The following is a 72,089-nucleotide window of genomic DNA, read 5'->3' as shown; positions in this document are numbered from 1 at the left end:
CATCGTTGCCCCATGCTCCTACAAGACGTGCTAAAGCCACCAACAAAAGGGGGCCTGATTTTGCACCGATGCTGTGCGGGACTCACCCCGGGTTCTATGCGGATGATCTGAGTCGTTCAATATTTAAAATAAAAAAAAAAACAAGAGAGCTCGTGAAAAATCAGCTCAATCCGATATGTGTAGGTGTTTGATTTAATCTTCTCATTTTTCATCCAATCTTCCCTTTTTTACCGATTTTTAAAATTGGGAAGATTAGATCGAACACCTTCACATATTGGATTGAGTTAATTTTTAATGAGCCCACTCGTTTTGTTTTTTAAAAGTATTGAACGGCTCAGATCATCTGTACGGGAACCGGAGTGAGCTTTACGCGGCATTGGTGCAAAATCGGGCCACCATTTGATCGGTGTCCCTAATTTTTTCGTGCTCCTACGGGCCCAACCCTCGCTCAAACCAATGTCTAGACTAGCAAATTGCAACTACCCTGATCCTATCTCCATGCATACAGATGCCTATAGGCTATAACTATGCATAGACAGTGTATATATACATATGTTTGAGTCAGTGTTTTGCAAATATGTTTTTAGGAAAATTGAGACCAAGTCCAATTTTGGTTCATAAGGCAAAATTCTCTTCTTTTTTTTACATTATTTTTGAAGTGCCGATCAAACACCAAAAATAAAGACGTAAATATTATTTTTTGTTAAATGTTGTACGTCGAAACAAATGGAGCCTTAATATTGGCTCAGCGCTTGAACTTCATGAGACCTATAGGTCGCAGGAGCCTTTTTTTCCAAGATCATGAGGTCGAAGGGCATCTTAATAAAATAATAACTCCAACATTATAATACTGATATTGATACCCACATCTCTTTTGCTCGGCAAAAGTTAGCATAGTTAGTTATACTTAGTGAGACTTGAGCCCCTGCCAATTAAATGCGTAAAAGTATATCTTGGCTACCAGTACTCCACTGCTTGCATATTGTTTACACCATAATTTGGTAATTTAGTCTATTATCATCGATTGGGTCAAATGTGACACGTGCCAACATGTTTTAGACTAAATTGAATTCAATATGAAGCCTCTTAAGGAAAATCAAGTGGACTGATCGATGGTTAGTAATTATTCAAATCCGGAACACGTTTCGGATAACAAGTCACAAGCAGACCGTGGACAAGGCAGTTAATACAGGCAGTTGAAGCACTTACAACATTGGGAACGTGTGAGATCATGGAGCAAAATAAGGAAGTAACCGCCCAATTCAAACCGGAAGAGGGAATTCCATTTGGTTTGAATTTCAAGTCGAAGCTACACATTATAAATACAAGAATTGAAGACAGTTACAGCCCCCAATCAATCGCCCAAAGGCTTCTACTTTTATCTGTACTTTACATTTCTTGCTCTAAGAGTAGCTTGTAACGTAATTGTCTGTTCGATTGTGTTCTCATCGTCGATCGACTTCTATTCCGAAGAATAATAAAGTCCATTTTGTTGTTTTTCTTTCATCTCCATTCACTTCACTTCATTGAGTTTGCTTTCAGAGAAGTCCTGAAATACGGCAAGGAACCAAACTCCACCATCACAAACACCCACATTCCAGCATACACGCATAACAACCCTTAGTCGATTCGTCGACTATAAGTGAGAAAATAGACAAACACATATTGATAAATCCGATTCAGCTTACTGCAGGAGCACGTACCCATCATAAATTATACTAACACATAGGAGTATACATATGGTACTCATGACAATGTAGTTGTCAATTATTGATCATCGTTGCATTGTCCAAATTATGTATTAATTAATATATATAGTTAGGAATTGTAGACGCACTAACAAACACTTTTCTCTGTCGTGAGAGCTACAGTACGTACTAGATCTGGTGATGCATGCATGGTCACAGCCACACTCATGGCTTCGTCTCGAAGTTAATTAATCTTACTCATAAAGTAATTCAAAATGGGTTCTTTACTTACTACTAATTCAATGGAAAGCTGGTCAAAGTTTAGGCTTTAATGCTCTATATATGTTGTACACATATATAGTACTCAATAATGGAAGTGGAAAGGCAAACGCACAGAAGGGCTAAATGCTTCCCCATCAAAACATCCTTTCCATGCACATATGATGCATGCATGCATGCATATTTGATATATATATGGCGATCCTAGAAGACAAAATCAACCACTAAATGGAAAACCTGAGGTGCGTGTGCAAGCTGACTCAAGATACCCTACATTATCAATAAAAAATTAAAAAAAATTGATCATTTTGTGCCTAATGACTCCGATCCGTTGCCTAAGTTAAGCACAGTGATCTACATGCATTTTGTATTGAGGTAATGATTTAACCCTGCTATTGGTACCGACCAATAGCATGCCGACGGGTACAGGGACGGAGCCAGAAATTTCATCACGCAGGGGCGACCGTGCATTCGAGAAAAAAATATAAATATACATGCATAATCATGTAAATACAATTAAACTCAAAATAACGTAAATACATAAATCAGTTTAACCAATGGGATCGATCTTAATTGATGTATGTGTCTTGTTTTTCTTTATTGTTTATCTTCTTTTTTTTCATTCATTACAACTGGACGAATTCGGTACATGGGCTTTCATGTTACTTGATTTTACCAGTCAAAAAATAAAAAATTAGTAGAAATCTAGAACAATAATTAGAGAAAGACATACCTACAACTTAAATATCACCAAAATTACTTAGGATTTTCAAAATCTCTTATCCTCCGTCGCTATTTTCTTAAAATTGCCTTTAAAGTCTTAACAATTGTGGATGTTTGTGCCAAGAGACAAAGAGGGGATTTGGTGTGCCATTGAGATTTTAGGACAAAAAGAAATAAAATTATAAAACACTAAACCCATCTAACGAAATGTGGAAGTTTATTACTTGAATATTCACAATATTAACCCTATAGTTCTATTTTTTGTCATATTTTAGCCATTAGCCTTTAGTAATTAAGGCTAATTAATGTTGGTATCTTCGTATTTCAAAAGTAACTATTATATTTTTTTTTTCAAAATTCTACATAGGGGCAAGCCTATATACTTTCATAGAATTTTATTTTATTTTTACATATAATAGTAGTGTTTATTTTTCTTCTTGCAGGGGCGACCGCCCCTACTGGCCCCTCCTGGCTCCATCCCCAGACGGGCACACGGGGCCCACTCCGGGTCTCACATGGATGATTCAAGTCATTCAATAATGTTAAAAAGAAATTGAGTGGACCCGTGAAAAATTACCTCAATCCGATATGTGTAGGTTCTTGATCCAATTAATCTTCTATTTTTCCATTCAGATTTCGAATCCTAAAATCTGAATGAAAAAATAAAAAATTGGATCGAGCACCTACACATCGGATTTAGCTGATTTTTCATGGGACCCACTCGATTTTTTTTTAAAAAAATTATTAAATGTCTTGAATCATCCGTTCAAGACCCGGAGTGAACCCCGCGTGCCTGTCGGTACCTCATCGGTATGGGGGTGGTCGGTTCCCTTAGCTTTATCGTGTGTGTGTGTGTATATATTATTTGTGGACCTCCATTTTCCGATCAAATTTCAATGATCCGAGCTGGTCAATGTGTTTAGAACGTGATTTTAAGAGTACCTGTAAAAAAATTGGCAAAAAAAAAAAGGAACGAAAAGAGCTTGATTTAAGTTGTTTTTTTTGGAGTCTCTCTTTATGGCTAAGTCATTCTAAAAGACAACTATATCCTTAGAATTAATTACTTCCACAAGAAGTCTGATAAAATATCGATCATTGCCTTTCTGGTTGAATTATCATGTAGTAATGGTTTGGCCAACTTTAAACTGTGTCCTCTTTCTTGTTGAGAGCCACGTACCGTTAGATTGCTCCATGATAGATAGCAATCGACTATCGTAATCCTGCCCAATAATTGTATCAAGAAGTAACATATCAGTACTAGTGCGTGCATGTATATATCAAGCCAGGTTTCTTTTGCATGAAGAAGAACGTACCAGAAGACAACGCACTCACACAATTAACTTTACAAAAATAGAACCCAATACGTTTCTTTTCGTAACTGAACATGTTCGGGTCAACTTAAATGCATTTCAACTAATTCCTGGAGGCCATGATACTGCTGTCCACTGGCCGGGAGCCCATTCAAAATCAGAATAAACTCCCATATCTATAGGAGTTACTGATATTGGGAGGTTTTCATTAATCTTGGTCATTTTGGGTGAAAGGCCTGTATATATTTCGTCCATATCAATTTTATACTTATTAACTCGAGAACTATTTCAGAACTTGTTTCTTGTATATTACACATTCGAAGTGCATGTGCGATATGCATGATTACATGAAATTTTAGCAAAGCAAAGATTTTAATTAATGGGAGATAGAGATTTTCATATCCTTCCAAAATTGATTCGAAGTGCATCGTTGAATATTCATTGTTTCTCGATCTAATTCTTTTTTCCCCAATAGTTATTTTATTTTGTACATAAAATATTAATTAATAATGGATAGCTAAGAACGTACGTAGCAATATGAAACGGAAACAGAAAATGAAGAATCGGCAATAAATAACAATTTCTCATGAAGGAATTTTTTTTTTTTTTTCCTTCAACGTATTCTCTAGTATGCATAAATAATTATTTACATAGCTAGGTTGCATGCTTACTTGGACTAACTAGTCATTGTCATTGAAAGTAATTAATAAGACAAGCTAGATTGTTAATTAGTGGGCTACATGCCTGAGTTGTTCGCATAATTTTTATTTATTTATTAAAGAAATGAACCAATGTTCATAACCAAACAATACAAAGAATTCAAAAGTGTAAGGTCCCACATCGGGTAAATATCAAAAGTGAATTCGTATAAATAAATAAAAAAAACCCAAGTATCTATTGTATAATCTGAGATTAATCTATTGAGTCATTTGTTTAGATAAGAGTTAGTAGGTCAGATGCGCGAATCGTTATAAAAGGGTTTGAAAAACAACAAGAAGAAGAACAAAATAAACAAGAAAAAAAAAATCTGCCAAAACTAAAAGCCACAATATTGAAGACCACCCATCCAAAATTGGTTTTAAGTAGGCATCACAAATGGATATTGGTCAATTCCTTTGCCCTCTTTATACAAAGAGAAAAGAGAGGAGAAAAAGTAACACCATCATAGGTTTCTTCTTTGTCCTTTCAATTTTTTCTATCCATTTGCTCGAATCATTGGATGCTTATGAAGAAACATATAGACTAGGTCAACATGAATGATGTCAGCATTGAATAACTGCCTGGCTTTTAATACTCCCATGGCTTTAGCTTCAAAATGAGAAATGAGGATGGTGGGGTCGAACTAAGGCCCGTTTCAGAAACAGGAATAAATACTTATTTTTTAATAAGATAATTTTTAGCTTAAAAATTATGTGTTTAGATAAGTAATTTTTCTAGCAACATGAATTTTATTTGATAGATCTCAACGGTGCAAAAAAAATAAAAGAATCATTTTTCATTTACATTATTTTTGAGTTTGAAAATGTGAAATAAGTTGTTTATTTTTTAAGAAGGTTTCTGGAACGGGACCTAATTTTCGTATCAGAAATGACTTGGGAATCTCTCTAATTAAAAAGGCACATGTATGATTGGAACAACATAAATAGGAATTGATTTTCACACCCCACTTTTAAAGTGTGTAAATGGTAGTAAATCACTCAAATAAAATCGGTCTTTGACGACGAAGGAAATTCATCTCCCCAGATACAAAAATTCGTCACTAAACCTCTGGAGACGGAAATTTTCGTTGCCCAAAGTTTTGGCGTGAAGTGATATGACAGCAGCTATGGCAACGAAAAATTTCGTCATCAAGAGCGATCAAATTGAAAAAATTATTTCCATTTTACTGGAAATAATTTAATATATATTACTATTGTTTCAATCATTTTTAAAGTATTAAAATACGTGTGAACGTTGAGTCCCACATCGGATAAACAGAATAAGAGTTGGACCTTAATATACAATTGGATGGCTTACCACTTACAAAGCTTAGCCTTTTAAGTGGATATGAGTCATTCAATATATATTGGGCCCAAGTGATGTGGTGGATTCTTTGCTGTTACTCCCATATAAATTGGACCTTGAGCACGTAATGGCGGGTCGATGCATTAAACAAGTTCCCAACAAGTGATATCAGAGCCGATGGCTAACGATCTATGGGAAGACTCTCAGCGCACCATTGAATGGGTTTGCACAGAAGACACTCATGGAGCAGTATAAAATCCAAATGTGACTTCCGATGAACAAGGTGGCTCGATGTTGAAGTGTTGTATTAGATGGCTCATTGTTGATGGAGTTGACTTGTCGGGGAGCATGGTGCTATTGAATTAATGAGCACATAGGCTCTCAATGGAGTTCTCGTCGGGAAGCATCGTGCCGGTGATTAGGCACGTTGGCTCTCAATTGAGATGACTCTGAATCGATTGAGTAGGTGCAAAATAAACCCAGTTCGAAAAATAGGGTTGAGAGTTATAGATCAGAATTAAGGGGGAGTATGGATGCAGAGAGGGATTAAGGCCCAATGTATGGTTCACACAAGAGGGGGAGATTTGTTAGAACATGTGTGAACGTTGAGTTCCACATCAGATAAACAAAAAAAGAGTTGGACCTTGATATACAATTGGATGGCTCACCACTTACAAACTTAGCCTTTTAAGTGGATATGAGTCATTTAATGTATATTGAACCCAAGTTATGTGATGAACTCTTTGTCGTTACTTCCATACAAATTGAGCCTTGAGCACACAGTGACGGATCGATACATTAGACAAACTCCCGACATAAAGTAATCCATGTTTAATATATGTCTGATATTGATCATTTAGCTTAAAAATATACTCCTGTGTATTTTTTGAAATAATTAGCAATTCTTAACGTTTAAAATTTCTTTACGTACGAATCGAAATCAGTCCTGCCGTCTTTACAGGCTTTGACACCAGAAAGAAAGTAACCAAAATTCGAGAATGCATGCACGTTCAAAGCACTTTGGTCATATTGGTACTTTTAATTGGAATCTGAAGAGAATATTTTGTGTGGAAAATTGAGTGGCATTTTTGTCTTTTGAGGCTCCTGCATGTGTCTCTACCTCATTGTCACCCAATATTTATATAGAGTCTCCTTCAGGTAAAGGTGTCCTCATTTTAAATAAAATGCGAACGTTTCCTTTTTTCATCTTTCCCGATCAAATAATTTGCCCTCATTCTGAACATATTAAGCGGCTCGGATCATCGCAAATTGATTAAGAAAGGGACGTCCTTAACTTAATACGGTAAGGACGTTCTCACTTGAAGTTTTCTGTGTGTGTATTATATAAATTAAGTTCGTTGTCATGGGAAAAAAGGATATTTACGCAATAAAATCCTATATATCTAGCATGAAATTAAGAACATTAATTAGCATTTTAATTAGTAGTTTTAAACCACTAGCTTCATCATTTCAAGAACACTAAACTTAAGTGAAGGGATTTTTCAATATCGATATATATCCAGTAACTATTTAATAAAAGAGGAGTACGTAATCTCGTTTATACCAAAATACGGAAATATAATCAACCATTAACATGCAACTATTATACAAAAATAATTTCTTTTTTTTTTATAGGCAACAAAATTTTATTAAAACTCGACAAAAAGTACATCGAGGAAGAGAAATAATTTCTTGGCGATAGGAAAAAGTAACTAGCTAACTCACCCTCTTCATGGATATTCTAAAAGCATTTCCGGAAATAGGTGATATATACTTATCGTATTTGAGCCACAAGCGATGCAAGAAAGATGAAATATACCTTTTCATTACCAAATTTGCTACTACTTCACCCACTATGGATAAATACGACGCATTCAAAAAAAGAAAAACACATACCGTATGATTATAGAAAGGAAAACGACATTATGCGACCGGAAATAGATAACATCATATATATGTTTATCGAGATGACAAACATCGCGTATATGTCTAGGGTCACTGTATGAGCAGTCGCGCAAAGATTCTGTAAACAATTTTTATGATATATATACAGAAGCCCTCCTACAAAAGAATTTACCAATCGATGGTGTGAAGAGATTTTATAATCTATTTTTGAGGATATTAATAGAAGCCCTCCTACGTACCACCAAAAAAAAAACCCTATCAAGAAGCTGCGAGAACTACCAATTTTAATGATCACATGAATTTTCTTTTCGATCGGCACAAAAAATTAAAATTCCACTTAGCCAACACAAATTGAAGAAAATTAAACGCAAGGCTTGAGGCTTGGTTTTGTGTGATATCAATCTTATAAGGGGGGGTGCTAAAGGTAAATTGTCCAAATTAAATTAATTTAGAAGAAACCAACTTTGCATTCCCAATTAAAAGATGATCCTTCTATTACCCTTATTCATTACTCCACTTACATGTGCATGAGAGATAAACCTTATCATTTTCCCACGGATTACTACTGGCTAATATTGGAATAGAACCCGGTCATGAGAGATAACTATGTACCATCGGCATCGATTGGCATTGGGTTTTTGGCCGTGATCTGTCAGTATGTGCGACTATCTCCACTACAAGAAGAAAAAAGGAAAGAAAGAAAAATCTGCTAGTAAATACTAAACATATTTTGAACGATTACGACCAAATTGTTCTCAGAGTTCAGGTCAAATTTAAAGGATAATCATCTAATACGAACATTGGAGTATCAACAAATTTAACAAATGGCATAGGCATAGGCAATTCAATAAGTGAGCGCATTACTGAGTAAATTGGTACACAATTTATGGTTTCATTTGCTAGCTAGAGAGATCACAAGCCAAGGTAAAGTTTTAATTAAGACATGCAGGCTATGAGTTAGCTAAGTAAATCAATGATCTCCACATGCATGATGATGATGATCAAGGAATTCCCTCTATTGAAGGAAAACGTACGAAGATAAAATTAAATCTGCATTAATTTCCTTTTTCAGCTGATCAGAATTACAAAAGGAAATCATTGATCGATCCCAAAGCTACTACGATATTAACTAACTGGTACACAAATTGATGATCGATCATTTCTGTCCCTAAATTAACATGCTTAAACATAACCAAAAGAAAAAAAAAAAGAAACGAAAAGCACGAACGACGTAATAGTATTTCTAGGGTTTCCATGATCAGTTGATCTTGGAGCAACGCCTCATTCCACCGCGAAAAATCCCCATCTTGGCCTGAGTTGTAAATTTGGGATTTCCACCCTAGCTAGATATGAATCTCAAGAGTGGATTTCATTTTGTTCGATCATGTAGTGGTAAACTACTAATATCTTGGGCTGTAAAAAGGCACTATATATATGCTTGACAATATGCATCGATCGAGTTTAAGGATTAAGATTGCTGGTGGCAGCAGACCTAAATCCAGAAAGGCCGTCAGTCCATGCAACGGTACTACCAGCAGTACTGCTGCTCCAGTATTGATCATTTCCTTGCCATGGCCTTGGCAAATTCAACACTTTAGAATTCTCTTCCATCTTCATTGAACTGCCAGGCAATTTGGGCTGATCAGGAACCGCGTTACCACCGCCTCCACCTATATAACCGGAGGGCTCTAAACCACCTTGAAAGGGGTACAGTCCGGCCGGAAGTTCATACCCCAGAGAGGTCATTGGTTGTGGCTGCAACTGCTCCACACCCGGCCCAACCGGCATATAACCACCACCACCGCGAAGCGAAATATTTCCCAGTAGGAAGTTCATGCCACTTGTTGCCACCAAGGGTGGTGCTGAAATCCCATTGTAATTTAGTCCAAGATCACCAACATCAAACTCAGTGAGTTGACTCAGAGTCGACAAGAAGCTCGGTTGTGGTGGAAGGCTTGGCATACTTTTGGTTGAGGAATCAGTACTACGTGTTTGTTGATCAGTACTGGTGACTGGAGATTTCGATCCTTTGCTATTTGATCCTTTGCTTCTCTTGTTCCTGCGGCTACCACCGCCCACCGGAACGTTTCTCAGGGCCCCGCCTCTAGTCCAGTACCTCCTGCAAGTCTTGCAAAAGTGGCGCGGCTGGGTGAGGTTGTAGTTGTTGAAGTAGCAAAACTTTGTGTTTGTTGATTCGCATCTAGGGCACTTTAGGGCTGCTTCTGGCATGGGTATGTTGGCCATCCGCGCCCGGTCGGCCATCGAACCAGGACGGATCGAGCCAGTTCCACCGCCTGATGAAGGCGGTGATATTGGTGGAAATTGAGTGTTTCCATTGCTACCACCTCCAGCTTGAGGATTTGGTTGCTGCGAAACGAAAAGAAAAAAACAAACAAAAGCAAGAAGGAGATGTTAGCTAGGGATATTCAACTAGCTAGTGATATAAAAGCAAAGAAGTTCAAAATAAAGAAGAAGGCATACAAGAAAAAAGGGTAGGAATATTTAGCTTTTGAATTCTTTTGCTTTGTGTGCAAAGAAGAGATGGAAACACAATGAACAAAGCCTTACCTGTTGCCAGTTGGAAGGATCAAGATAAGCTGGAATGGAGGAAAACACCATGGTTGTGCTTCTTGATGAGCTTTATCTTTTGCAAAAGTTGAGAATATAGTGGAGAATTACATCAACAAGAGGGTTGAGAGAGAGAGAGAGAGAGAGAGAGAGAGAGTGGAATGAGAATAAGGAGCAAACAAAAGGAAGAGGCTTTATTATGCTTTATATATGTGGGCATTGGGTTGCTTTTGTGCTCAATTCTATTTTTGTTTCACTGCTTTATAGGGTTTGAGTGGGGTTAAAATGTTTCTTAGCTTTTAAGCTTCTCACTGATTCTGTAGTTTGTTTGGTTTTTTTTTTTTTTTTTTTATAAGCAATCTGTGGTTTGTTGCTAGGAAATAAAATAAAATCAGTGGCTCTCCCTCCTGCATGAAAAAACTAGAAATTGTGTTTTTCAGTGTCAAGTGGGTACCACGTGGTGCCCACTCACACATCTAAGTTGTTCATTGCATTTTTAGACGGCTCGGATTTGAAGAGAGAAAAATGTGAGAGAAAGTGTTGGGATGAGAGGAGAGAGAGGGTTTCAATCCGAGCCGTCCAAAAGTGTATTGGATTGCCCAGATGTGCCGAGCGGGTACCACGTGTGATATACGTACCTGGCACCGAAAAATTTCTCAGCATAGAGAGAGAGAGCAAGAATAGTTTAGATACAAATTTTAGTTTAATGAGCCAGGAAGGGGCCAGTAGAGGTGGTTGTCCTGCAAAGAAAAAAAATAACCCTACTAATATTATATAAAGAGAAAAAGTTTCTATGAAAATATATAGAAAATTCTTAGCTCGCATATATGGTCTACCTTGTGTAGTAAAATTCTTAGCTCCGTCTAATTAGGACGTTTAAAACGGGTGGAAAAAAATACAAAAAGGGCTCTTGGATGCTTTGGTAGCTTTAGATCGTAGAAGACGTGTCCCGACCAAATGAATCTTTTTTCCTCTAGTTCGGTCTATTTCCTTCCCCACTCTGCCTTCACTTTGCATGGGAAGTTTATGTGCGTATATACGTGTGCGCGTACACGTGCACTCAAGTGTGCATAATCGCCTATTGCATTAGAAGCAGTGGCGGCTCCATCCGAATTTGTCAAGGGTGATCACTTGTACACCCCGAATTATTGTTTTACACTAACAAGGCTGGCCCTAGGCATAAGTCCACTAGGCAACCGCCTAGGGCCTTCCGTTTTTTGGGCTCAATTATTGAGCTCAAAATGGAAAGATATGTTAAATATGATGTATGTCAAATATATTTCAAATAAGAACGTGTAGTGAGGTAGTAAGATCTTGGCTCTTTAACCTTAAGGTCGCGAGTTCAATCCATAGAGGATTCATTTTTCGAGCTGATATTTTGGAAAAAAGTGCAATAAAAATCGTTCAAAATGTTGTCACTGTGAGTTGAACTCACAATCCAAGACACCAACGTCATGCTCCTCCAGGACACCAAAGTCACGCTCAAACAGCATGTCACTAAGCTCATAAGGCAATCTTGCTTCGTAGTTGATGATAAGCACCCAATAATGCATATTATTGGTGCTTAAGTCCTTAGTTTTATCGTTTTATGTTTGGTTAATTTGGTTTTTGTTTGATAATACACATAGGGTATGTTATTTTCATTTTGTAGGAAAACCGCCTAATAAATGAGGTTTTAAAGCTTAAAGCGCGCTAGAGGCATCCAAGACTCAAAGATGATCAAGAATGAAGTCATCAGGGCCCGAGAACAAAGAGTCGAAAACCCGTCGGGTGGCCAAGACCATGGGAAGCAAAGGTGGTGGCCAAAGCTGAGTTTCAAATCAAAGCAAATGGGTATCGATACTAGGTTTTGCTGTATCGATACCCATTTGTAATCAAGATTCTAGTGGGCTCAAGAATTCTGGGTATCGATATAACCTTTTGTTGTATCGATACCCATTTGCTTCGGCGGCCAAAGTGGAAACCGCTCAAAACTGTTCGCTATCGATACAAGAAACCCCCGTATCGATACCGAAAGCCTTCACAGCAGATTTTTAGGGCATTTTTGAGAGATTTTGTGCAAGAAAAGCGGCTTGTATAAATACCCAATTATGTCGCAAATATCCGGATTATGTAGAGTATGTAGGATAGCACTTTTTCATATTTAGAATAGGATTTCATTTCTTGTTGTTTACTCTTGCTTTGTTCTTCATTTTCTTAGTTAAATCTGCATTCTTCTTCCTTAGATAATTGTAGTTTGTTATTTTACTCTTTATTAAAGTTGTAGTTACACTCTTGATCTATCTAAATCTGTAATTTATTTTGAATTCCGTCATGTTTTCAATAATTAGCTTTGTTGATTTAATTCTTAGCACTCCATGACTTGGATTGATCATACTTTTCTCAATAAATCTTCAAGTTAGTTGGGAAATCAAGATAGTTTGTGTTTATCTACCAAATCTCGGCGGTATTAACCTCTTCGATCATGCGTAGGCAAGAGCAAGCCTACTTGTCACACATCAATGCTTAGAGCTATGTCATCTCTTGTGTTTGCTAGATGAATACTAGAACTTTATTGGTGTTTCGACTCTTTTTTTATTAAATGGGCTTAATGATAAATCTTCTGGGTTGTGATATCGTTGAAGCGTATCTCAACCCGAGTAATTCAAGAGACAAGCTAATTGATTTGAGTTGTGGGTGTTGAAATCCTGTAGACCTAGCCGCTTAGTTTAAATCATTTTCAAAACACAATTTGAGTTGTGGGTGTTGAAATACACTTTTGCTGTATCGATACCCATTTGCTTCGGCGGCCAAAGTGGAAACCGCTCAAAGCTGTTCGGTATCGATACAAGAAACCCCTGTATCAATACCGAAAGCCTTCGCATCGGGTTTTTAAGGCATTTTTGAGAGATTTTGGGCAAGAAAAGCGGCTTGTATAAATACCTAATTTTGTCACAAATATCCGGAATAGGTAGAGTATGTAGGACATCACTTTTTCAGATTTAGAATAGGATTTCATTTCTTGTTGTTTACTCTTGCTTTGTTATTCATTTTCTTAGTTAAATCTGCATTTTTTTTCCTTAGATAATTGTAGTTAGTTATTTTACTCTTCATTAAAGTTGTAGTTACGCTCTTGATCTATCTAAATCTCTAATTTATTTTGAATTCCGTCATGTTTTCAATAATTAGCTTTGTGGATTCAATTCTTAGCACTCCATGACTTGGATTGATCATATTTTTCTCAATAAATCTTCAAGTTAGTTGGGAAATCAAGGTAGTTCATGTTTGTCAATCAAATCTCGGCGGTGTTAACCTCTTTGATCATTCGTAGGCAAGAGCAAGTCTACTTGCCACGCATCGATACTTAGAGCTATGTCATCTTTTATGTTTGCTAGATGAATATTAGAACTCTCTTAGTGTTTCGACTCTTTTTCTACTAAATGGGCTTAATGATAAATCTTTTGGGTTGGGATATCGTTGAAGCGTATCTCAACCCAAGTAATTCGAGAGACAAGCTAATTGATTTGAGTTGTGGGCGTTGAAATCTCGTAGACCTGACTGCTTAGTTTAAATCATTTTCAAAACATACTTTTAGCGCACATTGTATCTATTTCAAACTTTTCCTAAAGTTAGCCGTCTCAAGGCCGTAATTCTTACTCTACAAATTCAATCGAGCCGTGATGATATTCCCTTGAGTATGATACATGGACTTCTGGATTATTATGCTTCAAATGACGTATCAGCCCTACGCTTGGGGTAATCATATATATTGATATATCGACAGACGAAGAAGTTGAACAACTAATTTATATAAAGAAAAGGGAAAATGACGGCCCAGAACATGTTTTGATAATTAATACCGGCCAAGGACAAGTTAAGAACATTTGTTCATGCTGAAAATGTCTTTGGCGGGTATTAATTATCAAAACACGTTCTTAGCTGTTATTTTCCCTAAAGAAAACTTGAGAGGCCCCATTTTCATATCTCACCTGAGGCCTTTAAAATCTTAGGGTTGGGCCTATACATTAATGATTGGTGACTATGTCTGAGTATCATATTTTGGGTATCATGTAATGTGTCACCATTACATTAGTAGAATGTGCCTCACTTGTCACGTAACAGAGCATATTTTATCAATGCAATAGTGGCATGGTACCTAAAATGTGATATTTAGACATGATCACCATAATATTGCTACTATATAGAATACATGTAATATTTTTAGGTTTACTTTAGTTTAGCCTTTCTTAAACACCCTACTCAAAATTATTTGTATAATCTATCCAAATTATTTGAACACCAAACCACAAATCTGCCCACAATTCCGCCCAATATTATATACAACCCAAGTAATAGCTAAACTTTTATGTATATATGCTGTTACGGTTTCTAGAGGCAATAAAGATTTCTGAACATCTTTCTCAGAATTTCTAGAGCCACCACTATGACAGGCCCCACATGTAATGACACTTTTTTGGCATGTTATATTGGTGATACACATTGCAACACATCAATTCAAAAGTACTCATTGCGCGCAATGCACTGTATTTTTGGGAGTCGTTACTTTGATTTTAGGAACAAGAAACTAAATAGACAGATTCTACATCCGGAGCCAAGGATACGAAAAAAGAAAGGTGATATGTAGCCCTTTTTGTCCAACCAAAAGGTTATCCTCTAGATCTCAACCATTGCTTTGGACGACTCAGATTAATTAAAACTTAAAATGGGCTCTCTCTCTCTCTCTCTCTCTCTCTCTCTCTCTCTCTCTCTCTCTCTCTCTCTCTCTCTCTCTCTCTCCCAAATTTATATTTTTTGCTTAGTAATAACCCACACCAGATGACATACTTAACCTTTAGCTTCTTTATTTGGTTCACCAAATGTTAACACGTGGCTCAAAAGGTTAACTACGAGTTAATTGTAGCTGGTGGACCTTACTATATTATACCACGTGGCTTTCCCATATGTATTTCGATGTGAGATCTTACAATCTCCCCACGTTACGCTGCAACACCCTCGTTGCATTGGCTCATCAACTTTTCCCTTGTGGCTAGGGTTATAAACGAGCCGAGCCGAGCCGAGCTTTATCAAGCTCGAGCTCGACTCGTCAAAAGTTTGAGCTTGAGCCTTTAACGAGCCAAACTTAGTCATTTACTAAACGAGCCTCTTTAATCGAGCAGAGCCTCCCTTAACGAGTCGAGCTTTTGTTGAACGAGCCGAACTCAACTCAACTCATCTACTAAACGAGCCAAAAACTCGAGGTCAGGTCGTTTACTAAATGAGCCGAGCCAAACGTTAACAAGCCGAGCTCGCGAGCTGCTCGATTCGTTTATAGCCCTTCTTGTGGCTATGGTGTGACACTTAACTTTGTATAACACATTATCACGCTTGTACCAGATCTTAGAGGTGGCCCCCACCTTATAGACCAGGGTTGTGCTCTAATACCAACTATAACAATCGCACCATTTGACCTGCTTAATTCTTAGCCTAACCACATAGCTAAAAAGGTTTGACCAAGATTGTGCTATGATACAACAATCGCGGTTGTACTTCTCTGGGTTCTCCACTTATTACAACGTAAAAATAAAAAGGGAAGCGCAACTGTTAGAAAAGCGACACAAATTATGGCTAGTTCATGGACTACGTGAACGTTTTACCTTGCTTTCCTCAGCTGCTAAGTATGCAACTTGAGCTTGATTTCCGACCTTTATGAATAAAATGCACGAAAATCCCAACACTTCCAAGAACTCTAAAGGGTTTTAAGGCTATGTGTACTCTCTGTGTGTTTTCCTCGCGAGTTCTCTATGGTATATACTATATACGATGCTCGATCTCAAGCTAGTGTTTGGTAATGTATGGCCCCAAGTTGTATGATCGACGAGGACTGAAATGCATATTAATTTGAGTGTGAGAGCTCCTATGTATCGAGTTTAAGAGATACTAATCAAAGAAAAATTACCTGAATCCGTATTAAATAAAGGTTCAGACTCTATCTTATAGAGTTATAAACTTGTTGGGCAAGTGTAAACAAAAGAGTCAGAGTCCGGATCCAGATCCAGATCGAACACTGTGATGCTTATTCTTGCCGATCGAAAAGACTCCGCGGCCATCACAAAATCTCGCGGCCATATGAAGTTATTATTGCGGGGAGGAAAAAGATCTAGTGGGCGTAGTTCTGAAGCAGAGGCCAAATAGCGACGGCATAAAACTTTTGGCGGCTGCAAACTATATCTGGTGAAAGGACTACTTCAGAAGTTGCAGTCGCCACACTTTCTCGGGCAAACCGTGGTTTTGTGCTTCTCTCTCTCTCTCTCTCTCTCTCTCTCTCTCTCTCTCTCTCTCTCAGGGTATTTCTAAGGCTAACCGACATTAATTTTTCATAGTTCCACAGAGTTCATAGGATTTACCACATCTTATCGAAGAATGCGAAAAACCATTTTGTCGGCAGGAGTTGCCCTAGTTGGGTCTTAAACACTTGCAAACATAAAAAAAAATATATAGGGTGTCAATCTAGTGGTGAATGGGTTCTTATCCAATGTGTTCAAATATTTTGTCTCCAGACAAATAGATTCTGAAATAATTTCGATTAATGGCTGATCAAAATGATTTTTGATAGGACTGATGTTCTCAATAAGATCTAAACATCGAATAGTTCAAATTATTTTTGTGGCTTGAAAAGGCTCACAGAAGGCTCAATCGGACGGTGCAAGCCAGCTCAAATCCTGACTCTGCATTTCTCTTTCTTTGAACATTGGATTTCACTTGGTTATAGCCCAAGACATGAAGCCCGAATAAAAGTCCCAAATGGGCCTAAGTGGGCCTAAGCCCGATTATGTGGAAGAACTTACAGTTCGATCGCAATCTGTTTTGCTCTGTTTTCTTTTTTTTTTTGGGTAAACTGTTTTGCTCTGTTTAATTGCTTTAATTTGTTCCTTTTTTTTAATCCATTTTCAGCTTATTTCATGCTTACAATTTCCGTGGAAAAAAAATGCTTACAATTTATAAATAGTACTTTTTTCTTCAATTAGTTTGGACAACAACAATAACCAGAGCATCATCCATTACAGAACCAGAGGTGCTGAAAATCTGACGACGGATCGGATCGGCTCAGGATGAGGCCCATATAAGTAGCACGACATGGTCTACACTATCTAGTGTGTCTGGAAAACAACAGTCTCTTGGTCCCTATAGATGAGTCGAAAGGAATTCTACGGTCCTACAAAGTCTCTAATATGTAACAATGGCACACATCGGTTAATTATCAACTCGAAAACTTGTACAGGAGCTTTGGTGGCCCTCTTCTCTCATAGCCAATTGATTTTGAAATGAATGCTTTTTGACAATCAACGATAGAAATCTTGTACTCCGTTTAAGTTTTAAGTTAATTTTACATAATTGTGCTAGCTTCAAAATTATGCTATCGCTCCTCATGCATCGCACGGGGACACAATTTGTTACTACATGTGATTTGTACGATTTTAATTTTTTATTCTATCCAATAGTAGGAGTAGTAATAAAGGATGCTTAACCAATCTCCTTAAACTATGAAAATCAATGCATGTGCATCGGCAGGCCGCTTGTTTTCATACGATGAAGATGATGATTTTAAAATTCATTTCTCTTTATCTAATCTAGTAGCCAATAACCGATCCTTGTCCAATTTGGATGGTTTTTAAATGGTAAGCATCTAACTAAATGAATTTTAATAAAAGGGAGAGAGAGAGAGAGAGAGAGAGAGAGAGAGAGAGAGAGAGAGAGAGAGAGAGAGAGAGAGAGAGAGAGAGAGAGAATTTTTTTTAGTTTTTGTTTTGTACTTTTGCATAAAGTAATTGGTGTTAAAAGTTTAAATTTTAATTGTATATAGTACCACACCACCACATGTCATTTTGAGAATTTCTGAGAGCAAAAGAGCCTCTCTTCTTCTTTTTTTTAATTTTGAGAGTATAGATTAACTTATGTAAATAGTATTATATTCAAAAGATAAGTATGAATCTAAATTCTTTTATTCTATCAAATAACAGCTGATAAATGACACATATCTAATCTCCATGGTCTTAAATCACATGTATCTAATTAAACGAACTCCAATGGAAGAGAGGAGATAGAAAATTCAAATTTATTTGTTATAGTTTTTGCTTTAAGTGACATGAAAAATTAGAACTTTGAGAATAGTGTCACGAATAAGCCTTGAAAGCTTTTAAAAGCAAAAATACCATTTAAATTGACATATATTGTAGGATTATAGGTATCTCATTTTCGGCTTACTTATCAGAGTAACGTTGCTGGCACATTATTATTTTTGAAATTTACCTTTTAGATTACATATCCACTTTTTGACCACTTTGAGGGACAATATTTGAAATACAGGAAATAATCCTTGTATGATCTGGTTGAAATTGCTTATTTATGAAAATAAAAAATCACATTAAAAAAGGGGAAAATAAATGTGCACGCTACATTCCTACTCTTCTCCCAGGATGCACATCAACCTCCAAAGAAGGAAGAGAAATAAGGCCCAGGGTCAAGGTCATCATTAGTGCCAAACAAATTTCAAGCACCGTGGTAGCACTCTAGCTTTGACCTCGACGAAGGTGAGGTGAGATCCACTATAAATAGAGGTGTAGGGTGGCGGGCCACTATTTCTTTATGGGGATGACGGGCATTTTACATGCACTTTCATACATTCCCACCATCCTAAATTGTTGGTTATGCTTTTTACTACCTCCGTTCTATTTCTATTATCCATTTTTGAATTGCGTGTCATTTTTGAATTGTTTATATTTTTTAATTTATAATATTTTTCATAATTTTTAAAACTTTGTATTACAAAACTAATCGAGATCTATCAAATAAAGTTTATATTGCATATTTTTCAAAATCTCCAGTAAAAGATATAAAAGAGACAAAATGGGACGGAGTGAATAGTTGGGACTTTTCAAAAAATTGACTATATCTTTTACTCCAGTTTATAATATTTTTATATTAAATATAAATTTTGTTTAATAAATTTTAATTATTTTTTAAAATAAAATTTTCGAAATTATTAAAAATATTATAAATTGTAACATATATAAAATTATTTGAATGACAAAAAGTAAAAGAGGACCGACAGCCAGAGAGAGAGAGAGTATATAAAATGAAGGGAAAATTATAGTTACCCCCCTCTAACTAATCCTCGTGTACACTTATCCCCTGTAACTTTTTTTTGATCATAACTTTCTATGTGCTTTGAATCGTGATGTGATTTTGGTGTCATTAGAAAGCTGACTTCAAGACCTCGAAATCGATATATAATTTGCATATTTTCGATTTTGGACGAAGAAGTTATGGCCGTTTGAAATTATGACCGTTTGAATTTCAGTTAGCTTGAGGGGGTTAAGTGCCAAAAAAAAAAGTTATGGGGAGGTAAGTGTACGTGAGGGTTAGTTAGAGGGGCGTAACTATAATTTGCCCTTAAATGAAAAATTGAAGGAAGAGAATTATAGAGAAAAAACAAAGTGCACCGTCGCCGTTACCCAAGCGCGCCCAAACGAGAGGATGGTGTTACCCCGTGCAGGCTTACTACACCGCAAGGTAACGCCTCTCTGGACGGTTACTTAAACGGAATCCAAAACGCGTCTCTCTCTCTCTCCCTCTCTCTATCTCTACCTGCCTCTTTTGACAGAGTAAAAGAGAGTGTGTGTGAATGTGTGTGTGAAAGATGAGGATTGTAAAGACTATCGATTCCTCTCATTATCCAAATCTCTCTGGGTTCTTGGGTGTCGAAGCTTATCCCAAAAGGTGCTCCTCTAGAATCCCCTCATCAGATTTGGTCCTCTTTCTAGGCCTTGGCTTCATAGATTGGTAATATCCATCTTTACATACATATCTCATTTAATTTTTTTTAAATTTTTTTTTTCTCTCTTCTTGTAGTTGTAGTAATATGACAAATGCTAGAAGGGTTTTCTGGTATTTGGAAGATATAAGGATATTCCTGGGTTAGGGTTTGATAATTTCCTCTCTCTTTTTGTTTCTTGATTTTCTTGATTTCTTTATATAAAACTCCTCCTCTAGCTAAATTTTCTTTCTTTCTATATTTAATTTTTGGGGGGTGGTTCTTTAGTCTAGTTTTATTTTCCTTGACTAATAGTAGCAAGATCTGATTATATTTTCTCTCTTTTCACACTTGAATAACATTGTTGTTTGTCAAATATTCTGGTTTTAATGTGGGTTTGTTGTGGGAAATAGTATGGTGATAAATAAATCTGGGATCTTGATGGGGGTGGGGATTCCTTTTGGGGATTGATGTATGGATAGTGGTGGTTGTAAGGTTGTTATCTGTTGAATTGATTTTATGGGATGAAAGTTTCAAACCAAGAAGTGAATTTGCCCCTAAGACCAAGGGAGGAGGTCAATTGAGATGGGAGATTCCTTAATCACAGCCCTGTCAATCGAGAATCATCACCCGCCGTTCACCCTCTTGTCCATGGATTCCAGTGCCTCTTCGTCACACGATGAATTGGACCTCGAAATGAATCGAGGCATTCTCACCTGTCCCCCAGATATCAATCTACCCCTCTCAGGAGACCGGAGCCCACCTCTGCAACCGTGGAGCTCAGACCCATGTGATATGCTTGACGTTGGGCTTGGTCCCCAAGTCTATGAGACCGAGAGTTTTCTCGGCGTCCCCAAGGTTGGACGGAAAATCGCTAAACGGGTAGATAGTATCTGGGGTGCTTGGTTTTTCTTTAGTTTTTACTTCAAGCCTGTTTTGAATGAGAAATCTAAGGCCAAAGTTGTTTGGGACAGTAACGGAGTTTCTGGGTATGATAAATCTGATCTTCAGCTCGATGTTTTCATGGTCCAGCATGATATGGAGAATATGTATATGTGGGTTTTCAAAGAAAGACCTGAGAATGCGTTAGGTAAGATGCAGCTGAGGAGTTACATGAATGGCCATTCTCGTCAAGGGGAGCGACCCTTTCCGTTTAGTGTTGATAAGGGGTTTGTTCGATCTCATAGGATGCAAAGGAAGCATTATAGGGGTCTTTCAAATCCCCAATGTGTTCATGGAATCGAAGTTGTGTCCTCCCCTAGTCTCATGGGTCTTGACGAAGATGAGCGGAAAAGGTGGATTGAACTCACTGGACGGGATTTGAATTTCTCTATACCGCCTGATGCTAGCAATTTTGGTTCGTGGAGAAACCTCCCAAATACAGATTTTGAGCTTGAGAGACCACCTCCTCCGATCAAGAGAGATCCAAATCCCAACCCCAAGAAATTGCTCAATGGGTCTGGACTGAATCTGTCAACTCAACCATCTAACCACAGAAATGGTGATACAATGGACCTATCGGATCTTAGCAAGAAACGGAAGGACTTTTTTCCACACGGAAATGGTGATGATTGTTACTTGACCGTTAATCCTCCTTCTGATCATGTTCAAGGCATGGAAATTCACCCGAACGAGCCACATTGGTTGAATGACTTCAGTGGGGTTATGAGGAATGTTTATGGGCCTGTAACAGCTGCAAAAACCATTTACGAAGATGATGAGGGTTATTTGATTATAATCAGCTTGCCATTTGTGGATCTTCAAAGGGTGAAAGTTTCTTGGAGGAACACCCTCACTTATGGGATCATTAAGGTGTCTTGTGTAAGCACTTCTCGCATGCCGTACATCAAGAGACACGATCGGACGTTCAAGCTCACAGATCCGTCTTCGGAGCACTGTCCTCCGGGGGAATTTGTGAGGGAGATTCCACTATCAACCAGAATTCCCGAAGATGCTAATATAGAAGCATATTACGATGGGCCCGGAACAGTTCTTGAGATCATAGTGCCAAAACTTCGCGAGGGGCCAGAAGAGCACGAGGTTCGCGTCTGCCTTCGCCCTCATATTGGGAGCAATGATCTTACCCTGACCTGATGGGGGTAATCCTATGGAACTTTTAGCATGGTAGAAGTCGGTAGTGCTTCATTTGTTTCACTAACCTTGTTTCAAACAGTGCAATCCATGAAGCAAAATGTGAGTGTCACATTTGCCATTTTGAATATTGGGTCACTAATTGCTATGGTTTTTGTTCCCATGCATTTGGTTGACTTTTTTTTTCTTTTTTTTTTTTTGGGGATATTTTCAATTGCTTGTTCAAGTCAGTACCCATAATGTTAACTAATTTTATTTTCTGTGTATTTGGTATCTGAATCTTGTTTTCCTCGGATTTCCTTTTATGTTTCTTCTTCTGGTAGAAATGGACAAAACAGTTGATGAAATATTGCAGCACTCCTTTTTTGTGTGTTCTGGTGGTAGATTTCTTCTTTATGTCATTATATGTATCGTACCCTCAGACTCTGTTTATCATTATATGTATCGTACCCTCAGATTTCTTCTTTATATCATTATATGTATCGTACCCTCAGACTCTGTTTATTGTCCGAACAACAATGCTACACACACAACAATCTAAACACAACCTCTCACATACATGTGGGACCCACACACAGTGTGTGTAGATCTCACATGTATGTGAGAGATTGTGTTTGGATTATTGCGTGAGTATCATTTTTGTTGTCCGAATAGTCATGCTTGTTGTCTTCCACATTAGGCCGAGCTGGATTTGAACCAGCGTAGACATATTGCCAACAAATTTACATTCTGTCCTCCAAACTTGCAACTGTAGTGTTGGACTAGAACATGGGTTGCTCTGGGGAAAGTGTTTGCAAATGTGTGTCTGTTTGATTTTCTTATTCCTCGCCGAGCCTCCCTCAGAAGGAGACAATTTGTTGAAAGTTGTAGCTCTCTTCTGTAAATTAGTACTACTACGGTAAACTACACCGTCAGTCCTTGTGGTTTTGGGAGACTTTACTTTGGCCCTTGTAGTTTGCATTCTTACACTTTCATGTCCATTTTAGTGTAAGTTAATCCGACTTGTTTCGTCGGCATTTTAACCACACCAAAAAAAAAGGGAACATGTGCAACTCATGCGACCAACTTTGTAGTGTAATTTGGTTTGACTCGACAACTCCGGCCAAAGAAGAAAAGTAGAAACTGCATTGGTCTCTATATTTTCATCTCAGTCTTTAGTTTTGACCGCGATTGTTCTCGCTTCGAATGTGGATTTCTTTTCATTTGAAGCTGGTGACGTCTGCGTTGTAGTGGAAAAGGAAGTCCGAACTTAAAGTGATGAAATTGAATCTGAGGAAGTGAAATCTTGCTAAAAACTAAATGGACCGAACGGGTGTTTTCAAATGATGTAGCCGGGTTTGTCATAAAAAAAATTAAATTAAATCAGATTACTGGCTTGTTCAGCCAAAAAGCCAAATTAAATTGATTTGACTTATTAGTTTTCTTCAGTTGGATGGCTTAATAGGCTTTGACCGGTCTGAGTAGAATCCTGTAGATGTGTAGATTATGTGTCTGAGGAAGGCACACCTACTGGTCTCTGAGTAATTAAATTTTCAGTTAGTTAATTGATGGGCACCACTAGAGTTATGTCGATATGATATCATCAAGAAAAAACGGGCCCTTGATATGATCCTCTGCATATTACTCTACTGTAGGAGTAACATGTATCTATGGTTGGAGCAAATTTCCACATCAATGGGCCAGTGAAGGAACTAAACGAGTTTAGTTACGATTACACACACATATACATAAACTCACTAACATCACACGTGGCATCCGCTCACAATACACACCTTCAACGTGTATGGGCCCACATGTGATGTGACTGAATTCAAAACAAGCCTGGACATATGAGTGTTTGACTTGATGAATTTGTAACAAAGAGATTATTCCGTAAATATTACAAAAAATAGGTAAATCAATCCATGTCCCAAATATGTAAGATATTCTCTTTTATCTTCTCACCAATCACCAGCACATTCACAAATTTTGTCTAGGTAGTAATTTTTTTTTCCCAACTTTTGTTTTGAAACATCACAAGCATAAGCTTAGGATTGATAGTTCAAAATTCACCAGCTTAAGCTCAAGTTTGAAAGCTAGAGATTGACTTGCATATTTCACAAACCAAGCTTACATTATTGGTCTTTGTAATTTTGGGAGATTGCACTTTGATCCTCATAGTTTTGATTCGTACACTTCCATTGCCTTTTTAATTTAAGTTAATCCGACAGTTTCATTGGCATCTTAACCAAAGGAATTGAAAAAAACAAAAGAAAAATTTTCAAAATAGCATCTGTACTTTCACCCAAATATCACATAAACACCTGAACTTAAATTTATTTCAATTAAATACATATACTTACAAAATTTCTAAATTTAGACACCTGCCGTTTTCTTCCGTCCAATTTATGTTGACATGGCTTTTCTCTCCATTAAATGCCCATTGCCACACAACAGCAGCCCAAAAAAGTTGCAGACAATCAAAATCCTCTTCTCCACAAATCAAAACCTTATTCTCCCTAATACCCACCAAGCACTGATCGACCACTGTATCTCTCTCTCTCTCTCTCTCTCTCTCTCTCTCTCTCTCTCTCTCTCTCTCGGATAATACGTCGGCGCAAGCTGTATATTTAACAAACTAAATGATGTAACAGTAGAAGATTGCAAATGAATTTACAAACCCCCTCGTCCCGTTTTTCTATTTTTTACCTTTTACAGCAACCACCCTCCCATGGCCATGCTATCCACCACTGGGAGTTTATTTTATAAAAAATTGTTGAGAAGTCCACTATAGCATATTTGTAACCCACTAAATTCACTTCTAAATTTCATAATCCCTCTAGTTCACTAATTAGGTTTTGGTGAGGCCTTAAGTCCAATTCAATTAAAAAAGAAATTAGTTCAGGATCAAAATGCCCTTACCTTTAAAAATTGTTAATCTGATATATCTCACTCCTATAAAATCTCCCATATCCCACTCCTATAAAATCTCTCATATTCACGTTGTTTCCATATCCAGAAGGGAAACAGAGTCCAAACGAGAGAACGAGAGAGAGAGAAGATTACCCTTTCCATTCAAATCCCATATTTTTAGCCCATTATCCGTTCTACGTTTGACATCCTAGCAGTTACGTTGGAATAGAGCGACAGAAGATTCTCCTTTTCTGATACACTGTATATAACGTTATATACTCATTCATCAGTTCACATTTAACGTGAAATACTTACATTTTACGTTATATACTCATTCATCAGCTCGCATTTAGCGTTTTATACTCATTCACTCATGACATAAGACCACATATAACGATATTAAGGATGCAAACCTAAAATGATTTTGGTTGTTTAGGTTTAACCTTATATAATGTCAATATAACGTCATTGTACATATATAACGTTATATAAGGTTATATACTTTATTGAATTAGTCCGCGCAGCGGCCTCAATAGAGCGACAGAAGATTCTCATTTTCTGATACACAGTATATAACGTTATATACTCATTCATCAATTCACATTTAACGTGAAATACTTACATTTTACGTTATATACTCATTTATCAGCTCGCATTTAACGTTATATACTTATTCACTTATGACAGAAGACCACATATAACGATATTAAGGATGCAAACCTAAAATGATTTTGGTTGTTTAGGTTTAACCTTATATAATGTCAATATAACGTCATTGTACATATATAACGTTATATAAGGTTATATACTTTATTGAATTAGTCCGCGCAGCGGCTTTAATAGAGCGACAAAAGATTCTCATTTTCTGATACACTGTATATAACGTTATATACTCGTTCATCAGTTCACATTTAACGTGAAATACTTACATTTTACGTTATATACTCATTTATCAGCTCGCATTTAACGTTATATACTCATTCACTCATGACAGAAGACCACATATAACGATATTAAGGATGCAAACCTAAAATGATTTTGGTTGTTTAGGTTTAACCTTATATAATGTCAATATAACGTCATTGTACATATATAACGTTATATAACGTTATATACTTTATTGAATTGGTCCGCGCAGCGGCCTCATTGACTTGCTTCTGATAACCGTATATGTATTAGCTTCTGAAATCTTTTTTATTACAATGCAAGAACATATAAATAATCTTATATATGTTTACAATGAAAAAACAAACAAAGAACCTTATATGTGTTTCGATTACTTTGCCACATAAATAAATACACACAAAAAAACGTAATACGTGTGACAAAAAATAAACATATAACCTTATAATATTATACATGAGATTTTGTCCTTTCTAACTCAAAAAAGAAAAAGAAAAAAAGAGGAGATCTCGTAACTTCTTTCCCTTCGATTGCAATGTAGGATCTGACGAAGGCGATGGAGAAACGAAGGCGAAGAACGGCGACGGCTTCCGACTGAAGCGACGGCGAATCAAAGGCGACGGAGACGAATGTGGGTGAAAGGAGACATACGTGGGAGAAGGCCGACGACGAAGAAGGGTTGACGCTGAAGAAGCCCGACGAGGACGAAGATTGCCGACTACCAAGAAGGCGACGACAAAGAAGTTCATCTGTTGTTTCTAATGGGAAATCGTTCCATGGTTTTTGCCCAGTTTTGTTCGTCTGGGTTTCTGCCGAGTTTTGTTCTTTTGGAAAAGGAGGGAGGGTGGGGTAAGGGGGGAGGGGGATGGGTTTTATAATGGGATGTCTGTTTGAATGGAGGAATCCGAGAAAAAAAACGGAAATGGAAGAAAAAATGAAAAAAAAAAAGGGAATGGAGGAAAAAAGGAATAAAAGATTTTTTGAAAGCAAGAATATATTAGACTAACCAGGGTTATTATATCTTTATTAATAGGTTAGTGGACTTAAAAGGTTATAGAATTTAAAAGTGGACTTAGTGGATTTGGAACGTGGTATAGTGGACCTGAGAAAAATTTTCCCTTTATTTTATTCCCATTACCATGCTTTTAGCCGTTAGCCTTGTATCCATCCGATCAATCAGACTCCACCCATGCGCCACCGGCGGCCACCATAAGCCCCACTGAAAAAGCCTTCACCGATGCGAAGGCAAGAAGGCTCTGGCAGATGATGACCAACATGGAAGCATTTCACGATCCCATGTACCACTCCGCCATCGCCTCCCGCCTTGCCCCGGCGTTCTCCCACCGATCTGAATGCGCAATCCGTGATTGATTTTATGTCCCCGGTGATGCGCTCTCTCTCTCTCCTTTAACAAAAAGTCTTCAAAAAATTGATTAAGGATTCACCCGTGGGTGAGGACGAGAATCGGGGAAGCGGGGGGGGGGGGGGAGGAGAGAGAAACGGTTGTAGTGTGGTGGTGGGCGAAGGATATGTGGCTGGGATTGCTGAAGTAAATGGAGGGATTTTGATTGTGTGCATCCCTTGGACTTCATACCATGTCCAGCTGGGTCAGTTAACGTGTAAAAGATGTCACGTCAGCACTTTTGTGGACAAAATGGACAGAAGAAAATGGCATGTGCCTAAATTTGGAGGTTTTTTAAGTATAGGTGCTTAATTAAAATAAATTTAAGTTCAAGTCTTTATATAATATTTTGGTGAAAGTTCAGGTGTCATTTTAAAAAAATTTCAAAAAAAATATGTACAACTCACGAGACCAACTTTGGAGTGTAATTTGGTTTTACTCGACAACTCCAGCCTAAGAAGAAAAGTAGAAACTGCATTTGCTTCGAATGTGGATTTTATTTACATTTGAAAATATTAATGGAAGCTCATAGAGTGATGACTAATTAGTTCACAAAGAATAACAAAAGGGGTCTTTGATATGATAGGACCAAATTTCCAAAGGAGTGCGTATATAATATATATGATAGGACCAAATTTCCACACCAGTGGGCCCGTGAAGGAACATGTTACACATGTTTTGAGAGAGGAGATGTAAAGCATTCGGTTAATTGTTGATTTTATTATGGAGGTGGAGAGAGAGAAAGGGGGGTTCCGTTCCGCTTTTTTCAAAAAGTAATTTTTTTAAAAAAAAGTAATTTTAAATTTAAATATAATAAAAATAAAAAATAATTTTTCAATTTTTTTTTATACAGTTTAAAAAATCTCAATGAGATTTATCAAACAAGATTCATATTGGTAGAAAAATTATTTATCTAAACACATAATTTTTAAGCTTGAAATTGTCTTCTTTTTAAAAAAGTTACTTTTTTTTAAAAGTGGAACATGCTCGAGTCAAACAAGTACTCCGGTAATAATGATGTGTAGAGTTTGTCTTTTTTGCATTGGGAAGTGCCGGTGGAGGTTTGTTTGGTAGATGGCATTGATAAGTGGTCCGATCAAGGTTGGCGTCTTTGTTATACTCCTCCTCCGTATATAATAGGAGTACTAAAATTTCTTGGGGGAGTAAACTTTGATTTGGTCTTCTCTTCTCTTCTTTTCTTTCCTTTCCAATTTTTGGATCATGAACTCACTCACTCATCCCTCCTTTTGTTTCGCCACTTCATTTCTTTTCCCTTTTTTTTACAAGCATATAAAGAACAAGCATAGAGTAATCTACAAGCGAAGGGTAATCTAATTTGGGTCTTATAGTCGGTGGAAGTTTAGTTTGGGTTACAATAAGGGGTGTTTCCGGTAGTATAAAATTTGTAGATTTTTATTTGTGATTAAGAAATTGTAAGGTGATTCCGGTAGTAAATAAGTTGTGAAATGTCATACTGTTTCCGGTAGTAAATAAATTATTGATGATTTGTGAATAGAGTTACTGTGACAAAAACAATATTTGTTAACAAATTTTTTGTTAGTGGAAACAAAATGTAAAAATGCCGAAGGATTTTTAGTTAGTGGAAACGAAATGGAAAAATGGGTCAAGTTTTTTGTGATTTTTGTTAGTAGAAACACCCTTAAGGGGAAATTTAGTTTGGCTAACAAAATATAATTTAGTTTGGGTTACAATAAGGGGAAGTTTTGTACTAACACTTGCAGTATTTGCTTATTTTCTATATCTGCACCAAATCAATGAAATCATTACTAAGTTGTTCTTCTAAAAAAGTCAATGGTTTTCCCGCAAAAAATGAGCCAAATATAGCTACATAAAAACGAAAATAAGTCAATAAGCCAATTTTTCGTTTTCATTAAAAAAAATTAGATTTCGATCAAAATTTTTTAATTTTTAGATTCCTCTTATCATAAAGATGCAATAATTTCCAAAAAAAATAATGATAAGCCAAGTGATACGAAAAAAATTTGAATAAAGACAAAAAAATAAGCCACTTGACTTTTTTTGTCCCAACAACCCCTAATTTTGCCTATTGGTTCAGTCACAAATTTAGAAACCACCAAAAGAAAAAGAAAAAAAAAGACAACTAATCAGGTCTTAAAACCTAGTTCTCCATTGAAACCTAGCACAAGTTTCCAGTTCATAGTTGATCACCTCATTAGGCCAGCCAAATAAGCTTCAAGTGCAAGAATAACTCGCTATGAAAACTAATTGTCCTACAGCATCTCTGCTACCGGGTGTGTAACATTTTGCAAGCTTATAGCAAACCAGGTACTTTCGGTCCGTAAGCCCCCATGGTAATTCATCAAACAAATCACAACACCCACGAGTAATAATTATCAAAAGACTAACCAGGGAATTTACGAAAATGAAAACTTAAAAATAAAGAAACTTAAAAATTAATCCAGGCTTTGAACACAACTATCAATATCCTTCCAAAGCCTTAACCATAATCCCCGAAACACCATCCTGATTATGCAGAAAACAGAACCACCACGAAACTAATTAAACCACCAGCATTTTAATCAACCTCCTCGATCTTAGGCCCAGCACCACCACTTCCACCAGCAGCAGGAATGTCATCATCCATACCGGCACCGCCCATATCGGCACCACCTGCACCCTGGTACATCTTGGCAATGATCGGGTTACAGATGCTCTCTAGCTCCTTCATCTTGTCCTCAAATTCGTCCGCCTCGGCAAGCTGGTTGCTGTCCAGCCAGTGGATGGCCCCGTCGATGGCATCCTCAATCTTCTTCTTGTCTGCAGCCGGCAGCTTCTCCCCAATCTTTTCGTCCTTGATCGTGTTCCTCATGTTGTACGCGTAGTTCTCCAAGGCGTTCTTTGCCTCCACCTTTTTCTTGTGTTCCTCATCCTCCGATTTGTACTTCTCTGCCTCTTGAACCATCTTCTCTATCTCCTCCTTCGATAGCCTACCCTTGTCGTTGGTAATGGTAATCTTGTTCTTCTGTCCTGTGGTCTTATCCTCCGCAGAGACATTAAGAATGCCATTGGCATCAATGTCAAAGCAGACTGTAATCTGAGGAACACCCCTTGGAGCCGGGGGAATACCAGAGAGCTCAAATTTTCCAAGTAAATTGTTGTCCCTTGTCCTTGTTCTCTCACCTTCATAGACCTGGATCAAGACACCGGGCTGGTTGTCGGAGTACGTAGAGAAGACCTGTTCTTTCTTGGTAGGGATGGTTGTGTTCCTTGGGATCAATACAGTCATGACACCTCCGGCGGTTTCCAAACCAAGGGATAGAGGGGTGACATCCAACAACAAGAGGTCTTGGACCTTCTCGTTACCCTCCCCACTCAAGATGGCCGCTTGAACAGCGGCACCGTAGGCAACGGCCTCATCGGGGTTGATGCTCTTGCATAGCTCCTTGCCGTTGAAAAAGTCCTGCAAAAGCTGCTGGACCTTTGGAATCCTGGTGGAACCACCGACGAGGACAACGTCGTGTACTGTGCTCTTGTCCATCTTGGCGTCTCTCAAACATTTTTCAACTGGCTCCATGCACTTTCTGAAGAGATCCATGTTGAGCTCCTCAAATCTGGCGCGAGTAATGGTGGAGTAGAAATCAATACCCTCGTACAAGGAATCGATTTCGATGGTGGTTTGGGCGGTGGAGGAAAGAGTCCTCTTGGCTCTCTCACAAGAAGTCCTCAACCTCCTTAGAGATCTTGGGTTGCCGCTGATGTCCTTCTTGTTCTTCCTCTTGAACTCCTGGACAAAGTGGTTCACCATTCTGTTGTCAAAGTCTTCCCCTCCAAGATGGGTGTCTCCTGCTGTGGCCTTGACCTCAAAGATACCCTCTTCAATGGTTAGAAGAGAGACATCAAAGGTACCGCCACCAAGATCAAAGATTAAAACGTTCTTTTCTCCCACACTGGTTGCTTTCTTGTCAAGACCATAGGCAATGGCAGCAGCAGTGGGTTCATTGATGATACGCATGACATTGAGACCGGCAATGACACCAGCATCCTTTGTTGCCTGGCGTTGAGAATCATTGAAGTATGCAGGGACAGTGACCACGGCATTCTTCACATTTGAGCCAAGGAATGCCTCAGCAATTTCGCGCATTTTAATGAGAACCATGGAGGAGATTTCCTCAGCTGCAAACTGCTTGTCCTCACCCTTGTAACTGACAACAATCATGGGCTTGTCTCCAGGCCCGGGAATGACCTTGAAAGGCCACAACTTCATGTCACCCTGAACAGAGGAGTCGCTGAACCTCCTACCAATCAACCTCTTAGCATCTGCATGACACATATCATTCATTCAGGTCAAACAAAAACCTAGAAAACCACTAAAAAACGCATAGGTAGGACAAAAAGAACAAAAACTACTGCAAAAAGAAAAAATACAAAGTCAACCAAATGCAACTGCTGATCACAGAATTGTTCAATTCAGATGTGCACTCATGTTGCAAGAAAATCATAAATGCGTGCAAGAACATAGTGAATTAACAAAGCAAATTTCAAAATATAAGCATCTCCAGCGAAGATGTTTAAGTAGTTCTTCAAAACACCTAACTAGACAGTAACTTAGCTTACCCTATATCAGGCAAAAATGAGACCCAGTTCGCTTGTGTGTACAGTTCAAACACAATACTCCCCCAGTCCCCAATTGTCAGTCTTTGTTGGGCCGTCGTGCCCACTTTCGTATCAACAAACAACAGATTCTCGATCTTCAGTTTTTTTAAATTTGAACACTAATTAGTAGCTGTAATTGAGATTAATCGAAAGGGTGTGTAAGAAACATACAGTATTTCGAGCCGAATGCGACGTCTTAGCAGGAGTACTCTAGCAAAATAATCTTGCTGCTTTCCATTGAGATAACCATTTTGATGCGTTATCAACATCATGAAACATATTCCAAGTTTCCCTCTCAAAATCCAACTATCCGCTCTTAAATATTTCCCATAGTTCCTCGTTATAAATCATAGATGGCACTGATCTATTTACTCTATCATGATTATAAATAACTAGCAAGTTGATCTTGCTTTCCTTTGAGATAACCATTTTGATGCGTTATCAACGTCATGAAACATATTCCAAATTTCCCTCTCAAAATCCAACTATCCGCACTTAAATATTTCCCATAGTTCTCATTATAAATCATAGATGGCACTAATCTATTTACTCTATCATGATTATAAATAACTAGCAAGGGTTTTATGCATGTTAATCTTGCTACATGACAGAATTTTCTCATCCTGATGAATGCCCAGGTTCTGTAAATCTTTCTACATAACAGAGAGATGAAAAAACTACAAGGACCTCGAGTGTGTCAAAACCTAGAAGCGTATAAACTAACAGGATCTAATGTTGAATCCAAACCACTGAATAATCAACATCAGATATAACATGACACAGATGTCAGAACCTTGAACAAAACACCGAGACGAAGGCACAAAAATAAATAAAGAATCCGTACATTACTAAAGAGAGCATCGAAAAGAGCACTAAGATATCTCATTAACAACTAAAAGTAACAGAACAAAAGATCTGTACAAACAACAGATCCATCGATAAAATCAAAGTAGCAATAAAGTTTCGAACAAGAAGAACGCAAGATACCAAAAAACCAATTATATATAGTCTTTTAACACAAAGCAGCACAATTAAGTGATAGATCTGAAACAGCAGCACATCTAACTAGCAGATCCAACACCATCCGTTATGCACGCACACAATATCAAATATCAAACATGCAAACAAGTGAAACATAATCAAAGAGAGAGAAAAATCGTACCGAAGACGGTGTTGATGGGGTTCATGGCGACCTGATTCTTCGCCGCGTCTCCGATCAACCGCTCCGTGTCGGTGAAAGCCACATAGGACGGAGTCGTCCTATTTCCCTGGTCGTTGGCGATGATCTCTACGCGATCGTGCTGCCATACTCCCACGCAGGAGTACGTCGTGCCGAGATCGATCCCGATCGCCGGTCCCTCTCCTTTTCCTGCCATCGAACCGAATTGCTCTCTCTCTCTCTCTCTCTCTCTCTCTCTCTCTCAAGGGTTTCGTCGGCGAGTAGTAAAAGAATGAATACAGATACAGAAATAAGTGGATGTATGATAAATCTAGGGTCTGCGAATTGCTTGATGGTGTAAGAGAGGAGTGGGATTTTATAGCACAGTGAGTCCGCGTAGGGCTATGTGTTCGAGAATGTTCTCTTTTTTTTATATACGGAGTATTTTTTTATAGGCGTTCGAGAATGTTCGGAAACCCCTAAATTCATGACTCACGTCTTTGGGAGGGAACACGGCACGGAAGGAATCAGAGGGGTTTTTTGAAATGTTGACGTGGTTTCGGGGACAATAAACAGCATGCTGCATGCGAAACACGTGTTTACCACGTTACAATTAAATTACGATAATTAAATTCGATAACACAACCAAGCTTGTGAAGTTGGTTGTCGCATATCTTTCTCCAGTGGTGACTTGAGTTCGGATCCTACGAGAAGCAAGGTTTGGGGTTTAGGGTGCCTCTGAATCCCTCGTTGACTAACATACTAACACCCCACTAACTTCCGTTGATTTATAACGTATGACAAAAAAAAATCGAAAACACTACAAGGATCGATTATTTTTTTTATTAGTAAAATAACTAAAATAACATTTTATTAATGAGAAAAAGGAAAAAGAATTCCAACCAAGGGTTGAAAATTACACCCCGTTGGAAACTAAGTCCAAACACTCTTAGAGGGATAAAGTCTAATACGCTCGTGGGCCTACAATACCTAAATAATAGGAGTACAATAAGCACATAAAAAAACACTAACCCACCCACTCAAGAAAACCCAAAACACAGCTCTAAACTATTGAAAAAATTCAAGCATAACTGCCCAAACTGCCACCTACCAATCTAGACAGCCGACCACCACCACCACCGCATAGCCACCTCCATCAACCCTCAAACCGCCACTAGTTAACCAAAACGAAGGAACAAATAGTGCACTAAACAACCCAACTATTGCAGAAACCAAGAGACCGTTGCACCCAAGAGTGACCACGGCGAGAGCCACGCCGACCCAATCGCCCAACTCGCTCAATTCCCTTGCCATTAGGCCAAAAATCGAAACCTCAAAAGTAAACGTACCGGAGATCGAGCAAGAGAAAGGACCACGGCTGAGAAAGTAGGCGGAGGGGAGAGATGCCAGGAAAGAATAGATCCAACAGAACTCAGGGATTATGGTTGAAAAAAATGGAGGGGGAGAGGGAGAAGACGGAAAAAACAAAGGAAACCATACCAGAGCCGATTTCGTCGAGAGCATCCGAAACCCCTGCAACGACCGCCGAGAGACCGCTAGATCGACTCCCATAAACGATCAGGGAAAGCCAGAAGCCCTGAGACGCCTAATGTCAGCATCGCCACCCTAGCCACCGCAGTCGACCAAACCCGTTACTTCACCGATCATTTTGTGAATAAAAGAAGGGAGAAACAGAGAGGTGAGAAGGGGGAGAGAGAGAGAGAGGAGGAGGAGGAAAGAGGAAGGGGGGGTGGTTGAGGACTCTAGGCGGCGAGCATCGCCTCCCCAAGAAGAAGGAGAAGATGAAGAGGTTAGAAAGGATTTTTTAGAAAGAGAGGGGTTTTGCCGAGTCCTTACCTCTGCTCTATTACGAGGATCAACTGTTAGGGAACCGATGGGGCACCGACCAATTCTGGGGCCTACTTCGAAATCTCACACAAATGATTTAAACTGTTGACTATTTTTTTAAATAATTTTTTGAGTATCCCCATAAAATTTCGTAATTGGTCGGTAATCCATCGATTTCCTAACGGTCGTTTTGATTTTTCACGAACAATTTCATTTTTTTTTCATAAGAATTTTCAAATACTAATTCTTCCCACGTTAGTAAATTTTTGACTTTAGTTTTTTTTTTAGTCCCGACAATACGTAAATTCTAATTTGGTCATTACATTTTTATTTCAATTCCATCCTCTCATATGTAAGTATTTAGGAAAAAATTTAGAAATATCCCTGAACTTTCACCGCAGTATCCCATTAACACCTGAACTTAGTATAAATTTAATTATACACCTACGGCCCGATTGGATGCCGTATGTGGTTTGGGTGTATTATTTATGAAGGGGGATAAGATAGTAAGGGGTATTAGTTAAGAAAGGAGGACCCATATTGATGTGACATTTATAGAAAGTGTATTAAAAAGTAGATGGTTTGGATGATGTATGAGAGAAGGAGGATAAAATAATACTAGGTTTGGATGGAGGATAAATTGGATGTATAGAAAAGGGTATATGATGTAAAAAGCTGACAAATAACTCTTTTACCCTTGCTCAGTATTAAAATCGATAATTTATTAGATTAAATATATGATTACAAAATTCAATAAAATTTAATTACTTTATCACAATTAAGCAATACTAATTTAGTTGACTAATAATTTAATTATTTTAATAATTTCAAAAACCCACCCACGGTTTTCAACCAACCAATTACACAGTTTTCTACAAAGCCACCCACCCCTCTCTCTCTCTCTCCAAACCCACCCACCTCTGTTCCAGTTGGAGTCGACGATGGCAACTTGAAGACGGTGGATGGTCAGATCCACACCGTCGATGGCCAAATTTCGAACGGCAACAGCGACGTTCGATACTTCTCTCTCTCTACTGTAAATGACAACTTCGGTCATAATTTTTTTCCTCTCTCTCTATTTTCCATTTTTTTCATTCTGTGTGCATGTGTGAAGAGGTGATGAAAAGGGGGATTAAGGAGGGCAGAACTGGCAAGATTTCACCTGTAATGCCCCAGATTAGTTATGGCTACCTCCGGAGGTGGCCATAAATTAGTACCATGAGAGCTGTATTAACGAAAACGGGGAGAAACGAATACAGGAGCGAAAAATCATACCAAACGGTGGAGCAACTGTCCCATTAGAAACCAATACACCCGGATTGCACAATACACCCTATGGATATAACATCCAATCGGGCCCCTAAAGTTCTCCAAAATTTCGTCAATCAAAAATGCTACTTGCACAACCGTTGTGTTGGTTGTGTGCGTAATTCTGACCGTCCAAATGTATTTGGACAGTCTAGATTTTAAAAAAACTCTTCCAAGGAAAAGTTTAACTTTTATGGAGAAGAGTTTGAGTGAATCCTGGTCATTTATTACAGCAACGGATGGCTAGAGATTGATTGTGTGTTATATTTTACACAACCGTTATGTGTGTAGCACTTTTGTTCTTCAATTAAGGTCCACTCCACCGGTCGACCTGGTGTCTGGTGATGACATGTCAAAATGTTTTGCTAAAAAAAGATTGCCACGTGGCGTCAAACCCAAAACCAATCCATACCTGCATTTAATCCCTCGTCAAAGGGTTGGCAATGGGGCGGCCGAGAGGCCGAGAGTACTATTTCCATCCCTGGCCCGATTTTCAACATATTGTTTTTTTCTTCTATTCCCGCTACAAACGGGGAACGATGATCCTGCAGGGATTCGAGAATACAAAGTTTTTACTATAAAAAAAAGAAAAGAAAAAAACAGATTTTCTAAACAACAAAGAGCAAAAAAATAAATCAACGAAAGATTTAAAATAAGATGCGGATCTTATGGACTTTATAGCTGAAGATAAAATAAAAAAGTTTTTATAGTTGCAATTAAATGAGCACAACCCCAAGGAGGAAGCTATGGTACACAAGTTATACCGTATGTCTAAATTATGACAATTTGTGATTTTCATTATGCCGATTTTTGATTTTTTAATGCATATTTATGATTCTAGTTACGACTTGTACATTAAAATTTACCTGTTGAATAGGTCATTAGCAGGTTACCCATAATTAAAAAATATTGTTATTATGTAACCATAATTATTCGTACCGAAATCCATAACACTTGTACCCTAACCAAATATATGCGTACAATATCAAAAATTAAATAATGCTACCCACAAATGTTATAACAACACCATAAATTGACATTATCTTACCACAATGAATTGAACCAAATTTTTTTTGACTCGTATGATATTCCGTAACAAAATCAAAATATATCGTACCAGAATCAACAATTGTTATACTCAAGCCAAAAATATTTGTAAAATGCCACAAATTTTATAAAATAACCACAATTATTATGACAACACCTAAAATTGTCATTTTCTTAACACAATGTGTTGTATCAAAAGAAAACATATTTAAATAGCACAAATTATATAACAAACCATAATTATTATGACAATATCATAAATTGACGTTTTCTTACCACAATATGTTGTACCAAAGGAAATTAATTAAAATATTTCGTAATAACACATGTCTAAAATACCACAAATTCAGTAATATAACCAAATTTGTTATGACAACACCATAAATTGACGTTTTCATACCCAAACCTTGTCGTATAAAAAAATTCAATCAGAATGTTCAATTAACGATAGTTATAATTAACAAAATATCATACCACAAATTCAGTAATATAACCAAATTTGTTATGATAACACCATAAATTGGCGTTTTCATACTAACAACGTGTCGTATAAAAAAAATTTAATCGGAATGTTCAGTAAACGATAGTTATAATTGGCAAAATACAATACCACTAATTATTTTCAATTCCTGTCACATTATTTTTTTTAAATTTTAAAATTTTCACCATATTATCTTAATTTTCGATTCCCTCCATACTATTTTTTCAAATTCTTATTTGTCCCTACACAATACCTCAATAATTTAAACTAAAAATTAAGTTCTCGCACAAAATTTTCATCCAAGAAATTCACCAAAAAGTAAGTACTATATCCAAATTTTTGAATACAACTACAATTTTCTCTCAAAATATTGTCTAAATCAAATTCTTTATCTACAAAATTTAATTCAAAAAATCAAAATTCCTTCGTGGAAAATGAGAGGTCACTAAAAAAATAATTATCCTATTGTCTCAAATGCATACACTTTCGACACTAAAATGGAGTACAAAAAAATAAGTGTGAATATAAAAAAATAGAGTGTGAAAATTACTCCCCTTTTTGTAATTGGTGAAATTAATTATATTAATACCCAATCTTATTAATATTCAGGACGATGCACTTAACAATTGGCACTATATATTTGACACATGGATCGGTGTCAAACCTTCACCTTATGCATACCAGTCAAAATTTAATGGTGATCCTTGGAACTAGGTCGTGAAAGTAAAATCTAAATAATTTTGTAAATTTATTGTCATTGTACTTTCTCTCAAAAAAAATATTATAGTCGACATATTGATTTACACCAATGACATAGGCTATAATATGATCTACAAGTGTAGGCCCAACACTAGGACGGAGGTATTTAAGGTCTCTGTCTTCTCAAATTTTTAGCCTGAAAATAAAGCCCCAACATACAAGAAATATTATATAATTAATAGCCTTTAGAATTACAAATTCTCAATTGTGTACCATGGTGATAAAGTGTTGGAATTTGAACATTTATTTAAAAGATCTGGAGTTCAAGTCTTACACCCTTCGTTCCTTTTTTTTTTTTTTAAAGAATGTTGTTATTTTTTAGGATAAATTACATAGTTAGTCCTTAAAGTTTCATACTTCAACAAATCTCGTCGTTCAATTTCAATACAACATTAAAATATAATAATGCACCATCTGAGCCCCACGTAAGGTGTTTTTTTAATTTTATTTTTAATTTTATCAGAATCGTCTGTCTTTTACATAATATTAATTAGGTCATTCGTACCAAAAATGAAGTTGATGGCTTATAGCTAGACACTTAATTGGATGGAAAATATCGTTCTATTATTCAATTTGCCTGCCAATGATGGAGCTTTCTAAACCTGATTGAGACAAAAATTTACGTAGGTGACTTAATCAACAAACATAAAAAATTCAACGGATTTGATCGTCATTATTGTGTCACAGTCGCATGGCTACATTACATTCAACTACAACAGAAGATTAGGTTTCATACCAAATACTATAAATTGACTGTACAGTCTAAATGTCGTTACTGAGTATTTTTAAAATGATTGATCAGGACTGTTAGGATGTTAAGTTATACAATATTTAATTTGTGATATTTTAGACATGTATCTTGTTTGGGTATAATAATTATTGATTGTGCTAAGATATATTTTGGTCTTGTATCTAGTATCTTTTGATCGATTTCTTTTGGTACAACACATTATGGTAAGAAAGTGTCAATTTTTTGTGTTGTCATAACAATTGTGGTTATGTTATATAATTTGTAGTATTTTACACATGAGGGAGAGGGAGAGAAAGTCAATGAGGAGAGAACAACCTGTTACCTGCTAAGCTCTTTTTTTATTTTATAAATTGATTTAATAAATGGGTAGTCCGGATTATTTACTTTGAAATCCAAGGGTTTAAAATTATGATGCGTACGGTACACCCTCTAATAAGGGGTGTATACCATAGGACTACCCTGAGCACAAATTTGCTTACAATATATACAAGTAACCAAACAACGGAGAATAGTAGAAAAGGTGTATGCGGCGCCGAAAAAATAAGAACTGGGAGTGTTAATGAGAAGAAACCCTAGACAAATATAAGTAATACTAAAAGGTGTACATATATTTCGGGGACAGGGCGAGGTGGGGACTGGGGAGCAAATGGGGAACGAATTCGAGGCGGGAATATGTCAGTCCTCGCCTCTTACCTAATCCCCGAAAATTTTCAGAAAAAAATTCCAATATCTTACCCAATCTCCAAACATATCTCCAAATTACCAATCCATTCAGGAGTGGAATCAGATCGAAAACGGACGGGTTGAACGAAACGACCTTCCCTAGTCCGAAGTCTTCGTGTCCATCTTTCACTCTCTCTCCCACCTTTGTCTCATTCTCTTATGCCACCATGACAATACACATCACCACCCTCTGCAATCCTAAATTCATCCCTCTCTTCTTGCTCTTTCAATCAATTGCAACCCTCAAATTCGAAGATTTGCACTCTTATGATTCCCACTGAAAGAGGCCCTATTTAGTCTGAACCTTCTTCTCTGATCAATTTTCTTAGAATTTTCATCAAAATTAACTTCAATTCTCCTTTTATTTGTCAATTATTGAACGTTTTGAAAACAACTCCTTTTGTTTATGGAACCCATCGATAAATTTATTCAGATTCGCTAGAGTGATGCAAATTTATGGAATCAAACTCGATTGTTTTGAGTTGGTTCCATGATACGAAATAACGACATTTTTGGGTTTTGCGGTACCCATTTTTTTACCACATTCTAACTCAATAATAACTCTTAAAAGATAAACGAAGCTGAGATGGAAACAAAATTGACATTGCCACCGTAATTTCTGGGAACAAAAACCTCACCGGGTTTCAGATAAATCAGTAGAAACCAACTTTTTGATAGTCCTTTTTATTGTTTTTTTGAGATTTTTATATAAAGAATTTTGTTCCTTCTTTGAAAACTTTGAAACTTTTTCGAATTCCCAAATATATTTTTCCTTTTACTAATTTTTTTTATTGAGTTCCCTAAAAATGGGTTCCAAAAAGAGAATTTTTGACTTGCGCATAGCCCCAAAGGGACGTTCAGATTCCAGTGCAATAACTCTTAAAAGAAAGGATCAACGAAGATAATATTATACTTGGCAGAGCCACCTGCAAAGAATTATAGCATACTTATAGAAACTAGAAAGTGACCAAAATAGAAAAGCGATCTCTTGATCACAAATGAGAAACCAATACCCATAATCTGAAGGAGACAGGGTCCTCTTCTTTCCACCTTCAAAAATTCAAAGGTACTAATTTCTTGCATTTGAGAACATATTTTCCTAAATGTCCTTGTCAGAAGACAAGTGGGAGGAACTATAAAACATGAGTTTAAGCATAGAATTTGGTCAAGGGTTATAACTTATAAGGCACAAAATACTGCCACAGCTTTAAAGCAATTCCTAGAGAATGTTTCACTCCATGCATTGGCAGTTGGCGCGGAATGCAGATACCCATATTGCAACAACACAAATATGTTAAACCTAGGATAGAGTTTGAGTTGAACTAACTTGCATGTCCACACCACCCATCACCTAAAACCTAACAGAAAATTTTTTGAACCATCCTGACCATAGTTAAACAGATCAAACTTACACAAATGACTGACTCTACATCTTCTTAGTCGCAGTTTTTTACGTGTCATGAAAAAGGAACAAGCATGATGGCAAATTTATAAGGACAACAAATAGAGAACTGATGTGCCATGAGAAACTGGAAACTTAATAAACCGAACAATTGAACTTCAGCGAGTTGATATTGGTAGTGAATCAACTTAGTTAGTTGAAGCTACAAAAGAAGCCAGTTCGAGAGACAGTTAGATATCAACAAAACAAAGCGTCACGACGCCAAGCCCTACAAACTGCTAGAAATCTGGCATTACAATATTTATACTGATAAGAGCAGAGGCGTCCAAAATAGAAAACAAAAGATGCCAATGCAACTCCTCCATCAAGCCCAGTCATGCAGCAACTAGCTACAAGAAGTAACCATAATACTACTACTACTAGAAACTGACCAAGATCATCTAGCCGTCGTGATCTGCTCTCCTCCGGATCAAAAGAAGGTACGTTTCCTTCGCTCTAGCATAACAAGGCTCTCTGTGAAAGTACCCAGTGCTCCAAATCGCCCATCACCAAGCACGATATCCTGAACATTTTTCTTTTCAGGATCATACGAAACCAGCTTCCTATCATAAGTTTCAGCTATAATCTTTCCACTCTTTGTAAACACGAACACGCGATCCACCTTTCCATGAGGCAGCACAACAGTGAACTGTTTAGTCCAAGATTTAGCATTACCATATTCTTTCATCCACCACACAGAACAGCTCTCATCTCTAGGAAAGCAATTGACGAAAAGCGAAAGTGATCCTCCAAATTCCTTGATACCAAACGAGACCAGGCCCATGGCCCTTTCTTCAAATACCTTGACCAATTTTTTAGGAAGACCCAACTCCCGAAAAACCTCATCCTTAAGATCAAATGCAAGAATAACCTCGAAGGCAGTAAGTATCTTTTTCGCCGCCAACCAATGCACACCCCCGTTAGCAAACGCTACGGATCCGCTTTCTGCAATGCGGGGCACAACAATACCCGCAACCTTGCTCCAAGAATCCTTTTTCAGACTATAAACCTCAACTTCAGGCTTAACTTTTCCCATGAAATTGCCACAATCATCGGGGCAGTAAACAACCCTCACAACCCTGTAGTCGCTATCGAATTCGCAAAACCCAAACCCAATAACAGCATAAGTACTCCAGTGCCTCAGCTGCTCGGAAAAACACGAGGGAGGGAGGGTCTTGTACCTCCGAATCGAGGGGTTCCACAGGTACACGGCTTGTCGAAGCCCGAAACGGTCTGCAATACAGACGAGGCCGTTGGAAGAACCGATGACCTCGGCAGTAGGGGTTTTGGTCTTGAGAGGGAGATCAAATGTTGCCTGCCTTGTGTTTGTGTCGCTGTCGCAGAGAAGAGAACATGGGTTTCCGCTGGAAAGGTTCGGTGGGACGATCAAGAGGTGAGAAGTGTTGGACGAGTGGAAATGGAGGTGTTTGGCTATGAAGATGGGAGTTCGGATTAAGGAGTGGAATGATTTGCGGACGGAGGAAAACCTGATCAGGGTTTTGGCCGGCAACCTCGACAGGATGTCCATCACGACGTCGGCCGGAAGGTCGTTGAACGACGTCGCTGTAAGATCACCGCTGCCGCCTTCGTCCATTAGTATTGATTTCCCTGAAAACGGATTCTTCGGTCCGTCGCCGGAGAATCAATTGGAGGTGTTTTCAGGGAGTGAAGCGGTGGTTGAAGCAAGACTGGGGGTTTGCTTTCCTTTTTCCCTCCGTGTTTAAAAGGAAGAAACGCGGCGGGAATTTGAAATTTTGGAAAAGAGCGTCAGTGGGAAGGGAAGATGAGAGAGAAAAGTGAACTCAACCGTGCACGGAGGGAGAACAGACCGAAACGAAAGGAATTAATCTGGCTCCGCTCTCCAGTATAATGGGAATGGGAGAGGAGCTTCCCATCTGGTTACTCTTTTTTCGAAATCGCTCATTATGTATAGATATATCCTCGAGTAATTCAACACTTTTTCCCACTTTTTCCAAGATGAAATGCTTTTGGATCAGGTGTATTCGATCAACACACATTTTTAATGGCGTTTGGATCTTAAAATTTCTTTGTTGGTTTTCAATAAATACTCATTACTTTCAAAAAATTTCTTCAAAATCCAAACGGAATCGCATGGTCCAAGTACTTGACGATATGTACATAGTGAACGATTTCGATCATTAACGTATATCCGGTATGAGCCCGAAAAAAGAGCAACCGGACGGAAAGCTCCTCTCTCATTCTGGAGAGAGGAGTGGGAGAGAAGTTTTAGAGCATCTTCTCTGCTGTGCTAAACAAAAAAGTAGGTGTAGAGGAACAAGAACCAAACAAAAAAGTAGGAGAGAAGTTTATTTTTGTCTTTCATTCGTAAAAATTTGAGTTTCGATGATAATTTTTTTAAGGGCAAATTTCACTTACCTCCCCTGAGATTTCTGACAATTACAGACACCTCCCCTCAGGTTACTGAAATTGCACTTACCTTCCCTGTCAGGGTTAGCAAGTAACAGAACCTAACGGAGGAAGCAAAAATACTTATTTGCCCATGGTATTATACTGAATAAAGAAAGCCGGATAAAAGAACAAGGAAGAATAAAGAAAAGGGAAAAAATAAAAGGGAAAAGTATACAATGTTTTAGCTACCTACCCACCACGTGTAGTGTAGGGTTGTGATGTGTAAGGGAAAAGTTTACATGTGCCGCGTGTTTTTTAACTTTCTGAGACCGTTTGGGCCTCCAAACGAGCCTCTGAATCATTTTGGAACACTTAACCAAATTTAACGAAAATAAATTAAGTGTTTCGAATTTCAATTCGTTTGAATGGGTGGGAAGATTTTATGTTTTTGATCATTTAATTCTAAATGGTCATAATTAAATTTTGACTATAGGACTCTTGTTGGTTAATCCTAAGAGATATTTGATTCTACGATTTTCTTAGGGTTAATCAACGAGAGCCCTATAGTCAAAATTTAATTATGACCATTTAGGATAAAATGATCAGAAAACTAAAATCTTTCTATCGGTTCAAACGAATTGAAATTTGGAACACTTAATTTTTTAACCATATTTTTTAATATATAAACTGCAGGTTGAAAAATTAAGTGTTCCAAATTTCAATCCGTTTGAATGGGTGAGAAGATTTTATTTTTCTGATCATTTAATTCTAAAGGGTCATAATTAAATTTTGACTCCAGGGCTCTCGTTGGTTAGTCCTAAGAAATATTTGATTCTACGATTTTCTTAGGGTTAATCAACGAGAGCCCTATAGTCAAAATTTAATTATGACCATTTATGATAAAATGATCAGAAAACTAAAATCTTTCTATCGGTTCAAACGAATTGAAATTTGGAACACTTAATTTTTTAATCATATTTTTTAATATATAAACTGTAGGTTGAAAAATTAAGTGTTCCAAATTTCAATCCATTTGAATGGGTGAGAAGATTTTATTTTTCTGATCATTTAATTCTAAAAGGTCATAATTAAATTTTGACTCCAGGGCTCTCGTTGGTTAGTCCTAAGAAATATTTGATTCTACGATTTTCTTAGGGTTAATCAACGAGAGCCCTAAAGTCAAAATTTAATTATGACTCTTTAGAATTAAATGATAAATAAAATAAAACCTTCTCACCCATTCAAACGAATTGTAATTTAGAACACTTAATTTTTGAGAGAAAGCAGTGTCCGGGCAACGAATAATTTCTCAAAGTTGAGCCAAGGGTAGATTTGTCATGGAAAAATGTCTTTATGCTGACATCATCACCTTTATTGCTTTTCCGTTACGTCAAACTAACGGATGGGCTGAACTGCAACCGACAACTAAACCAGAGGGGAGGTAAGTGCAATTTCAGTAACCTGAGGGGAGGTGTCTGTAATTGTCAGAAACCTCAGGGGAGGTAAGTGAAATTTGCCCCTTTTTTTTTAATTCTCTTCTGTTCCGATTTGTTTCTCTTTTTACAACTTGGGACCTCAAAAATTTTGCCTAGCATTTCCAATTTATTATTTTTTAAATATGCAACATGGATTTTATTTGATAGATTTTAATATTTATTCTATTAGACAAAGTTTTTTAAATCCTACTACATAAAACATTATATATTGCAAGATACAGATAATTTTTTGAATGACATGTATGTCGAAATTGGACAAACAAATCGAGACGGAAGGAGTATTTCATGATGGGGTAATTTGGGCAGCGACAAAAATATATACAATCTAAAATATGGGAGACACCAAATTGGTATTAGAATAGATGAAAAGAGAGAATTTCTTCTCTTTTTTTTATTTTTTTTGTAACAGTAATTACTTCATTGATAGGAAACAGAGGTACATAATACATACAATAATCATGTAGAAGTGGCATTCGTCATTAATCAAACAACTAGAAAGCCACAAACAAACCAAAACCACCTCTCATAGCCAAAGAATGGGCCACCTCATTTGCACTTCTACACACAAAAGAAAATTCATGCAAATTAAAAACCTAAATAATCGTTGCAACGAGGCCAACAAGCCAATCGATCTGAATTGTCATTGGACCGCCTCTACCACCGCCTTCCTTCATCAAATAACCATCACCACCACCGATTGTCGGGATTTGAACCGCCATTTTGGTGATGAAAAGGATGGCAAGAGAACGAAAAAGAGGAAATAACATAAACAAACTCTAAGATCTGAAATCGAGTTAGAAAACCCTCACTATAAATGAGGAGTTATTGAAAACGAGAAAAACCATCACTATGGAGGAAGGAAACACCTGTCAAGGACAAAGCCCTCCCCTCCCGCCGCCGCTTAAGGGTGATGAAAACCTTAAGGGAAGGGAGGGAAAGGAAGAGAGGCGGCTAGGGTTTTTTAGAGAGAGTTGCTCTGGATTAGAGAGAGAAATAAATTTCTTTTAAAGAAAAAGAGAGCTTGCTGCAGCAAAGATTTGGTAATACTTCCTCCGTCCCATTTTCTTTGTCCTTTTTCGAAATTCATGTCAGTTTCAATCGCTTATATCTTCTAATATGAATTTTCAAAAATATACAATATGAATTTTATTTGATAGTTCTCGATTAGATCTATAATACAAAGTTTTCAAAATTATAAAAGTTATAAGCGTTTAAAGAATAACAAGTGTAACAAAAAAGGACAGAGAAAATAAAATGGAGGGAGTACCATTATTGGTTAACCATTGGGTAAGCGAGAAAGACTTCATGGGTCTGGCCGCTAAAACAGTGCAAACCTCCCTTGAAGTTTCATCTCCTTAGCAGTTTAAGCAATAAATCCTTTGTGTCATTGTGAGTGCTTGTTTTAGTATTTCATATTGTTCATTTCTTTCTACTTTGGTACCCAGATTACCGCCTTGTCACAACATCTTTTGAAAGACAAAAATACCAATCTCACACAATTTCTAGGTATATTTACGTAGGTCAAAAATTATGACCCAACTGATGAGTTTAGATAGGAATCAGTTAGTAAAGCATAGGGAAGAATGCATCAATTAGCATTCTCAAAAAATATCCTGCATTTTCAAGTGAGCTAATTACAAGATTCAAACATGCAGAACACCAGGTTAGTCGGGATAGGTGACCGTGGATCATCCCACCGTGTGCAGAAATGGATACTAGAGTTGCCCTTTTGCAACACCTAAGAGCTATGTCGCAACCACAACAGCCGCCAATGTGTGTGCGCGCATGTGCGTGCGCGCGCGCGCGAGAGAGAGAGAGAGAGAGAGAGAGAGAGAGAGAGAGAGAGAGAGAGAGAATAAACTGTAAAAATAGCAAAAAGTTTGATGAAGGTCGACAATAAGTTTTAGCTACATCAGTATAGCCTTCTATGAAACAACTCAATCAGAAAAAACTAAACTGGACGACGTTCTTGCAGCATGCAGATAACAGAAAGAAACTCAGTTGCCTTCATATTTCGGATCAGCCACCACATAATGATATGCGATCACCAGCGCAAAAACAAAGATGCCGAGAAAATTAGCAAAGAAACCAAGGTCCTGATCATCAATCATCTGAAGCAAAAATGCAAGTAGAAGCTATGTTAGAACCATCGTTTAGAGAAATACAATACTACAATTTCTCTAGTACAATTACACTGTAATAATTCCTTTCAAAGCAATTGAGGCTAATCAAGATGAGGTACATATTTTATAAGCTATCAATCTTAGGACAAAATATATACTCATCTATGTTTTTTTTTAAATAGTTCCAAATAATAACTATAGGTGTTACTGAAACTTGTGCAAACAAGCCAGGGTCCAAAATGCATTTCCCGTCAAGTATCATAGATATGTTTCCTCATATTTCTTCACACACCTTTGTCATCGTGCAACACAGAAAATTAAAAAAACTACGCAAAGCAGCAAGTTAAAAAGCCCTCAGTTTCACTTCAGAAAAAGATTGGCTAGATATCAGCTGAGTTAGTTCAAGTTTAGACTAGCAACTAGGACTTCTATTTGGTTTTAAGGAGAAAGAAACTGATAAGCGAAAAAAAAATACTGCAAAACCAGCTTGCACCACCTGGCAAAATGGGGATGATGCAAGCCCTAGCGCCAAATTATAAATAGATAAAAGTATCATGCGGATCCATGGGGAACTTTATTAGAAGGGAGACGAGGGACAGCTATTAGCAGAAAAGAAGATTCCGGCGAGGAATATTCTCCACCAAATCAGAAATGCACAAGGTAGATACAAAGCTTTGCCATGAGCGGAGAAGAATCAAGAATCAGATTAGAAATGGGTGTTGCTAATGCCACGACAACAAACAGTGGAACCACTAACATTGATGCAAAATGACATTTCTACCCTTGCCTACTCTTTGTTCCTCTCAGTCTTTCTCTTGTGTTTCTCTCTCTACAGCAACTTACTCCCAATCATCTTTGCTTTTCCCTCTCCCCCTCATCATTCTCTTTCGTTCTCTTATTCCTCTTTTGTCTCTCTGAAGCTTAAGCACTCACACAGCCTGAGAAATCATCACTCTTCTGACAAACCACAACCATCACCACCACATATTCAGACCACACTGTAACGCCCTCCCAAAATCAACCAAAACACATCAGGTGATTAAAACCAAACTCAATTATCCCAAGACCCCGCCGAGTGCCCTTGTAACTCCAAAACCACTTTCCAGGGGCTCTTCTGCTTCCGGTCACGTATTTTTGGTCTCTCTTTTTTTGTCCAGACTCCAACGTCTTCTAAAATTCGGTTTGAAACAGAGAAGAAGAAGATTGTTGCTGTGTGATTGCCACCAGAGATGGTGGTGGCTATCTTTCATATGAGGGACAGACCTTCTCATGGATCACTGGGGACCAAGGTCCCCTAGCTCATTGAATAACTCTACTTGTGCTGCTTTTCAAAACCAAAATTCATATTAAGTAGATCTTCCCCTTCAGTTTGCTTTAGCAACTTATCCTAAGGTCTCCCTCCTCCTATGTAGGACCGACACTCCGCCAGAAGCAACGCACCGGTGTTGGAATCATACGGGACACTTCAGGGTCCGACACTCCTGCGACACTTTTCGGACACTCTCAGGATACTTAGGGACACTTCGAGGGTAAAAATGCGATTAAAAGAACAACAATAAGAAGAACAGGGCATGCTAAAACAGCGAATACAGAAAGTAAGGTAGCTGAGTGGCTCACAAACCAAATGAAGACATCTGTGCCGTGGTCTCTTTATTTTTCCTTTCCTTACTTTACTTATTGGAAAAGTTCATTTCCCCTTTTCCTATCGGTCAGATTAGGTCAATCATCTTTAGTGCTTTTATATTCAAAATAAAACGAATCAAATGGGTCTTCCTTAGAGGGTTGGCACAAAAGCAGCAAATAGTTTCACTAATAGCAAAGAATTCCATTTCCTCTGGAGTTGCTGAACTCTCACTAGATGAACATGAGTTGGAGGCAGTTGGGTTTACTGATGATGGAGATGATGCTCATGGGGAGGAAGACATAGTAGAAGTTGAGGCCTAGTAGGTCCTTCAATGCTTAAGATAGTCCTTTTTCGTGCAATGGACTAAGTAGTAGACACTAGAAGCTTAAGGCAATAAGTACAGTAGTAAGTACTAGATGGTGGTGGATAGGTTGTGATGAGAAATGTGAATCATACCACACTTTTTGTTGCAAGGTATAGATGTAATGACAAGAAAACAATGTACTGCAAAGGTGAATGTTGGAAATTTGGGCTATCTGGTTAGGGTAAACTTTTATCTTATTTGAATGTTTTTCTGATTTTTGTGTGCTTTATATGTCTCCCATTTTTTGAAAATTTCTGTGACCGTGTCCTGTCCGTGCTACATAGGTCTCCCTGGCAAGAGCTCCCTGGGAACAACAGAGGAAGCAACCCCCCTGCTGTGACGGGGAGACTTTTTTTTTTCACATTCCACAATAAGACATGAGCGATTCTCCCTACCCTCGGTAGCTCACGAGTTTACGCCCTGGCCAGATACAGTTTCCTTTCGATTTCTCCCTTGTAGCCGTTACCCGAATTCACGCAAGTGTGTCCACACCCCCCAAATAATAACTGGAGGTGTTACTGAAACTTGTGCAAACAAGCCAGGGTCCAAAATGTGTTTCCACATAGTTCTCCACACATATTTGTCATCATGCAACACAAAAAGGGAAAAAAACTACGCAAAGGAGCAAGTAAAAAAGCCCTTTCAGTTTCATTTCAGAAAAAATTGGCTAGATATCAGCTGAGTAGTTTTTGGACTAGCATCTAGGACGTCTAATTTGGTTTTAAGGAGAAAGAATTGGATAAGCATTAATGACATTAGGTCATTCACCTTTACTTTTATATGTTCTTAATGATATAATTTGATTTATCATTCTTTTCACCCCTTTATACAAGGCAGCTGTAATTAGTTTTCAGTTGAAATAATATTTTCAAAAATAAATCAGCTATTACATCATAGTTTACATCACATCTACGGACTGGAACACAGTAGTTCATGTCAAATGGTTTCAAAAAATTGGTCATGCCATACATCATAGTTTACATCACATCTACGAACTGAAATCCTGATTTTGTCTCCGGTTGGTCTGAGGTGTTGATGTTGGTTGACAGGCTGACAGCCTAGGTTCTAATGTTTCCGATATAGAAGGACAAGAGAGGGGCAAATGAAGAGAAAGGCAGATATGAAAGTGAAGAACAAAGTGGTACCGTTTGAAAGGGTAATGTGCTTAATAGGAATCATTCCTGCTGCAGATTATTATGTCTTATTCTTCCCTGGAATAGGAACCGCAAGTCATTGTAGTACCAACATTTGTCTTAACTCTTAAATGACCTCGACTACCAAATCTGATCCGTAAATCATGCGTTCCCAACGCAGCAAATGCTCAGAAAACGAGAAATCTCACATCACAAAACAGTTGTTTTGTAATTTCTTTTCCGTCTACCGTTTCCAAACAGATATTCCTCAACAAGAGTTTTCGCACTTCTATGGTGCTTCTCATTCTATTTGCTCCTCAGTATCTATAATTGAGTGTTGAAATTTACAACAACAACAAAAAAATGTTGAGGAAGGATTAGAAAACCCTATCAATTTTCTCCATAGCACGTCGACGAGACAAAACATTACTAATAATCACGAGATCATCATAGTCAAAATCGAGGACTAGCAGCACAGATCTCCGTCAACAGCAGAACAAAGATAGTCATTTTGAGCTCTGACTGCACATTCTAAGCACAATTAATCAATCAAGAAAAGAGATCCACGTATTTCGTGTTGCATCTGTTGTGCATCGACTGAAAAATAAAACCCTAGAATCAAACGACGCGTCTATGGGACCACAAAAGGAAAATTACGAATTGATGCAATGCTCGATAAAGGTCGGGGCGATTGAGAAACTTACTTTTGGGGCGGCGGTTGCGACGACGATTCTTCTACCAGTTGACTGACTCTGGTGCGAGAGAGAGAAAGAGAGAGGGAGTGCTGTGTACAAATCGAAGAGAGGGCAGAAATGAAAGATCGAGATTGGAGATTTGGAAGAAAACGGCGTCGTTGGAGGGGGAAGGGAAGCGGAAAAAGGGAAAAAGATTTGGTGTGGCTGCTGGGATTCGAGCCCAGGTCTCCACGGCCACAACGTGGAATTCTTACCACTAAACTACAGCCACCGGTGGTAAACTCGTTGCAAAATAATATATTTATACCATAATCCGTGACCCTGTTTACATTTCAAGATCCTAGCGTTTAAAATAATCGTCCCCACCCTATCAATTGCTCGGATTTGGTTCCCAATGTTTAAAATACTCCATCCATCCCAATTTAATTATCATTTTTTAAAGTTCGTGTCACTTTTCAATTGATTATATCTTTGTAATTTATAATATTTTATGTGATTCTGAAAATATTGTATTATAGAACTAATCAAAATCTATCAAACAAGATTCATATTCAATATGAAATTTATTACGGATTTAAAGATATAACTCATTTTTTAGCAGGTTAGAATAGAACAGAGGACAATTAAATTGAGACGGAGGGAGTATGAATCAAAGTAGTCCCCAAGCCAGACGTCGTTTATTTGGCCATCTAAATCAGGGGCATCATGGTCATTTAAATTATATGTTTTATTTACCTTTTTAGTGACCAATGTATGGACTAAGCGTCATCTTGTTCCTACGCGTAGATATTCTAAACATAAGACAAAAGATAACAAAAAATCTAGATGCTTAAACTGTTCGCTTTGGGTGATTCATGATTTTGGAGTATCACTCTGTCAATACCTTGACCACTATTGAACTTACACTCCATGTATTCTATTTTACTCCCTGCGGTCCTAAATCCTTCTGACTCAAATAGTACTAATTTTATGACAAATAAGGCTCCACTGTTTGATTTTTCCAAAATAAGAAAAATATTTTCTCAAACTAAAATATTTCCATCAGCAGACATAAAAGGACGTAAATCTAACACTTTTCGTATGCTATTTTACTTATCACATGACATGAAAAGAAGAGACTACATAGAAGATAAGAGAGGAACAAATAAGAGTGATAGCTATTGTGTTTGGTGGTGTAGGTTGGTGGTGGGTGGCAATGTGAATATGGTTGTGGTTTAGCGAAGGTACATTGTAGAGAGAGAAGTGGGTTGATCATAAGTGATAGGGCCCTAGTATATTTTTTTAATCTGTTGGCGTATTTGTGATGTTTACATTAGGGACCACAATGACGCTGATCCAGACTTTTGGGAGCAAAAGATAAATCAACATATTAGGTGAATTGACTAAAAGGCCCCCTGTTTTATGGCCAAAATAAATGGCATTGGCGGGCTACTTTGATGCACATTCTAAATTTTCGGGACCAAATTAGTGAAATTGATAGTTTGGATATGAAAATGACACTTAACAAATACAAAGAGGACCAAAAAAAGTAAATAAGCCTATATTGCAAAGCAAATAGCATTCCAATAAAAATATAGGGAAATGATATTGGCATTCCAAAAATTGATGCAGGCACTCCAAAAAGTAAAGGAAAGTAGCTTTGAAATTACACTGGTTTTGAAGTGTCTGCATCAATTTTTGAAGTGTCAATATCATTTACCAAAACATATCATTAAAATCTCATTTTTTTAAAAAAAAACCCATATAAGTGAACTATTTTGAGTATTAATAAGTATAAAACTACTTCCTCCGCCCCTTAATAAATGTCCAGCGCGCAAAACTAGGCCTTCAAAAAGATGCATTTGTTTCGTTAAAAGAATTAAATTTTTTTCACAAATCAATAAATAGCAATAAGTTCTATTAGATTGTGAAAAAAAATTAAGTTTTTTAATAAAAAATATGCGTGTTTTGTAAAGCCTAATTTTGCGCGCCAAACACTTATATTAGGGACGGAGGGAGTAATTTTTAGTAGGAACTCCCAAGTTATATCAAAAACAACTTTAATATTTATTCTCAAACCATTACCGGACTTCTTTCAAATGTTTCTCATGCGATGAGGCTTAATTTGACTCCATATGTAACATTTGTGTGTTTGCAACTAGAAATTGACGTGATCTCTTTCGGTGGATGTCAAGACAGTCATGTACCATCTCGCACCATTTGAATTAAGAGAAAAGAGAGGGGTATTGAAGGATTTGAAGGGGAAAAGTTAAGTATGATATGTTTGTATTAGCTTTAATTTGGGAGGGGTAGGGAACCGTGCGGAGGAGGAAATACTTCTCTTCTCGGCTAGAAGGATGGCTTGTGCACAATTGGATTTTGTTAATGTGTGCCCCTAAGGCACATGATAATGTTCATAGGTCAATTAAACTCCACTATTATAGAAAGTAGTTGAAATCTTAGATGATGAATAAAATTTGTTTTGGAGTCCAAAATACCCCTTAATTTTTCCCTCCACTCCATTTCTTGATCTAATATTTACCCACGCAATTTCTACTCCCTAACCAAAAAAAACAGATAAAATCTAGTTTGTAAACCTGCAACAAACACAATACCCCTAAGAGACAAAACAACTTGAAAGAAAATATGTAGTCCCAGTCCACATGGATCTTTTCCATGCCTTTTTCACGGCAAAAAATGCAACTCCCAATTGCAAAATTATGCTATTCCTAATTTGGTGCATTGACCCTATGCATGCCAAGGCCATGTCGCTGCCCCCAAAAGCTTAAAGATGAGATTGTTAACTGAGATTAATGGATCTATTAGCTGTAGACAGTAAATCAATTGCAGAATATAGAGAAAAAAACCAGAAACACGAATCTCATAGATAAGTTCAATTCTTCAAGAATAATCGAAGAAAACCGAAAACAGTAAGCAAGCTGACAACGTCACAAATCCTATCCTTCATGATAGGAAGAGTAAAATAAAGTTCTGAACTCTTTCAAACATTCAGCCAATTTATTGGGCAACAAGGAAATCTTCGAAGATTCAACTCCTCTCTACTTCGAGCATTAAGAAATCACCTGCAAAAATACCAAAATTCACATGTTAACCAGTGCAAACAAACTCCAGACTATGCCCGAGGTCTATGTTTCTTACAAAGCATTTGACACTGAGCAGTTCTATCCAAATGAAAAATAGAATTACAAAAACAACCAATTATGCAATTGAAAAAAACAAAATACTTGTCACCAGGAACTTTATCAGTACATGACTACATGGAATATTAAGTGCCTAAGAAGTCCAAGACGCACTTCCCAATCATTACATGGAATCAAAATTTAAACAAAGCACCCCGCTTACAACTACTAAAGATGATGGATAGATAACAAAGTAACTTACCAAAGAGCAGCACAACTTGATATCCATCAACAACACAAGCAAACAACCAATGTATTCAAGAAGAGCAAATACCATTAATGGTGATTGAGAAATAGTAGAAGGGGAGAAGCAGAATGGGAATGGGAAATAAATGCAAACGGCGAGACTTGAACCCAGTACCTCACCCATCAGCATGTTAAGTTACAAATTATTCCAAAACCTAAAGGTTAGGAAATAGGTCCAACAATGCATATCATGATATGCACTATTTAGTTGCTGAAATTGATATTAAAAGCTGAAAGCCTGAAACTAATGCTTAGAAGCTGAAGCATAAAGTGACTAGCTGCAGGAAATACACTTTAAATGCTGAAAAAATTGTCTATCAAGTTAATTAGTTGCTGAATTTATGTTTTAGATGCCGAGTCATGTATTCAGATCTAACATGCCAAAACTTATGTATTTGAGCCGAAGTGCTGAGATTGGGTGCTGGAAATTGTAATGGCGTCATAAGAGGCGTGCTAGAGTGCTGAAATTACTCACTATATGTGGTAAAAACAGAAGTTAGGTGCTACAAACTATGATTGAAAGTGCATTTAGCCCGTAAGGTTAATTGGGTTGTAGTTAGATAAGAAATTCTGAATCAACTTTATTCTCTAGAATACATATTCAAGCATATATAGAACGTTCGATAAATTCTTGCTACTCATTTGCATCATCATGTGCTTTGTGCTAGGTCCACAAAGGTAGGCCCACTTCAGCTCCACCTGGGGGTTAGGTTGAGGTCCCTGTTAAACCCTCGGTTAAGAAAAATGAGAATTAAAATGTTTTCATTACTGCTATCTCTTTTTTTGAAATGTGACCTGATTGGTTTAATGGTTTGAATATCATGGATTAAAATTATTCGTGAAATGTATTGGGAGGTTCATGCCCCAATATCCCTGCTTTGCCTTGCTCACAGGGTAATGCGAGAGTGTTTGTCCCGGTTTTTGGCTTCAAATAAGTATTAGCTCATATATAAGATATGAGGGTGGATTCCTACCATAGCGAGCTATATGAAATGGCCCCTAACTTTGCTAATGTACTTAATTGAGATGATCTCAGGTTAATAGTGTTGACATAACTTTGTTGGAAGTAGACGATCTTTGGCTATATGGGATGAGTTAGTAGATCTAGTGGTTGCCTGTGCAAACGTATTTTTACAAAAAACTTATTTGAATCAAACAAAATCTACTGATTTCCTGTTAAATCTTTTCATTTCAAACTCACTTTCTTGTAACTGTTTGACCCTACAGACTCTTGATATCAAGCGGGATTTACCACACCAAGTAATAAGCGTTGGAGTAGTATGACACAGTTTTTCTACATCGTACGGTCATTGGAAAGAAGGTTTCAGGAAATTGGATCCAGGCGTGACAAGAATACACCGTATAAATAACTCATTTATTGGTCTTCAACCCCCTTAGTTTCTACAAATACCCAGACTAGGGCAATGGGATTTCTTGTTAGACATTTGGACCAAAAAAGTGACCAATTCATATGTTTTATGACAGACACAAAAAAAAAAGATTTTTATTTTGTTGGCCTTAAGCTTTCAAAAGATAAATAAAAAAGGGTCAAACCGGGGCCTTATTGTGCAAGCCCTTCACTTGCTTTGAAGGTAGAGCTGGGCCTGAGGTGGTTTCGAGTTCATCATATCTAAACTAAGGTTTAACCGTACACTGCCAACACCCGAACTTGTATAGATCAGGGGTTTCTGCCGGATATCTCACCTCAAGGAGCCAAGTTGCCTTATTTCATTCAGGAAAACGGATTGTTGGTTGTGAATTCTCAAACTAACTTAAGCTAAACAAATTGAATTCAACCCAATTGGTGATTTAAGAGATAGAGGTGACTTGGGTTTCATGTCTACCCAGCCTTGTTAAAATGAATGACGAATCACTTCAAGGAGTCTAGAAGTCAATCGAAAAATAACCGGTTGCCCTATTTCTACCCAGCCTTGTAATAATGACTGATGAATCACTTCAAGTGCTAGTAGTTAATCCAAAACTGACTGGTAGCGGTACAAGCCCAAACACTATCGTCAAGAGGATCCAAGTGAGATATTAAAGCTATATACACACCACCACTAATACTTCGTGTTTCATATGCACAACAGGGAAACCATCCATCAATCTAATCATCCACCTATACATACACAAACACATTCAGGCAAGTATTCACGCACCATTTCGTGAACCCTACGTGCTACCAATATATCGATCTAAAACCACATACGCAGCCAAATTCTAAAATTTCAATGAAATTAGGGCAAATGAGAACGAGATTCACCTCTTGTGCCTCTGCACGAAAGGGGAGTTCTTCGCATCCTCCTCTGTAAACACGGTTAAAAGCATCGATTAGATTTACTAATTTGGTTAAGGAGAACTTGATTAGTGAGAGAGAGAGAGAGAGATGGGTACCAGTAAGGCCGAGAGACATCTTGGTGATGATGGTGCCGGTTATGGCGAAACCGACCAGGAAAGGCCAGTTCCGACTCCATTCACGGCGGAAGAAAACGGGCCAGGGATCGAACTTCCTCATCTTTTTCTCTCTCGGTATCTGCTTCGATGTGCTCTCGTACCTCTCTCTCTCTCTCTGTCCGATCAAAATTGGCAAGGCTTGATTGGCCTTGGCCTCCCAGCAGCGTTTACAATAGGGCAGCAACTTTCGATGTGTTATCGTTACGCGCCTCGTGTGCGCGTGCACAGTCTATCTCCTGGCCAATCAGAAAAGGAAAATGTTACTTCCCCTGTTCCTATCTAATTGTCCACTGTGATTTTGAGTACATTTTCAACGACTTATATATCTCGACATATATTGCTAAAAATATGTAATATGGATCTTATTTTGTTGGTGTAAGTGAGTGTAGTTAATGGGAGCCGGGAGGGGCATTGTCAGGAATAATTGAAATTTTCTTGGACAATGAGGTAATTCGGCTTAGTGACCTTTGGACAGGATTGCTAATACCAAGTGGGAGAGGCCCTGTTTGATTGGAGGGATTGGATTAGATGGGATTGTGGTCAAGGAATTATTAGTGAGGGGATTATTAGTTCAATAATCTTAGGATTATATTGTCCCTCATAAAAAGGACAATCAATCCGGATGGAATTATTAGTTCCAGGACTAAAACACACACAAACATGGGATAAGAGAGGGTGGGGGGATTGTTAATCCAATCCCCCCAATCAAACACGCCCAGAAGGTATTATGAATCCTATCTAATTGTGGGATTGACAATCCCATGGTATTAGTAATCCTCCCCATATTTGTGCAATCAAACAAAGGATAAGTGGTTCCATAGGATTAACAATCCTATATCAAACCCTAACACACTCGTCAAACAAGGCCTAGAGGTTTTTCTCATGTTTGAAGGCTATTGTCATTTGTTGCTGGAGAAGATCATCCTTATTCAACAAAAGAGGTTTCCTTTATTATTCCTCTTTAGGTCCATCATGACACATTTTGCCATCTTGTGCTGCTGACAACTGAAAACTAAAATTGAATGCTGAAAAATTAAGTACTAAAAGCTGAATGCTGAATTTTTTAAACTGAAAAGCTGTTTAGTAAAACATATTAAGTACTGAATTAAAAAAAAATAAATTAATTTTAGTTCCGATTCTCTTTTAATTTACTAATGGTCGCAATGTACTTATAATAATGGTGGAATGGTGATTGTGGGGGTGGGGGTGGGGGTGGAGTGCTGGCGATGGTGGTGTAATGGTGGTGGTGAAGTGATGTAACGGTGACAGTGAGTGGTGGTGGCGGTGTAATGGTGGTGGTGGTGGTGGTGGAGTGATGGTGTAATGGTGACAGTGAGTGGTGTCGGTAGAGTGATAGTTGTGCAATGGTGACATTGTGGTGGTGTCGGCGAGGATAGTGTGGTAGTGGTGGTGGTGGTGGGGGTGGTGGAGTGATAGGGGAGTGGTAGTGGTGGTGGTGGATGAATGGTGGTGGAGTGGTGGCGAGAGTGGCGGTGGTGGAGTGGTTGTAGGAGTGGTGGTGGGAGTGGTTGTAGTGGTGGTATTGTGATTAAATGCAAGTACACAATAATTCAATCAGAATGAAGTAGCTCAAAGCTACTTTTTTTTTTCAATTTTTTAGCCTAGATTTTAAGTAGCACTTAATTTGTTAAGCAATGTATAATGTCGTTATCAAACCTACTGAATCACTTATTACTTAATTGATTCAGTTTTAAGTGCTGAATTTAGGTTATCAAACAAGCCCTAAGTTCAATACAAATTAGAATGGTTGGTTATTGGTTATAGCTTTTATGAACTTGCTGCTCGAGTCTTAGCTTTTGATGCATTTGAGGTTTAGTTACATGTGCACTTTCTTGCTTTCTTTCTTTCTCAAATGAGAAGTTAAAGAGCTGAGGATGATTCGAGCTCAAGTAATTTAGTTCATTTCATGGCTCTAGCTTGATGTTCCCAAAAATGTCTTGATGGTTGCTTTTCTTTTATGGAGAGTGTTTCAAGTTTCCACATTAACTTTGGTATTTTCACTTGCATTTAGGTGGTCCTATACTTTTGAAGCTTTTTTGGAAGAGTGAGTGTAGTTCTAAAGTCGGCCTCTATCAAAGAATTTCAATGCTAGGAAAAATTGGTTCAATCTTTACTGATATCATTTTACTTTGGGGAAAAATACAATGGCGAGCTTCTGCAAACATATCGACGGGACATGCGCATACTTTTGGATTATGTACTCTTCAGTAGTTTTATTAAGAATGTTTTAATGCCACTCAGGTGGGTGTTGATTATGTACTCATTTGTGCTACGAAAGGTTCTTGTTGTCAAGCATATAGCTTAATACAAATATTAGATATACACGTATTACATTTATGTAATTCCTCGAATGTTTATATCCTCCTTCAAGACTACTTTTGGCTATTCTCTGTAATATGTTTTACGTTAAACATATGACACGATAAAATACCTTGATTCCCTGAATATCTTATATTTGTGCTGAACTTTAAATCGTATGCATGTATATATGTGTTTGTTTTTAAAACCATCTTCTAAATCAGCCAAAATGACCCAACAATTAAAAATATCTACCTTAAATAAATTTAATTATTGAAACAACAAGCATGAACAAACTTGCGTAGCACGTGAATATACCTCTACTATTATAAATTGGTGTAAATTAAATCAGGGTCCTAGCGAAATTACAAAGAGTATATTGCCCTTGTTCGTTTTAGGGTTTCAAAACTCTTGTACACGATCTTCAATAAATTTTCTCTATATATCTTGAATTTAGTTTTGTTCACCTTCCTTCCTATTGGTTGAAATGATGTGAATCTCTCTACAAAGTGATGTCATGCTTACCAAAAAGTGTATTGCATAGTGAGACCTACACCATTTCAACCAATAAAAGGGAGGATAATGTCCACCTTCTTTTAGGGAGGGTGAACAAAATTACACTCATCTATCTCTTTCCACTTATTACTCTAAAAAACCTCCCTCAAAATCCAAACTGAACAGGGTATGATTTTTTGAGTATTTTTGGGATCTATAGCATTGCTCTTGTCACGATCCAAATCTGATGGGTAAAAATTCGTGACATGACCAGTGATTTAAAAATCACCCCAAGCCTAGATATACACAACAAAAAAATATTACTCCCTCCGTCCCGCAATGTTTGGCACTTTTGTGCTTTTCCTTGTCCCATAATATTTGGCTAGTTTGAAAAGTCAATAGCAAAATTAGGTGAACTTCCCATTTTACCCTTTTTCTTTTGCACTCTAAACAACAATCTATTCAAAATTCAAAGAAACAAAGTACACTTTTCAGAAATAAAAGTACTGTACACTATTCAATTTGGAAGCCACAACTAGCGCCAAAACTTTTTGGTATCCGGCCCAAATTTGAAAATTTTCAAATAGTGTTGAAATTACATAAGGGTAAAATTGGAAAGTTTACTCATCAATTGTACATCAAAATTTTTCTCTTAAAAGTGGGAATTCCCAAAAGTGCCAAACATTGCGGGACGAAGGGAGTATCATTATTCTTTTTATTCAAAACTCCCAGGACCGTAAATTAAAAATAAAATAGTATATTCAGAGCTGTCTAGCGTGCTCACCGATTACAACTTTAAAATTATATAATTGTGGCTCGCACACACAAATGCCACTCATTAACATATTATTTCCTTATTTAGCCACGACAACTGATATCTTTCACACGTAACGGATAAGCCTTCTTTGACTCTGAATTCCTGAAAAGGTTTTATGAAGCACAAAACCAATTCAGTAAGTTACGATATACTGGGGTTACATAAGAAAACATGGGATAATTTGAATAAAGCATGCAGAGCATAATCTCAATCACCATAAAACATGGCATCAACATAAACCAAGGCATAATAAAACATCCCCTAGGCATAAAATCAATAATATTTATTAGCAATTTTCAGGCTCGAATCCGTAATGGGCGAAATACCGGCAGTAGCATGGGGAGCAACCCCAGCAAAGCAAGGGGAATGATATCAATTCCAAAGGGATACCCGGCAGTATCCATCGATAGGCGCCAAGAGCAACTCACTGCCCATAATAACTCACTGCCCACATATAACTCGCTGCCCAAATGTTGTCACAAAACTTCTCATTTTCTTTTCAAAATTAATCCCATGTTCCTTTTAAAAATTCATTTTCGCAAAAGTCGTGCTTAATATGCACTATATACAAAACATCTATTTTAAATATATTCGAATATAACATTTTTATAAAAACAAACATAAACAATTTGAAAGAATTATGTAGCCAGAGTATATTCGTAACTCACATTTTTGCTTCCGTAATTTACCGTATCGTATTAGGACCTCATCCTTTTTCTCCTCCCTTGTTTTTTTTTTTTTTTTTAACTTTCTCCTTCCTTCTTTCTCTCTTTTCTTTTTTCCTTTTGTTGGTGCCGTGTGTAGTGGTGTGTGTGAAGTGTGTGGTGTGATGTGTGGAGGGGAGGAGAAGGGAGGCCTATTTATACTTATGGGCTAAAACATCTAGAATGTCCTAACATATCTAATCAAATCTTATTATTATCTAACAAAATCTAGACCAAATCTTTATATTATCTAATAATATCTTAGTAGAATCTAAAACAAATCCTAATGAATCTAATCAAATCCAAGTATATCTATTTGATATTATCCCACAAGATCTAGAATGATCTAATGTAATCTTTTCATATCTTTTAATATCTAGCATAATCTATATCAAATCTTAGGGAATCTAATAAAATCCAAGTGTATCATATGAAATCTTAGTGAATCTAATGAAATCCACAAAATCTAGGGAATTTAATCCGATTCTTTCCGGATTATTCTTTCCGTCTCGCGGTGACTAGTGCCTTATTTTCGTGCCACAATATTGTTTAAAATGTTATGGTGATATCTGTAAAGTTTTATAAAAATTGACAGATACATCAGAAAATACTCTACTTTTATAAATCTTAAGTCACAAATTAATACATTTTCTAAATCTTAATGGTAAGTGACCTACTAAATATTAGCTCAGTTGAAAGGTGTTGGGGTGTGATGTTCGGGGAAAGAGAGATAGAGAGTTAAGAAAATCAGTGTGATTGCTCGGCCTTTGTTCTTAAAGAAGTATTTAAAATTTACCATAAGTTAGGATATTTATTTCCAGAATGACTAGGGTGACAAAATTGCAAGAAAAATTTAGAAGGTTTAAATTGGATTATCACAGCTCTAGTCCTATTGCTGACCTAAATTCTTATTCCAAATTCAAAGGCATTTCAATCATTTAACAATAAAAACTAACAACATTAGTGTCAACTTAACAAAATGGGGGAATCTTGACAATAGTTTGTAAACTAAAGAAGATTACTTCAATTATCAGAACTTCAGTATAGGTTTTGCATATGTCAGAAACCTCAGGTTATGTCAATGATATTTACTCTAAATATTTTAAGCAATTTTGTACTATTTTTCAATACTTGTTTGTTTTTGCTAAGGCGAACAAATACTTCACAAAATTAGCAAGGTTGAGTTTGGCCAAACTTGTACTAGTTTTTTTTACACGATTTTTTGGGTTTTTTTGTTAGAATATAGTATTGGTATTAGTCCCACATTGGTTAATGTAGTCTTATGTTATAATTTTCCATTACATAAATAAGAGTTGATTGTGTTAGGGTTGGTTAACACAACACCCTATACACTTTTCCTATCCGTCTTTCTCTCACAACTTGGTATCAGAGCGCATTCACCATCCACCTTAGATAAACAAAACCCTAGCCGCCACCTTTTACCGCCATCAACATCTCACCATGAAACCCTAAATCTACTGCCAACATCATCTCTACTGTAGTGTCGTGAACAGTACTCGTGAACAATGTTCGTGCATATGTGAACTGTGCTTGCTGGTTTCTTTCTCTCTCATGCGACCTCTGTTTTCTCTAGGCGATTATCGTACCCTCTGACGACTGTTTTTCTGGCCCGTCAGCCCCATAAACTCCAAATCGTGGCTGAAATCCCTCAAAATCGATTACCCAGTCACTAAACTGTACTTGTCGGTGCCTAAATAGCCTCGTCGGCGCCTAAACAGTACTCGTTGGCCATAACCCAGTCACGGCGACCTTCATCGGTCGTAGCCAAGTCTCCAAAATCTCCAAAACAGCTCTCCTTCACTTCGAAAATCCCTGATCGCCATCCACAAGGTGCCGACAACCTCTTAAATTTCCTAAGGAGCGTTCAAAATTATCATACCACCACTAGGTTATGTTCGAACAGTCTGCATGTATTAGTTGGTTGCCTTTTATTACATGATAATATATTTGCAATTGTAGGGAGGTATTCCCAAGCAGACACATTTAGTTACCGAACACGTGATGTTTGGGAACCCGTAGTAAATACGACTGGACTTATCGCCGGGCAGTATGAAGAACAGCGATATGGAACAAAGACATGTGAAGTCTTTGGTCCATGTAATCTGTTCGGCTGAATAAAGGTCAATGACATGACAAGTCACTGGAAGTAAACTATCTGTTCGGCAGATAGGAGACATTTTGATTACGTTTGAACCAAGTTACATGTGAAGTCCCTGGTCCAGGTAGTCTGTTCGGCTATGAGACAGTCGAACAAGGAAGGAGCTCTAATCGAGAGTAGGAGCAGAGGGAATACTCTGGAAGATTCCAGAGTAGTCATGTCCCATAAAGGGATAAAGATCCCAAGAATATAGGATCTGAGAAAGATACCCAACGAATATGGGATGTTCGGCTCTTAAAGGAAAAGAATCCTAAAAGGACTCTTTTCCATAAACTGATAAAGGAAACGAGACTCCTTGATATCCTGGGTTTCCTATACGAGTTAGGAATCCTATGGCAACATGGATGCTTGGACAGCAAGCATCCATAAATCTATAAATATGAGGTAAACCTAGAGGTGAAAGGTACGCAATACATTGCATTCTTATTGCTTTCCTACTGATAATTAGGGTTTAACTGCTAGTACGGGATACTAACAAAGGCATCGGAGGGCCTTTGCCACGAGAGGCAAAGGTGCACTCACCCCTATCTATTTTGCAGATTAGGGTTCAGACGTCGAGCTAGGGTTCCGGTGAAGAGGCACGAATAAGCCGTTGCAATCCAGCTGATCCGAAGCATCAATTGTTTTCATCCCCCTACAATTGGCGCCGTCTGTGGGAAACGAAAGAATTCCCTTTTGAAATACGACCATGGTGGAAGTAACTCCAGCAACACCGCATGAACCAAAAGATGTGTTAGATGAGGGGAGGGACAAATCTCCACCTGGGGCTCCGAGAAAGCCCCAGGGTTGGCACAGGAGGAACACGAGTAAGGACCGCCCCCTTACCGTGCATCATAACTCCAAAAATAGAGGGGATGGAGAGACGGCTTCGAGATCCACGAGAAGGAGTAAATCCCATCACAGGGATGAATCGATCGCGCACTCCAAGAGTGTGCACCATAGTGACGACGTTCTTGATAGGAAGAGGCAAGAAGTCGAGGAGTATGCTCGTCTGATTAAAAAACGAGGGCATGAGATCAGAGAATTGGAAAGAATTAGGGAACATCCGGAGGATTCTGGACTGTCTCGAAGAAATTCTAGAGGCAGTAGGTATGCTATGGTACAATACAGAAAAGCTCCTTCACGAGGAAGAAGGAGCAGAAGCAAGAGCAGAAGTCCTGTTATAGGGCATCATGAGGCTTCTCTACGAAAAAGGGGAAGAAAAAGTAGAAGCCAAACACCAGAGAGAAGGACTTCTTCACGAAAGAGGAGGAGCAGAGACCGAAGTTTTACCCCCGAGGAAGAGGATACGAGAAAGCATCATCGAGACAGGTACGAGAGGCCTGATGCTGACTGGGTCAAGGCTTCGGCCCACAAGTCAAAGGAGCAAGAGGATGGGACAGTGACTGCACGAGAAGCAGCACGCAAGGCCCTAAGTAATATTGCAGCCTCCCCCTTTACAAAGAGGCTACAAGAAGCAAGGTTGCCGAGCAGAGTGAAGCACGGTGCATTCGTACTTTACGAGACAAATACGGATCCCGTAGCTCACATACAACATTATCAACAGGCCATGTTTATGCATGAGGGGGATGATTCCATCTTGTGCAAGATGTTTCCCTCCAGTCTTGGCAAGGTAGCTTTATCCTGGTTTCATAAGTTGGCCCCACGATCCATACGAGGATGGAGGCAGCTAGCAGAGGAATTTACTGCTCGGTTCTTAACGAGCAGAAAGGCCCCAAAGACTTTTGAGAGTCTTTCCACCATGAAGCAGGAGGAGAACGAGCAAATTAGAGATTATGCAAAGAAGTACTGGGAAACTTTCAACGAGATTGAAAGTTGCAGTGAGGAGTACGCAATTGCTACGTTCAAAACTGGTTTGCCTGTTCGGGGAGAGCTGCGCCGTTCATTGAATAAACATCCAGTAGCCACCTTGGCTAAATTGATGGAACGGATAGAGCAACACGCCAGAATGGAGGATGACATACTCCGTGAGGATGGCAGGGCGGTTGCCGAACAGCCGAAGGCACCTGCCAAAAAAGTGGATAAGCCAGAACCCAAGTCTTACAAAGACAGAAGGGAGTATGGGCAGGCTAAGAAAGAGCCATACAAGGACAAGCAAGCTCCTGACCCCAAGTCCTTCTTTTCTATCACTACGGTTTGGAAGGAGCCAATATACAGGATTCTTTATCGAATAAAGAATCAGCCATATTTTAAATGGCCCCCAAGTCTAGGCGGAGACAAAGATGCAAAACGTGCTACGAATCAGCACTGCAGTTATCACAAAGATTGGGGCCATATGACCGAGGATTGTGAGGTATACAAGAGGCACCTTGATGATTTGGTCTCTCGGGGCTATCTCAAGGAGTTTATCCAGGAGGACCCTAAAGAGAAAGGGAAGGCTATGGAGCTGAGTTACGAGCAGCACCCTAAAGGCGTGATCCATATGATACATGGGTTGGCTGCACCTTATACGAGGAGTGAGGTGAGGCTGTTGCAAAGACAGGTCAAACACGATCAGCACGTGATGCGATTGGGAAACAAGAGGGGGAGAGAGACTGATGTATGCAAAGAGAGCATGGCATTCAGTGATGATGATTTGGGGGAGGTCCAAATACCCCACAATGATGCATTGGTCGTAACCCTACGAGTTGGGGAATACGACATCGAAAGAATTCTAGTGGACTCGGGCAGTTGTACAGAGGTATTGTACTATGATGCATTCAAAAAGATGGGGCTGGCCCAATCAGACTTAGAACAGTCTACAACACCTCTTATTGGGTTCGGTGCAGGAGCAGTCTGGCCCCTTGGAAAGGTGACGTTACCTGTTCGGGCCGGATCAGTAGTGTTGAGAACGGACTTTTTGGTAGTCGATGTCCCATCTTCCTATAACGCGATTATAGGGAGGACGTGGTTACACAAAATGAGAGCAGTCTCCTCGACTTATCACCAGATGGTAAAATTCCCAGGTTCAAATGGGATTGAAGTCCTTAAAGGCAATCAGAAAGTGGCTCAACAGTGTTTGATCTCCATCATCAAAAGAGCCCCAAAGGTTCACCATGTTCACACATTAGAAGTACCAGACCAACCAACCATCGAGGATGTTGGAAGAAGCCCGGCTGAAAAAGTGGTTGAGGGCCTGGAGAAGATTCAGATCAACGAGATGGATCCTGAAAGATATTTTTTGATTGGGGAATCATTACCAGCAAACGAAAAGGCTGAGTCGATAAGATTTCTGAAAGAATATATTGATGTTTTTGCATGGGTACCTGAGGAAATGCCTGGGGTGGATGCAGATGTGATCTGTCACCATTTAAACATTGATCCTCTGCATAAGCCGATCATTCAGAAGAAACGAAGGGCAGCCGTACAGCATGTAGATGCTGTGATCGAAGAGGTCGTTCGTTTATTGGAGGCCAATGCAATACATGAAGTCTATTACCCAGAGTGGTTATCCAACACTGTTGTGGTAAAGAAGAAGAATGGGAAGTGGCGTGTCTGTGTGGACTTCACAGACCTGAACAAAGCATGTCCTAAGGACAGTTTTCCTTTACCTAGGATCGACCAATTGGTTGATGCAACCTCTGGTTACGAGCGAATGAGTTTTCTCGATGCATATCGAGGATATCATCAGATTGCTATGTTTGAACCTGATCAAGAGAAGACTTCGTTCATCACACCACGAGGGTTATACTGTTACAGTGTTATGCCCTTTGGACTTAGGAATGCTGGGGCTACATACCAAAGACTTGCAACCATAATGTTCAAGAAGCTCATCGGGAAGACTTTGGAAGTTTACATAGATGATATGGTGGTAAAGAGTCGAGAAAAGGGAGGGCATATTTCTGATCTGAAGGAAGTGTTCGAAATCCTGAGGAAGTATAAATTAAAACTCAATGCCTCGAAGTGTGCGTTTGGAGTTGGCTCAGGAAAATTCCTGGGCCATTTGGTAACTTTGAGAGGGATAGAAGCAAATCCCGATCAGATTGATGCCTTACAAAGACTACAGAGTCCCAAAACTACCAAGGAAGTCCAGAGGCTGAATGGGATGGCAGCAGCACTTAACAGATTCATCAGCAGGTCAAGCGACAAATGCAGACCCTTTTTTCAGTTATTGAAAAAAAGGGAGGGATTTGAATGGGGAGCAGAATGTGAACAAGCTTTCCAGGACCTGAAGAAGTACCTGGCCGAGCCCCCACTGTTGTCAACTCCACAGCCTGGTGAGTCTTTAATTCTGTACTTAGCTGTTTCCGAGCATGCAGTAAGTGCAGTCTTGTTGAGGGACTTGGGGATCGAACAAATCCCCATCTATTATGTTAGCAAGACATTGTTGGATGCAGAGACGAGATATCTGCCTTTAGAAAAACTTGTCCTGGCACTTAGGACAGCAACCAGGAAATTGCCACACTACTTCCAAAGCCATAAGGTTGTGGTTTATACTGAGTATCCATTAAAATCACTGCTTCGAAAGGCAGATTTCTCGGGACGGATCTCGACATGGTCCGTAGAGTTAAGTCAATATGATCTCGAGTATCAGCCACGCACAGCAATTAAAGGCCAAGTGTTGGCTGATTTTGTGGCAGAGTTTTCCCCCACTGTTGCTCCCTTGCCTCCTACGAGAAAGGAACAGGCAGCTAAAACATCATCCTTGAAGGATCAACCCGTAGCCGAACAGGATCCCAAAGAATGGAAGTTATTCGTTGATGGATCAGCATGTAATACTGGTTCCGGAATTGGAGTTGTCCTCTTTCCTCCTCAAGGAGTTCTAATTGAACTCTCTGTTCGGCTTGGATTCAGTGCATCGAATAATGTGGCTGAATATGAAGCACTCTTGGCTGGGTTAAGAAGTGCGAAGACCCTTAAAGCAGAACGGGTCAGGGTGTATTGTGATTCCCAGCTTGTTGTGAATCAACTGTCCGGCGAGTACGAGACTCGGAATGAAAAGATGGTAGCCTACGTACAGGCAGCAAAAGACTTGCTTGATACCTTCGAGAGGGTATATATTGAGCAAATAAGTTCTGGACAGAATGCTCATGCAGATTCTTTAACATGGTTAGCTGCAGCAGTACCAACAGAGTTCAAAAGAAGGGTGGCAGTAGAATACCTAAATGAGCCGAGCATTGGGAGGAATGTAGACCTGGTCTTGGACGTGAACCATGGACCAAGTTGGATGGACCCAATAATGGAGTTCTTACGAGACGAGATACTCCCTTCTGATAAAAAGGAGGCCCACAAAATAAGAGTCAAATCTGCTAGGTTTTGGCTGTCCCCAGAGGGTAAGTTGTATAAAAAATCCTTTACAGGTCCCTATTTGCTATGCGTACATCCTGAGATGGTACAGAAGTTCCTTCATGAGATCCACGAGGGAACATGTGGGAGCCATGCTGGAGGGAGATCCATTGCCCACCGAGCAATTACTCAAGGCTACTGGTGGCCACACATGCAAGAAGATGCAAAAGTGTATGTAAAGATTTGTGAGAAGTGTCAAAAATTCTCACCCATGATTCGAACACCCGCCGAAGATCTGGTACCTTTAACAAGTCCCTGGCCTTTTGCTCAATGGGGGATGGATATCGTGGGTCCATTGCACAAAGCAACTGGGAATCGAAAATTCCTGCTTGTAGCAACTGATTATTTTACAAAGTGGATTGAGGCAGAACCATTGGCCAAAATCACTGAACCTATGATAGAAAGGTTCGTGTGGAAAAGCATCATCACTCGTTTTGGGGTCCCTTATTCATTGATTACAGACAATGGATCCCAATTCCAGAAGAAATTCAAGGCTTTTTGTGCCCAATACGGAATAAGAAATTTTTATTCCACCCCAGCCTACCCTCAGAGTAATGGGCAAGCAGAGGCGTCTAATAAAACTATCCTTGATGGAATCAAGAAAAGACTTGACAAAGCTAAAGGAAAATGGCCAGACGAGTTGTCATTGGTCTTGTGGGCTCATCGAACAACGCCTAGGAGGTCTACGGGAGAGACCCCCTATTCATTGGCTTATGGAACAGAGGCTGTCATACCTCTGGAGGTAGGCCTGCCGACCAACAGGATAGTTTTGGTTGAAAGTGGAGGCAATGATAGGGCTCTTGAAATCGAGCTTGACCTCGCCGAGGAGAGGAGAGAAAAAGCCTTGGTTCATCTTGCTTCCTACCAAGAACAGCTGATGAAAAGCTACAACAAGCATGTTCATCCTCGAGAATTTGGTGTTGGGGACCTCGTGCTACGAAAAGTGCTCGGCAACACCAAGGTGGCCAACGAAGGCAAGCTGGGGGCCAACTGGGAGGGCCCATATAGAGTAACTGAGATTGTAGGCATAGGAGCCTATCGATTGGCAGATTTGGATGGTGATCCAATTCCAAGGCCTTGGAATATTCATAATCTACGAAAGTTTTTTGTTTAGAAGTATTAAAATCTGTTTTAGATTTGCATTACGTGATTGTGTGGAAATTACGAATATAATTCCCTTGTTCTAGTTTTGACTATTTTAGTTGCAAGGGGTACGAATAAACGCCCTCTTGAGTTCTGCAGATTATGAATACAATCGCTTCTTAGTATAACTGTTGTGGTATTTGTTTTTAATACGAACTGCGAATTTAATTTCCCTCATTCGTATTGGGGAGCAGGGTATACCTTTTGAGTATGTGAAACTTAAAAGTTTTATACATTTTTAAGTACGTGATACTTAACGAATACAAGTACGAAACACTTGTATAAAATTTCAAGTATGAGAAACTTGGGTATACATTTTGAGCACAAGTATGAAACACTTGTAAACTTGTAAAAGATTTTCAAAGCTTTAAGTACGTGAAACTTAAACACAAACACTTGTGTGATGTTCTAAGTACGTGATACTTAGGCGTTTTTATGTGAGTACGTGATACTTAACAAGTATGAAACACTTGTATGGATTTTTAAAGTACGAGAAAACTTAAACGTTATCCAACACACGAGTGGTTCTAAGTACGTGATACTTAAAGGTTTCTGTATGAGTACGTGAAACATAACGAATACAAGTATGAATACACTTGTATGTACTAAAAAGACAGTACGAGATACTGGGAAACAAATGTTTTTAAAGTACGTGAAACTTAAACTTCAGAACAGGAAATCATGTGTAAGTACGAAATACTTATGCAAAACGAATGATGGTTAACAGTACGAAATACTTAATTGCATCCGAACAGATGCAGCAAACAGGGAAGCCGAGCAAAACATTAAAGTTATGCCACGAAGGGCCGAATACCTGTGTTAACAAAGTATTTAACTGTACTGGTGCCTCACAGGGCCAAAATGTGCTTATGGTCACGCAGGACCAGCAATCAAAACAGTTCATGTACTTACCAAATCAATCCACATTCTGGACCTCTGAAGTATCAGTGTTGATCTCAGTGTCAGCACCACCCTCGACTACATTTTCTTTCAAGTTAATGGGCTCAATAGGTACATCCCGAGCAGGAGCTTCAGTGGGGTCCACATCCGTGGGGATATCTTCCTCAGCATTGGCAAATTCTTCAATTTGCCGTTCAAAGTCTTCCTCTGGATGTCCTTCTGGCTCTGGAATGTCTTCGATGTTCTGAATACGGGTGCTAGGCAGCTCGTTGTCAACCCAGAAGGGTGAATCCTCAGCAACTCCTAGTTTTGTCAGACAGGTTTCCCAGCAGGCAATCCAAACCTGGTCCTGTATAGCTGGCATCTGTTCCACATAACTAGCAGTTGTGGCCTCATAGCCCTTCTGGTAGCCGTCTTCATATGATGCTTTCTTGGTGCTGTCAATCTCAGATAAGGCCTGGTTTAGGCTCTCTTCGGCAATTTGCAGCTTGCCCTTAGCACCATTAAAATCCGCCTTGGCTTTGTCTCTTTCTCTTTCAAGACGAGCAACTGTCCGAAGAAGTCGAGTGTTGTCATTTAGCAATCTGATTTGTTCGGCCTCAGCTTCTTGGTACTTTTGCCCCAGGGTTACCATTTTTTGAATGAACTAGCAACAACACCGAGTGGTAAATGACAAGTGTAGCAGTATTTGATATATGGTATACGAAATATACATTAAGACTTATATGAAAAGATTGAGTCACATTACCTTAATTCCACTGACGAGACCAGTGGATACTAGCCGGTCAGGTGTAGATCCAGATTCCTTCTGCATATCCACAGGGAACAGCAACCCTTGAGCTAGGGCAAGTGCTGTTTCTGATGAACCAGCACTGT

At 38.3% G+C, this 72,089-nt stretch overlaps 6 protein-coding genes and 1 non-coding gene across 7 annotated transcripts; 1 reads left to right on the top strand and 6 right to left on the bottom strand.

The window, feature by feature from the left end:
• Positions 1 to 8,944: 8,944 nt before the first annotated feature.
• On the bottom strand, positions 8,945 to 10,699 carry LOC131322009 (dof zinc finger protein DOF5.1-like). The gene is made up of 2 exons (XM_058353091.1): positions 10,478 to 10,699; positions 8,945 to 10,276 (listed from the first exon to the last, which is right to left on the bottom strand). Exons 1-2 carry the CDS (start codon positions 10,526 to 10,528, stop codon positions 9,371 to 9,373), a joined length of 957 nt encoding a protein of 318 aa, XP_058209074.1. The 5' UTR covers positions 10,529 to 10,699; the 3' UTR covers positions 8,945 to 9,370.
• Positions 10,700 to 20,071: 9,372 nt separating this feature from the next.
• On the top strand, positions 20,072 to 22,715 carry LOC131322008 (uncharacterized). Its single transcript, XM_058353090.1, has one exon. It carries the CDS (start codon positions 20,853 to 20,855, stop codon positions 22,359 to 22,361), a length of 1,509 nt encoding a protein of 502 aa, XP_058209073.1. The 5' UTR covers positions 20,072 to 20,852; the 3' UTR covers positions 22,362 to 22,715.
• A 7,151-nt stretch (positions 22,716 to 29,866) lies between these two features.
• Positions 29,867 to 33,846, bottom strand: LOC131322007 (heat shock cognate 70 kDa protein 2-like). Its single transcript, XM_058353089.1, has 2 exons — positions 33,353 to 33,846; positions 29,867 to 31,854 (listed from the first exon to the last, which is right to left on the bottom strand). The coding sequence occupies exons 1-2, from the start codon at positions 33,564 to 33,566 to the stop codon at positions 30,113 to 30,115; spliced, it is 1,956 nt and encodes a 651-aa protein (XP_058209072.1). The 5' UTR covers positions 33,567 to 33,846; the 3' UTR covers positions 29,867 to 30,112.
• Positions 33,847 to 41,864: 8,018 nt separating this feature from the next.
• Positions 41,865 to 43,513, bottom strand: LOC131322006 (F-box protein CPR1-like). The gene has a single exon (XM_058353087.1). It carries the CDS (start codon positions 43,299 to 43,301, stop codon positions 42,138 to 42,140), a length of 1,164 nt encoding a protein of 387 aa, XP_058209070.1. The 5' UTR covers positions 43,302 to 43,513; the 3' UTR covers positions 41,865 to 42,137.
• Positions 43,514 to 47,420: 3,907 nt separating this feature from the next.
• Positions 47,421 to 51,739, bottom strand: LOC131322005 (dolichyl-diphosphooligosaccharide--protein glycosyltransferase subunit 4A). The gene is made up of 2 exons (XM_058353086.1): positions 51,522 to 51,739; positions 47,421 to 47,684 (listed from the first exon to the last, which is right to left on the bottom strand). The coding sequence occupies exon 2, from the start codon at positions 47,682 to 47,684 to the stop codon at positions 47,571 to 47,573; it is 114 nt and encodes a 37-aa protein (XP_058209069.1). The 5' UTR covers positions 51,522 to 51,739; the 3' UTR covers positions 47,421 to 47,570.
• Positions 51,712 to 51,783, bottom strand: TRNAH-GUG (transfer RNA histidin (anticodon GUG)). Its single transcript has one exon. It is a non-coding gene; the product is annotated as a tRNA-His (tRNA).
• A 5,413-nt stretch (positions 51,784 to 57,196) lies between these two features.
• LOC131322004 (ATP synthase small subunit 6, mitochondrial) lies at positions 57,197 to 57,550 on the bottom strand. The gene is made up of 2 exons (XM_058353085.1): positions 57,332 to 57,550; positions 57,197 to 57,243 (listed from the first exon to the last, which is right to left on the bottom strand). Exons 1-2 carry the CDS (start codon positions 57,450 to 57,452, stop codon positions 57,197 to 57,199), a joined length of 168 nt encoding a protein of 55 aa, XP_058209068.1. The 5' UTR covers positions 57,453 to 57,550.
• Between the last annotated feature and the right edge of the window lie 14,539 nt (positions 57,551 to 72,089).

The sequence above is a fragment of the Rhododendron vialii genome, chromosome 4a (assembly GCF_030253575.1).
Source record: "Rhododendron vialii isolate Sample 1 chromosome 4a, ASM3025357v1".
Taxonomy (NCBI): Eukaryota; Viridiplantae; Streptophyta; class Magnoliopsida; order Ericales; family Ericaceae; genus Rhododendron; species Rhododendron vialii.
This window is presented reverse-complemented; position numbering and strand designations above follow the sequence as displayed.

What these genes read in the sequence shown, in the direction of transcription:
- LOC131322009 (XM_058353091.1), bottom strand. Translation starts at nt 10,528, where the DNA reads ATGGTGTTTTCCTCCATTCCAGCTTATCTTGATCCTTCCAACTGGCAA. An exon ending in ATCCTTCCAACTGGCAACAG is followed by an intron (nt 10,277 to 10,477) that starts GTAAGGCTTTGT and finishes TTCGTTTCGCAG; the next exon opens with CAACCAAATCCTCAAGCTGG.
- LOC131322008 (XM_058353090.1), top strand. Translation starts at nt 20,853, where the DNA reads ATGGGAGATTCCTTAATCACAGCCCTGTCAATCGAGAATCATCACCCG.
- LOC131322007 (XM_058353089.1), bottom strand. Translation starts at nt 33,566, where the DNA reads ATGGCAGGAAAAGGAGAGGGACCGGCGATCGGGATCGATCTCGGCACG. An exon ending in CCCCATCAACACCGTCTTCG is followed by an intron (nt 31,855 to 33,352) that starts GTACGATTTTTC and finishes TGTGTCATGCAG; the next exon opens with ATGCTAAGAGGTTGATTGGT.
- LOC131322006 (XM_058353087.1), bottom strand. Translation starts at nt 43,301, where the DNA reads ATGGACGAAGGCGGCAGCGGTGATCTTACAGCGACGTCGTTCAACGAC.
- LOC131322005 (XM_058353086.1), bottom strand. Translation starts at nt 47,684, where the DNA reads ATGATTGATGATCAGGACCTTGGTTTCTTTGCTAATTTTCTCGGCATC.
- LOC131322004 (XM_058353085.1), bottom strand. Translation starts at nt 57,452, where the DNA reads ATGAGGAAGTTCGATCCCTGGCCCGTTTTCTTCCGCCGTGAATGGAGT. An exon ending in GATGTCTCTCGGCCTTACTG is followed by an intron (nt 57,244 to 57,331) that starts GTACCCATCTCT and finishes CCGTGTTTACAG; the next exon opens with AGGAGGATGCGAAGAACTCC.